The 72089-nt window shown below is 42.9% G+C and overlaps 1 protein-coding gene and 1 pseudogene across 1 annotated transcript; one reads left to right on the plus strand and one right to left on the minus strand.

Moving 5' to 3' along the window:
* Nucleotides 1–15621: 15621 nt before the first annotated feature.
* On the minus strand, nt 15622–16263 carry LOC105707713 (ras-related protein Rab-4B-like). The gene has a single exon (XM_064362891.1). The coding sequence runs from the start codon at nt 16261–16263 to the stop codon at nt 15622–15624; it is 642 nt and encodes a 213-aa protein (XP_064218961.1).
* Nucleotides 16264–16293: 30 nt separating this feature from the next.
* Nucleotides 16294–30702, plus strand: LOC105707712 (insulin gene enhancer protein ISL-2-like; annotated as a pseudogene).
* The last annotated feature ends 41387 nt before the right edge of the window (nt 30703–72089 follow it).

Consider the following 72089-nt stretch of genomic DNA (forward strand, 5'->3'; position numbering starts at 1 on the left):
ATGTGTGATTGTGACATATACCTTTCCCAGCCAGAACTTGACTGATGTGACTATACTGCCTGAACAAAGCCTACAGTTTGAATTGTGACATACACCCAAGCCAATAGCCTCGGTAAGGTGACCCTCCTGCCTAGTCTCTTCTCACAGGTGGCATTGTGAGATAGCTCTCATCTCATTTTCAGTTGATAGGATTGTCCTCTCCTGTCTGGGTCCTGTTCACAAAGGGTATTGTGACATATTGCTGAGCCCAGTGCTCATGTGTTGTAATCTTTCAGCCTAGGTTCTGCTCACAGGAGACATTGTGACACATCACTGGTCCCACCACCATAGTGATGTGAATTTTCTACTAGCACTCAACTCACAGAGGAGATATTGATATATCCCTGGCTCAGTATTCAGGTAATGTGACTCCTGCCTGTTGTGCCCACAGGTAGGATTGTGACATATACCTAGGTTCAGGTCACAGAAATAATGATGATTGTCATATGAGAGCCCAGCTAATAGAAGAGATTTTGACTCTCACAGCTGGGCTTAGAGCAATCAATAAGATTTTGTGTCTCCTAATTGCATAGAGGTTACAGATGATTATGACTCTCATGAATGTTATATAAAATACTTGGGTCTTATCAGAGCCCATCAGAGAGTTGAAATTGTACCTCTCATGGAAACACTATTGAACAGTTAGAATTATTACTCTACACATGGACACAGTTCACTGGCAAGGTTCTGAATCTTACATTTGCAAACAGTCCACAGTTGGAACTGAGACTGTCATATGTGGATCTGGCGATAGATCAAAAGGTGACTCATTTCTGGGCCCAGGTTATAAGCATGTCAGTGACTCTCACACCTGGTCCCAGCTAATGGAAGAGATGTTGACTCTTGTATCTAGACTTAGGGAAGTAAAAAAGAGCCTGGGTTTTCTGCTTTTACAGAGGTCTCAGAGAATTGCAACACTCATGTCCATTGTACAATGCCCTCAGGTGGTACAGAAAACAGGGCTTAGGTAAAAAATTGAGATTCTGACTCTTGTATGCACACGCAGCCCACAGTTAAAATTGTAGTCATTAAATGTGAACAGAATCCACTCATGAGGTCCTGGATCTCTCTCTCACAGAAACAGTTCACAGTTGGAACTGTGACTGTCAAATGTGGATCCTTCAACAAATGGGATGGTGACTCATTTGTGGACCCAGCTCATGGATACACTGATGATTCTCATACCTGGACCCAGCAAATAAGAGAGGTGTTGGCTGTCATGCCTGAACTCAGGGCAACATTTAGGATCATGAGTTTATACCAGCATGAAGGTCTTAGAAAGGGTTTTGATTCTCATGCAGACCATATGAATCCCTTGATTAGCACAGAAGGTATCATATAAAGACCCAGCACATAGGTGACATTGTGACCCTTCTATGTGCACAAAACATACAATGAGGGATGTCATTCTCCCATATGGAGAATCTCAGACCAATGTTGAGATTCTGAATATCACACCCAGATCAGTTGGAAGTTGACATTGTGACTCTCATACAAGGATCCAGTTAACAGGTAGAATGGTGACTTTCATACCAAAACTCAGGATACCTGTGAGGCTGTGACTGCCCTAATGAGATAGTGTTTGCAGGTGAGGTTGGAGTTCTCATGCACGCATTCTGTCTACAAATAAGATTGTAATTTGTGTACTTAAACCCAATTCACAGAAGACGTTGTCTCTTATACCTTGACCGAGGAAATGTGTGGGACTGTGAATCTCATCCCGGGATCTTCTTTCAGGTGTGACTCTGACATATATATGTGTGTGTGTGTGTGTGTGTGTGTGTGTGTATGTGTGTGTATATATATATTTTTTTCTCAGCACTTGGTTGACTTTACTCTATTGCCTGAGTCTAGCCAACATTTGAGATTGTGACATACACATAGTCCAGACAACTAGGTGATGTGACTGTCCTGCCTGGGCCCTGCCCATAACAGGCATTGCAATTTATCTCTGAGCCCATCACCTAGTTGATGAGACTCTACTTTCCTGCCTGTGCCCTGCCTCCAGTAAGGTTTGTTACATATCATCTGGGTCTATTACCGGGGTGATATGAGTCTCCTCTTGTGACTAGGACCTGTTAATAGGGTAAATTGTGACATATTGCTGGGCCCAGAATCTAGGTGATGTGACTCCCCTTTGCTGCATGGGCCCTTCCTACACAAATGAATGTGACATATTGTTGGGCCAAACACCAAGATGACGTGACCCTTTTGACTGGGTTCTGCCTAAAGTCCTAAGGTGGGCATTGTGACATATCACTGAGCCTAGAACAAAGTTGATATACCATTCCTGTGTGGGTCCTGCCCATCAAGCGATATTGACATTTCTCTGGCTCACCATTCAGGTGATGTGACTTTTCTCCCCAGTTCTGCCAATAGGTGGGATTGTGAACAAGACCTAGGCTCAGGCAACAGTCATGATAATGACTTTCTTACATGGACCCAGTCAATAAAAAAAGTTTGACTCTAATAGCTAGACTTAGGGCAACAACTAAGGTCATTGGTCTACTAATTATAAAAATGTCATGGAAGATTACAACACTAAAGCCCTTGGGGTGTATAGAGAGTTACATAACAGTCACCAGTACACAGGTGACATTGTGACTCTCATAGACAACTGTAGCCAACAATTAGAACTGTCACCTCCACATAGGGACAGAGCACACTGGTGAGATTCTGAATCTCATACATGGATGCATTTGGAATTGTGATTGTCATATGTGGATCTGGCCTCAGCCTTGATACTGACTAATTTCTGGATCCAGCTTACATGCAGGGTGTTGACTCTCATACTTAGACCAAGCCAATAAGACAGACATTGACTCTAGGCTTAGGGCAGTGGGTAAGGTCCTGTGTTTCCTACCTGTGCAGAGGTCACAGAGGACTATGTAACCCTAGTATATGGCATAATTCCCTCAGGTGCTACAGTGCAGGTTAAAACAGGGCCCAACACACAGTTGAAATTGTGACTCTCCTATACACATCTGGTCAAGTTAAGATTGTCACCCTCACACAAGACAGTGCCCACTGCTGAGGTTGTAAATCTCTCATGAATCACAGTTGATATCATGACTCTCATATGTGGATCCCACCACAGGTATGATGGTGACACATTTCTGCATCCCACTCATCACAGGCACAGTGATGAATTTCCTTCCTGGACACAATCTATAGAAGAGATGTTGACTCTTCTCTCTGGGCTTAAAGAAATGAGTAGGATTGCTGGGCATGATGGCTTATAACTGTAATCCCAGTACTTCTGGAGGCCATTCTGGGTGGATCACCTGAGGTCAGAAGTTTGTGACTAGCCTGGCCAACATGGTGAAACCCATCTCTACTAAAAATACAAAATTAGCCAGGTGTGGTGGCCCATGCCTGTAATCCCAGCTACTTGGGAAGCTGAGGCAGGAGAATCTCTTGAACCTGGGAGGCAGAGGTTGCAGTGAGCCAAGATTGCATCATTTCACTTCAGCCTGGGCAAGAAGAGTGAAACTCCATCTCAAAAAGAAAGAAGGAGAAGGAGAAGGAGAGGAGGAGGAGGAAGAGGAAGAAAGAAGAAGGAAGAGGAGAAGAAGGAGAAGGAGAAGAGAAGGAGAAGGAAGGATTGGGTAAGACTGTCCACACAGGCATGCAAATCTCAGAGAGTATTGTGGTTCTCATGCATACCTTTCAATGCCCTCAGGTGGTACAGAGAGCACCATAACAGGGCTGAACGCACAGGTGAGATACTTACACATGGATATGCACATCCAGACAACAGAATTGTCCCTTTACAAATGGACACAGTCCACTGTAAATGTTCTGAATCTCACATCTAGAGGCAGTCAAATGCTGGCATTGTTACTGTCATACATGCATTCTATATATAGATAGGATGGCGGCTTGGACCAAGATTTAGCACTCGTGATATTTTGACTTTTTTACTGAAACACTGTCTGCAGGTGGAGTTGGGACTCTCATGTATTAATTCAGTCCACTGTTGAGATTGTTACTTGCCTTTGGGTGCAACTCAAAGAAAGTCTTGACTGTGAACCTGGAGCTAAGACATGTGTGGGATTGTAAATTTTATCTCTGGACCTTTGAACAGGTGTGATTGTGACAATATGCCTTTGCTGAGAATCTGACTGATTTCACTCTGTTGTCTAGACCCAGCCTACAGTTTAGATTGTAAAATATACTTAAATGGAGCACCTAGATAATATGACTTTCCTGTATTATGACATATCTCTGGTCCAATTACCTAGGAGATGTGACTCTCCCAATCTGCCTGGGCCAGTCCACTAGGGTAACTGTGAAATCTCTGGGCCTATGTTATGTGATTCTTTTGCTTTGAATCTGTTTACAAAAGGATGGTGACATATTGCTGGACTCATCACCTAGATGATGTGACTGTCTTCTCCCTGGAGCATGTATATAGGGTGGATTGTGACATATTTCTTTGCCAAGCAGCCAGAAGATGTGACTTTTATTGCTAAGACCCTGCCCAAAGGAAAAATACCAACATATCACTTGCCCAGAATCTCATTGATTTGATTTCTCCCTCCTGGTCTTTGCCCGCAGGTGAGATTGTCACATATAATTAGGCCCAGCTCACAGACATAATAAAGATTCTCATGTTTACCCAGCCAGTAGAAGAAATTTCGACTCTTATAGCTAGGCTTAGAAAATCAGGTAAGAATATGGGTCTTCTACATGTGGAAAGTTTATACAACATTACAACACTCATGCATATTCTATAAAGCCCTTGGGTGATATAGAGAGTGTCATATCAGGTCCAGCACAGAAGTAAAATTGTGACCCTCATAGGCACACCCAGCTGACATTTAGCATTGTCTCCCTCACACATTGACAAAACTTACCAATGAGGTCCTGATTCTCCTATGAGGACATGATACACATTTAGAATATTGATCATCAAATGTACACCTGGCCAAAGGTTGGATGGTGAGTCATATCTGAACCCAGCTTACAGGCCCAGTGATGACTCTTCTATCTGGACCCAGCCAATAAGAGAGCTAGGCTTAGGCCAAAAAATAATGTCCTGAGTTTTCTACTTTAAGAGAAATCACAGGTGATTCCCCCATACATATCATATTGTATAAAGCCCTCAGATGGTACAGAGAGTGTCATAATAGAATCCAGCATAACACTGAGATTATGACTATTGTATATGCACTCAGCTGACTGTTTAAATTATCACCCTTACACATGAACACAGCAGAATAATGAGTTCCTGAGTCTCACTGACAGATATAGTCCACAGTTAGAATCGTGCCTGTTACGTGTGGATTGAGCCCACAGAAGGGATGTAGACCCATTTCTGTACCCAGATCACAGGAACATAAATGGCTCTCACACATGGACCCATATATAGGAGAAATGTTGACTCTTATGGCTGGACTTAAGACAATGGGCATGATTCTACATTTGAGATTGGAACATATACCTAGGCAAGCACAAAGGTCTCAAAGCAGATTGTGATTCTTACATATACTGTATAAAACCATCAGGAGATACAGACAGTGTCAACAAAGATGAGAAAGCAGGTACGATTGTGACTCTCATATGCACACGTGGCTGAGAGTAAGAATTCTCCCCCTCCCACAGGAACACAGCCTACTTATGATGTTCTGAATCTCACACTCAGAATCATCAAAAGTTTGAATTGTGACTCTCATACATGGATGCAGTCCGCAGGTAGGATGGTGACTCTCACACCAAGATTCAGCACCCCTGTGTGGCTATGACTTCCCTACTGGACACTGTCTGCAAGTGGGGTTTAGGCTCTCATGCACAGATCCAGTCCGCACTTGAGGTTGTGACTTGAGTACTTGAACACATCTCACAAGATATGTTGATTGTCAGAAGTGAAGCCAGGACATTTGTGGGATTTTTGAATCTTTAAACCTTTCTGCAGGTGTGATTGTGACATATATCTTTTCCCAGCACCTGATTGATTTTTTCTGTCTTGCCTGGGCCCATCATACAGTTGAGATTGTCACATATACCTGGGCCATGCACTGTATTTATGTGCATTTTCTGCATGAGCCCTGTCCTCAGGGGAAATAATGATATATCTCTGGGCCAATCATCAAAGTGAAGTGACTTTATTTTTTTGCCTGGGCCCTGCCCTTAGTTGAGACTGTGACAAATCACTGGGCCCTTAGCCCAAATGCTGTAACTCTTCTTCCTGGGTTCTAATTACAGAAGGCATTGTGAAATGCCTCTGGGCCCATCATCTAGGTGATATGCCTCTGCCTTCCTGCCTTAACCTTGCCCCCAAAAGGCACTGTGACATATAACCAGGCCCAGCTCCCAGGTGATGTAACTGTCCTGCCTTGGTCCTGCCCATAGGAGGTGCTGTGACATATTGCTGGACTCAGCACCTAGGTGATATGACCCTCCTGAATTGTCCCTGCTCTCAGGGGGGATTTTGACCTATCACTGGGCCAATCACCTAGGTGATGGGATTCTCCTCTGCTTCCTGGACCCTGCTCAAGGTGGCAATTGTAATATATCTCTGGCCACCACCCAGATGATTTGACTCCTGTGCCTGTTCTCGCTCCAGAATTGGAATTGTAAACTACACATGGGCACAGCTTACCGGTGGGATGATGACACATACCTGAAGATATTTTGACTCTTGTAGTTAGTCTTAGGACAAACATGAAGGTCCTAAGACTACAACTTGTAGGGTGGTCATGGAGTACTATGACTTTTAGGCACATTATATGAAGCTCTCGAGTGCTACAAAGAGTGCCATAATATAGCCCAGGACATGGGTGAAACTGTGGCTGTTGAATGCACACCCAGCCAAAAGTGAGGATTATCACCCTTCCACATGAACAGATCATACTGTTGAGGTTCTGAATTACATGCCAAGAGGTGGGAAAGTTGGAATCATGAATTTCATACATCATTCCAATCCACAAATGGGATGATAACCCTATGACCAGGATTTAGAACACCCGGGGACTGTGATTCCCCTATTAAAACACAGTCTGTAGGTAAGATTGGGGCTCTCATGCACTGATTTAGTCCACTGTTTTGATTGACTTGCATACTTGGACTTAACTCACAATAGGTGTTGACTTTTATGCCTTTAGCGGGAAAATGTTCAGGATTGTGAATTTCTTCTGACTGGGTCCAGGTATCAGTTTTATTACTAGGGCTGGGAGCGGTGGCTCACGCCTGTAATCCCAGCACTTTGGGAGGCCGAGGTGGGTGGATCACGAGGTCAAGAGATCGAGAACATCCTGGTCAACATGGTGAAACCCCATCTCTACTAAAAATACAAAAAATTAGCTGGGCATGGTGGTGCATGCCTGTAATCCCAGCTACTCGGGAGGCTGAGGCAGGAGAATTGCCTGAACCTAGGAGGTGGAGGTTGCGGTGAGCTGAGATCACACCATTGCACTCCAGCCTGGGTAACAAGAGTGAAACTCCGTCTCAAAAAAAAAAAAAAAAAAAAGTTTTATTACTGTGCCTCTGAGCTGGATTCAAAAATGAGTCACTACCTTACCTGTGGCTGCATCTACATATGACAGTCACAATTTCAAATCTCTATCATGTTTGCATATGAGATTTAGGAGCTCATCAGTGGGCACTGTCCATGTGTGAGGGTGACAATTCTATCAGCTAGATGTACATGTAAGAGTCACTATCTCACCTTTGTGCTGAGTTCTGTTATGACACTCTCTGTACCACCTGAGGGCCTTATACAATGTGCATGCCTCAGTGTCATAATCCACTATAATGTTCATTTAAGTAGGAGACCCAGGACCTTGCCTGTTGCCATAAGCCTAGCTGTGAGAGTCCAAATCTCTTCTCTTAGTTGGATTCAGGTATGAGAATCATCAACTCACCTGTAAGCTGTGACCAGGTGTATGGCACAATTTCACCTGTGGGCAGGAATCAGACACAAGAGTCATATCACCGAGGTGTTGGGTCAGTGATATGTCACAACTCTTACTTTGTGCAGTGTCCAGGCAACAGAGGAGAGACACATCACCTACGTGACAGGCCCAGTGATAGATCACAAGCCTCTCCGAGAGCAGGGCCCATTCAGGAGAGTCACATCAGCTAGCTGCTCAGCCAAGCAGTATGTCACAATGTCCCCTGTGCACAGGGCCAAAGCAGGATACTTACATCACTGGGGGCTGGGACAAGCAATATGTTTCTTGCAAAATTGTTCAGGCAGAAGAGCAGGGTCACATCACCTAGGTGGTGGGCCCAGAGATATGCCACAATGCCATTTGTGGGCTGGGCCCTGGGAGGAGAATAACATCCCCTGTGCTGGCCCAGCAATGTGTTACAATCCCAACTGTGCATAGACTCCAGGCAAGAGATGAGAGTCACATTACCTAGGTGACTGGCCCAAAGATATGGCATAATGTCACATTTGGGTAGTGGAAGGGGAGTCACAAGGAAGAAGAGTCAAAACACCTAGTGCTGGGCACAGAGATATGTCACAATACACCTTGTGGGCAGAACCCAGGAAGAAGAGAAGAGTTATGTAACCTAGGGGTTTAGCCAAGCAATATGTCAAAATTATTCCTGTTGGTAGGGCCCCACTCATCCCCCACAAAAAAAGTGTCACAGCATTTGGGTGCTGCTGCCAGTGAAAAGTCACAAGCCCTTTTGAGGGAAAACCATGAAGCAGAGGTGAGTCACATTACCTAGATGATGATCACAAAGATACTTTATAATGTTTTCTGTGGGCAGGTTCCAGGGAGCACAGTCACCTCATTTGAGAGCTGGACTCAGGAAAACATCATGATCATCTCTGATGGAAGATCCCATGAGAGAAGAGAGAGTCACATGACCTGGGTGCTGCAACCAGTGACATGTCAACATCTCTACTGTGGGCAGAGTCCAGCCAAGTGAGGAGAGTCACATCTCTTAGGTGATTTGCCAGAGATATTTAACAATGTCCCCTTCAGTCAGCACACAGGCAAAAAAAAATCACATCTCCTGGGTGTTAGGCCCAAGAATATGTCACAATGTTCCCTATGAGCAGGACTCAGGAAGAAAAGGAGAATCACATCACCTAGGTGTTGGACACAGGACAGGCAAAATTCCCTGTGGGCAGGGCCTAGACAGGTCAAAAAAGAGTCACACTTTTTTAATGCTTGGCCCAGAAATGTGTCACAATTTTCTCTGTGGGCAGGGGCCAGGCAGAATAAAAGAATCACATTTCTTTTGGGCTGGGTGCAGTAATTTGTCACAATAATTGAGCACAGATGCTCAGGAAGGAGCATCACAACACCTAGGTTCTTGGTCCAGTGATACATCACAGTCTGTCCTGAGAGCAGGGCCCAGGAAAAGAAGAGTTACATCATACAGGTAATGCTGCCAGAGATCTGCACAATGCTCCCTGTAGACAGAGAGCCGGCAGGAGGGTAACATCACCTCAATGCTGGGCCCAGTGAAATGTCAAAATACTTTTTGGGAACAAGGTCAAGGCAGGAGCAGAGAGTCACATTATCCAGGTGCTGGGCCCAGTGACATGTCACAAATCCCCCATGGGCAGGGCTCATGCACATCATCACACTGATAAACCAAAAGATATTTCCCAATGTCCCTGTGCACATGGCCCAGGCAGAAGACTCATGTTACCTTGTTGCTTAGCACAGTAATATGTCACAATGCTTCTTGAGGGCATGGCACAAATGGGATAGGACAGTCACATTATTAACTGCTTGGTTTAGTGCTATGTTATAACCTTACTTGTGGACAGGCTTTAGAGAAGAAGATTTATGTCACCTAGGAGCTCAGTAGAGGGACATATCACAATTTCTTTGTGGGAAGTGGCCAGGCAAAATAGTCACATCATCTAAGTGTTTGGCCAAAGTGTAAGTCACAACATATCTGTGTGCTGAGCCCAGAAGGACCATAAAATTACTAAGGTTCTAGGTAGAGGTATATGTCACAATTATACCTTTGGGAAGGCTCAGGAATGAGACTCTCAATTCCACATATTTTCCCACTTCAGATCTAAGAGTCAACAGCTCCTGTGAGTTGGGTCCAAGTGCATGAGTCACAGTCTCAACAGTGGGCAGCATCCTCACATGAGAGCCCCAATCCCTTCTCCAAGCCATGTCCCAGTAGGGGAGTCACAGCCTCAGTGGTATGCTAAATCCTGGTGGGAGGTCACCATTTCACATGTGGACTAGATCTGTATGTGAGAGTCATAATTCCAACTTGTGACTGCCCCTGGGTGTGAGATTCAGAACCTCAATTGTGGGCTGTGTACATGTGGGCATGTGGCAATTTCTACTTTTGGCTGTGTTTTTATACAAGACTCTCAATCTCACCTGTGTGCTGGGCCCTGCTATGACACTCTCTGTACCACCCAAGAAGTTTATTCAATAAGCATGGGTGTCATAATCCTCTGTGATCTTTGTACAGGTAGAAGACCAAGGACCTTACCCATTGCCTTAGGCAGAACTATGAGAGTCAAAATCGCTCTTTTGGCTGGGTTCATGTGTCAGAGTTATTGTAATGCTTGTGAGCTTGGTTCAAGTATATGTCATCATCTCAACGATGGGAATCTACAGGCAGATGCAGTGAGAGTTGAGATGGGAGGAGGGCTGTGATGTCCTCTATGAGGGTGTAATCATTGTTGTCTTGGGGCTATTTCCAGATATTGTCAAACAAAATAAATTTAGATGTAGTAAGAAGTGACTTTGTTCTAAAGGAGTATTGCAATGGGGGAAGCGCCAAGTATAATATCTGCAAACATCTCAAAAGCTAAGCAGAAAAGGACTGTCTTGCATATGAAGAAGCAAAGATGATTTTAAAAAGCTCAGAGAGAAAGGGCAGAATGGATGGTGGCAAAGTCAATTCAAGATAAGAGAATGTTTCACCCTGAAGTCAGCCTGTTCTTGGAAGGGGCATAAAGAAGGATTGTATGTTTGCTCAGACTCTACCGGAGGAAAACAGAAACTTAAGCAAAATTTTATTAACGAGTATTTTCTTCTGAACTCTGAAGACAAAATTATTTAATTGCTTAGGAGGAACAATGGAAATTTAGTCTGTGAATTTGTGATATCTAAAAGAGGGCATATTATCTAGGTCAAATGGTAAGGGTATTTCTTTGCAGTAAGCTGTTCTTATGGAACACAAAGAATTAGAGAGTTTTCTTAATCATCACTATTTACCAGGACTCTACTCATCATTCTTTTTTACTTTTATTTGCCCTATACATTTTTTCCCATTTGGCATTTCCTGAATCGTATTCTTCAAAATAACCTGGTAAGCATAGCCAAAGTGTCATGCCAAGTACCATGAGTCGTTTCATCCCATTGCTAAACTTGAGGGAGAGGGTTATGGAAGCCCATGATTTATAGATAGCTGCTCAGAAGTATAGATGAACCCCTGGTGGTTGGGACTGGCATGTGCAGTGGGGACAGTACTGTGAGACTGAGTTTTAACGTGTGGTGTCTATGTGAACTCTGGGTGGTGTCAGAATTGAGTTGTTGAACACCCAGTTGATGTTGAAAAATTGGCTGGTATTCAGGAAACTCCATATATCTGGTGTTAGAACAAAGACATCACAGCAGCCTTGGCTGGGGGAATACCGTGGGTCTTTGGGAGAATGAAGACTCTATTCTTTTACACACAAGCTGTTGTACTGTAAATTTTCCTGTGATTCTGTGTCTCATCCAGGGGTCAGAAGGAACTGAGGACTAAAAGGAATGGAGTTCTGAGGGCAGACTCCTCTCCCCATCCTGCTCCTATAAAGGGATTCCTGAACACTCACATACACGCACGCTAAGCAATGATATAGCTACACCCCTCCCATGACAAGGCTTCAACTTCAAGAATTGTGCTGAGAGAATCTCTGCTTCTAGAGTTTCCCACCAATAGGCTACATAAATGCTCGGAAAACTCATTGCTTCTTCAATGTCCCAGCTCTTGAATCTGTATTAGTTACATGTTTTCTCCACTAGCCTCGGCTTCTGGGCCATCTGTCTCTCTCATTTGCCTGCATACACACATTTACAAGTCAGAGCTACCCTGCCTGGGCCAGTATCTATAGCACTAACCACCTATTTCACCAACTGTGCACTGTCCCCTACCCATGGGTGTGTGTGTGTGTGTGCGTGCACGCATGCATGTGTGCGTGTGTGTGGCACTTTCCCTTATTCTGTTTTTTTCTTCTCCACAAATCCTCTCTCACAAACCCAAGGCCACGCCCCAGCTGCCTGAATATAAACGGTACTGGAGTTTAGAATAAAATTTTGGGGACCGTTTATTGTAACCATAAATGCAAAACGAAAATAGGAGACTTAATTCTTCAACTTGAAAATCAAATAAGATTGTTTATCTACTCTTCTCTTTTCTTAAAGCATTTAGTTTAGGTAATTTTTATATGTAAATTCTTTCTGTGCCTTTTTTTTTTTTTTTTTTTTTTGACAGAGGCTCACTCTGTTGCCAGGCTGGAGTTCAGTGGCACGATCTCGGCTCACTGCAACCTCTGCCTGCAAGATTCAAACAATTCTCCTGCCTCAGCCTCCCGAGTATCTGGGACTATAGGCGTGTGCCAGGATGCCCAGCTAATTTTTGTATTTTTAGTAAAGACAGGGTTTCACCATGTTGACGAGGATGATCTCGATCTCTTGATCTTGGTCTGCCTGCCTTGGCCTCCCAAAATGCTGAGATTACAGGTGTGAGTCATGGCGCCTGGCCAGCTTTTGATCTTTTTGTTGTCTTTCAAGTATCTATTAATTTCTCTCTGGTCTAATTTTTATTATTTTTTTATTATGCTAACATTTATATTATTTAGTTGTTTTATTTTAAGTTTTGTGTAGATTAAAGTTATGGTGTTGACCTGAGATCGTTCTGTATCTTAGTATATAAATATATCATTATAAATTTTTGTCTTAAGTTACTCTTTTGTGTGGGTAACACCCCCTGTGGGCACCGAGGAAGGAGAACTGTGCAGACCCCAGGCACAATTAGTGCCTGAAGAACATCTTAGTTTATAGTGTTACTACTTAGCTATTTTCTTTATATAATCCTTTATATATAATTATATATTAGTTTATAGAATTAATGCCTGAAGTATAACTTACTGCTTACATAGATCTAGCTTATATAATCCATACTTATATCTAGCATGCTTAGTTCTGTATAATCTTTCTATATAATCACATAGGTATTGTAGTTGGAGGTGTACTGATGACATATTTAGTGCTGATTTATAGAATCATTCTATATAACTATATAGTAGTTTGTAGTAGGAGCAGTGACAGAACAGAAGCAGTACATGGGAAAACAGCCAGACCAGGACAAGAACCAAAGACCCAGATGGTGGTGTCCCTGCCTGAAAGGGCGCACGCTGTATGGCAGGCTTGGAGCAAGAGCCTGTCCTCCTGATAAAGGAGTTGTAGTACCTTGCATCCAGTTCCTGTGGAAAGTAGGCCTCAGGCCTGAGATCCTGGAAATAACCGAGGGAGAAGAACCCCTCTGGTATGACCAGTCATGGGGGCTGTACACGCAGTCAGTCTTTTCTCACTTCTGTGCTAGCTCAAATCATCCTCCCATAAATATCTTAAGAGCACAGGTCTGTCAGCTCCTACAAAAAAGTGATTTAATAAGTCAATATAATTTTATCTATTTGAGTTTGAAAAGACTTTGTTGTTATTGGTCCAACATATGATGTATCCTGGATAATGTTCCATGTGTGCTTGAGAACAATGTGGATTCTCATACTGTTGGGTGAAATATCCTGTTTATGTCTGTTAGGTGCACTTGTTCTACAGTGCTGTGAAGTACATTGTATTCCTATTAGCTTTCTGTTGAAATAATCTATTGCTTTACATAGGGTAATAAAGTCCCCTATTATTATCTTTTTTCCTACAGTTCTATTAATATATGTTTCTATATTTATGTGTTCCAATGTTGGGTACACATATATTTTATTTGTTATATTCTTTTGACAAATTAGTCTCTTATCATTATATAGTGAACTTCTTTGTATCTCCTGACACATTTTTTCTAGAAGCCTATTATGTCTGATATAAATATAGCCACTCCTACACTTTTTTGCTTATTCTTTGCCTGATACATTTTCTTATTTTTTAACCATTAACCTATGTGTGCTGTTAAATCTAAAGTAAGTCTCTTGTGGGAAGCACACTGTTAAATTTTTAAATCTATTTAGACATTCTGTGAATGTTTTAGTTCATTTTCTGGGTAATTTATAAAGAATAAAAGTTGACTTAGCTGACTGTTTCATATGCTGGAATTCCAAGAGCATGCCATTGCCATCTGATGATAATCATATTTCCACATCACAAAATGACCAAAGGCATGAGGAGGTCAGAAGCTGTACACCAGAGAGCTTACCTCTATAATAGATGCACTGTCGTGACAAGCAAACCACTCTGGAAAAAATAACATTCATTCATTCATGAGAGTAGAGCACTTACGACCTGATACGTTCTTAAAAATCTAACTTTCTAATTTTATAATATTGTTAGTTAAATTCAACATCATTTTTGTGGGGTCATTCAAACCATAGCATTGTGCTTTTATTGTATCATTAAATCTTTTTATATTTACAAAAAGTATTGACAGGCAAGGACTTCTTTTTGCCATTTTGTTAATTATTGTCTGAACATTTAGTAGTTTCTTTGTTCTTTTATTTATACTGCCTTCCGTTGTGCTTTGTTGAATGCTTTTTTTTAAATTTTTTTGAGACAGAGTCTGGCTCTGTCACCAGGCGCCAGGCTGGAGTGCAGTGGTGCAGTCTCGGCTCACTGCAACCTCCGCCTCCCGCGTTCAAGCCATTCTCCTGCCTCAGCCTCCCGAGTAGCTGGGACTACAGGCGTGCACCACCACGCCCAGCTAATTTTTTTTTTATTTTTAGTAGAGACGGGGTTTCACTATATTGGCCAGGATGGTCTCGATCTCTTGACCTCGTGATCCGCCCGTCTCGACCTCCCAAAGTGCTGGGATTACAGGCGTGAGCCACCGTGTCCGGCCCCTGTTTTGTTGTTTTATATGCCTTGATTCATTTTCGTGTGTGTATCCCACCACAACTTTTTCTTGTAATTACAAAAGGCTTACCCACATCTCATAGTTACAGTCTAACTTAAAATAAGAATGATTTAACGTCTATGTATAGAAAGATTCAACAATTTTACTCCATTCAACACACTATTATTATTATTTTTTTCAGGTGTAAACAATGCTTTATGGGAGTAGGGTGGTGCTGGACAGGCCTCCAGGTAATAAATAACAGGTACTAGCAACAGCAGGGCCAGGCAGGCAGCTGGGGACAAATGACCCTGGTCTCAGGCTTTGGAAGCTCTTGGGGTGTGGTTAGGGGGTCAGGGGGACAGAGGTTAGCCAAGACAGAGGAAGCAGCAGCAGGTACGGGTTCCCCCTTCCCCCGTGGCTCAGTCTTGCCCCAAAGCCAGGCCCCACCAGGCCAGGGAAGTGGGACAGGTGGCGGCGCAGCTCCTCTGGGGCCACGGCAGGTTGGGACACGGCCTCTCAGAGCCTGGGCCTGGGCCCCAGCCGGAAGGGCAGGGCTGGTCCTGGAGAACAGATGAGCTGACTCCGCAGGGCTCAGCAGCCACGCAGATGAGGGGCCACGGCCTGGGCGCTCCGAGGCTGCCGGAGCTGGCGGAGAGATGCATCCCCGTACTGAATGCCAGAGCCCATCCTCTCGGGGTCGAGCTCGCCTGAGTCAATCTTGTTGAGGATAGTGCGGGCACACTTGAGAAACGCCTCCTCCACGTTCTCGCCCGTGAGAGCGCTGGTCTCCAGGAACATCAGCTCATTCTCCTGGGCAAAGCGAGAGGCCTCCAGGAAAGTGACCTCCCGCTCAGGGTCCAGGTCCTTCTTGTTGCCACAGAGGATGACCACGATGTTGGGGCTGGCCAGCGTGCAGGCATCCGTCAGCCAGGCAGCCAGTGAGTTGTATGGCTCCCGGCTGGTGATGTCGTATACCAGCAGGGCTCCAGCTGCCCCTCGGTAATAACTCCGCGTCACCGACCGAAACCGCTCCTGGCTAGCCGTGTCCCAAATCTGTAGCTTCACAGTCTTCCCACCCACGTTGACCACCCGGGACCCGAAGTCCGCGCCGATCGTGTGGTTGGAGTCCTGTTTGAACTTATTCTCAATGAACTGATGAAGGAGACATGATTTGCCAGTTCCTGCACTGCCGATCACCAGGAATTTGAAGAGGAAGTCGTGGGTCTTGGCCATGACTCGGTCGCGGCCGCTGAGGGCCGCAGTATGGCGCCCCGGTCGCGCCTGTTCCTCGGCTGGCAGCCGCTCCACTCCGGCTACAGCCCCGGCTCCTTCCTACTCCCCGGGCCCGGCACCGCCACTCTCAACACACTATTTATGTCACACTTTACATCTATTTATACTGTGAATCTATTAACAAATTATTTAAGCCATAGATTTTTTAATGTTTTTGTCCTGTAACCTTCATACCAGAGTTTAAAGTAATTCATGCACCACCATGTCAGGTATCATTAATATTTTATCCATGTTTCTCCACATAGACTTCAATAATGGTAAAATTTAATTTCAATATTTATTTTATACATGATTAATTATCATGGTATTATAGAAAATTTACACTTTTTTTGGAAATATTAATATTTTCTTATGTTCATATGGCTGTATTATGGCCTTTATATTTTATGTAACAATAGCACCAATATATTAATAGCATAAAGAACTTTAGTGTCTTTTAAATACTTATTAATTAAAATGTGCCATTTTCATTTGCCTTTTATTAGTTATTATAATGCATTTTCTGATTTAAAAAGGGCAGATGGTAATTTTTAAAACACAAATGATTGTTAAATGTGTAAATCATGCTAATGTTATTAATAACTATAGAAATGCTAATTAAAACTATAATATACCTTTCCAATTTGCCATTGTGTCAAAAAACATGTTCAATAATTCCAATAGTTGGTAAAGATATGAGATTATTGACATTCACAAATATTAACTAGCTACAGAATTAATTTATAAATTGATGCATATCTACACTATGAAGCAGTGAAAATGGACAATATAGCTATGCAAAGCAACATAAAAAATAAATTATGTATGAAGGAAAGCAAGTCACAGATGAAAACTTTGGGTAAATTTACATTTATATAAAGGCAAAGAATAGGCAACATTGAAAAGTATATTGTCTACAGATAAAACTGCATAGAGTAAATTACAACACAAAGCTTAGATAATGGTTACTTTGGGGTAGAAGGTTAATAAAAAACTTCAAAAGTATCCACTTCACAGGAGTGCATGAAGATTTCATGAAGCCAGACTGAAAGTTTCATGAGAATAGAGACCAAGACTTTCTCTTCATTTCATTTTCTAAGCCTAGAAAAAAGCACGGCACACTGTGTGTGCTCAACACACATTTATCAGTTAAATGAATAAAGACATGCCCTTTGTTAACTGTCAAGCTATGGGAATCAAGACTGTATTATTGCTATTAGTAGGAGTATATTACTATAATTTAGTTAATAGAATCAAAGAAAAGAATTAACTGTTGGATTTAGGAAGTACTATTGAAAATTTAATGTTAACCCAGCACTCTTGGGCAAGATAAATTAAAATTATTAGTTTCTAAAGTTGTGATCATTTTAATTACATTGAAATTGTTGCATGAGACTGGAACAAAAAATCTGACTAGAGGTGAGCATAATTTGAGAGGCAAAGGTTAAAAAAAATGGGACGAAAACTTGATTTAGTAAGATCTCAAAATTCTACTCCATAATTTTGCTTTGTTAGAAAACAGTTTCCTCCTGTCCTCCTGGCACAGAGCGAGGCTGATTAGAGGAAGCTGGGCCTCTCTGCCCTCCAGGCAGCAGCAGCAGTTGGTCCTGGCTCTCTTGATTCTTTGTCTCTGCGCTGTCCTGTGCGACCTCTGACAAAAGGGAAAATGATCGCAAGGAGATGGTGAGTAAAACTGGCCCCCAGGCCAAAGAGGACTCGATTGGCTTCAGAAAACACTCTGGCCTCAACTTTCCACATGCTGAGCCGGACCTGACCCAGGGCTGTAGCTGAGGCATCCCCAGGCTGGGCGGACCTACAGGCTCAGGTGCTTGGGCAGCTGCTGAGATTCCTGCTGTGCTCGGCTTGGCCTTGCTGGTACCGCTGCCTGACAGAAGCACAGGGCCGAGGCAGCAGCGGCAGCGGCCGCTAACAACCAGGCCATGCCGAGGGACCTCAGATGCCGGGAGCAGAAGAATCGGGAGAAACTGCCTGAGAGTTTGAACCAAATACACAGACTGCTGAAGTGACTGAGAGTGAAGCTGTCTAAACTCCTCAAAGTGGAATAGCAAAGAAGCTACCAGAAATGGACAAGAAAAATGAAGTGAAAGAAAATAAGCACAAATCAAAGGCGGATGCTAAAGCCGAACAAAACCGTTCATGCCATGATAGAAACAAAGTTGATGACGGAGCCTGGAAAATGGATCTTAGTTACAGAGAGAACGGATAGCAAAAGCCATAGTAAGGTGCTGATTCTGGTTCACTGAATTCTCTTATCCTTGGGACAGAAAATACCATCAGAGTCATAACGCAGCAACATACAACCAAATCATTTCCTGTTTGTTACCAAGTGAATAAAGGTGATTCTCTAATCCCAGCACTTTGGGAGGCCGAGGCGGTTGGATCACAAGGTCAAGAGATCGAGACCATCCTGGTCAACATGGTGAAACCCCGTCTCTACTAACACACACAAAAAAATTAGCTGGGCATGGTGGCACGTGCCTGTAATCCCAGCTACTCAGGAGGCTGAGGCAGGAGAATTGCCTGAACCCAGGAGGCAGAGGTTGTGGTGAGCCGAGATCGCGCCATTGCACTCCAGCCTGGGTAACGAGCAAAACTCCGTCTCAAAAAAAAAAAAAAAGGTGATCCTCATCAAAAGTGCAAATAAAAAGTTATTTATCATTCCTGTAACTAAACTGTCATGGTTTAGTGTACAATTTTAAAAAAAGTTTTTAAAACGTTTAAAATGCAGTTGACCTTTGTATGGCTTATGAAGTTATTCATAGTTTTACATTACTTAAAGTGTTCAAAGTTTAATATATTTTAAATTAAGAAGTGTGAACTGTATGTATTTGTTTTATATAGTTAAGGCTTAGACTCACAAATAATGCTCTTGTTTATAAGTTGAAAATTTCAGTTTAATTTTCTGTCTGTACATACACAGAACAAGAATATTCTGCTAAAACATTTGGCTTTTAAAATGGCAGCCACAATTGCTGAACATTTGGATATACTTTGGTTGTTTGTATGTAAACTATAATATTTTTTCAATTTATTATGTGTGGTAACCTAAAACTGGTGTGCAAGCAAACTTTACAAATTATTGCAGGATTCAGAAAACTATGTAGCTAATATTACATTAACACCTTTTTCTCTCTCTTTTGTTATTTTTTTTCACAGAATCTCACTCTATCACCCAGGCTGGAGTACAGTGGCACAGTCTCGGCTCACTGCAACCTCCATCTCCTGGGCTCAAGCAGTTCTTGTGCCTCAGCCTCCTGAGTAGCTGGGACTACAGGAGTGTGCCACCAGGCCTGGTTAATGTTTTGTATTTTTAATGAAGATGGGGTTTCATCATGTTGCCCAGAATGGTCTCGAACTCCTGACCTCAAGTGATCTGCCCACCTCGGCCTCCCAAAGTTTTGGAATTACAGGTGTGAGTCACCATACCCGGCCTAATATCTCTATCTTTTGATGTCCAAATTGTTTCTTGGAAAATATTGGTTTCTTTAAAAATGTCTCCATGAATTCAGTGTTATTTTATGAAGTGGCAAAATAAAGAAATGAGTAGTTTGTTATTTTATATTAATACTGGCACTCATTTAAAATATTAAATATTTTAATAAAATTATTTAGAGAGTAAATTTAAACAATTTCTTGATTTTTAACTCCTCCTGCACCCATTTCTGTTCTGAGTACTCTTTAGTAAGCTGTCCATTCCCAATGGTCAAAATTAAAAAAAAAAAAAAATCAAGAAAAAAAATTAGACCTTCTGTATTTTGAAGTAAGTGTAAAATTTTTCAATGCATAAAATAGAATTTAAAATGCTTTATTCACAAGACACCATTTTACAGCATTTGAAGTATAATGACTATGTATATGAGCATGCAACATATCTCCTGGTATGATAAATAAGTTAGAGTTGCTCAGTTCCATTTCAGTGATTCTTCTGGTATATTAAATGCACATCTTTTACTAAGGTAAATTACCAATATTTTCCACAAAATATTCTAAAGTACTTTTAAGAGTAATTTTGATTCTAAAAACAGATTTGGTATCATGGGGCTTATAGAATAGATCTATAAGTCCCTGATTTTTCATTTTTGCAGTTGTTTTTATTTTAACTAGTTTTTAGCAGATGATATAATGTGGCCATTATCTTCTTACACGTTTTATAAGCCAAATTTAAAGTAAAGAAAACCTAAATTTTGCTAGCCAACTCTTTAAAATTAGTAAGGTAGGAAAATACTGAAGATGTAAGAAAGACAATAAAATAAAAGTTTGGGTGAATTGAATTTTTAGTAGTAGGTAAAATGACTGCATTGGGCAAGAGACAGATGTCAAAAAATAATTTATATTGTGAGAATGTCAGGGAGAGGTCTTTGCAGGCAAAAAGACTTAGTAGGGAAATACATAGCGATCTTCACTCTCATTAACTTAATGGGCATATAAACATCACCTAACTTCAAATTAAAGAATCTTCAGATTGTAACTGGTCTATAATAGTCATTAGACGGAAATTCAGAAATCCACTTTTCTAATGACAGGCAATGAAACAGTAGACCAGTAAAGCAAATGAGTATCATTCCAGGGCCAAGATATTGCCAAGTATTATTCTCGGAACAAGGACGTGAGCCCCAGGCTAGGGCCCACGAGAGGCATATATTCACTATGTATTTGTAACTGACTATAAAATTATCATTCACCTTGACTAATGTATGTTTTTAGAAAAGATTCATTAATTCTTTTACTGGATTTTTAAAAATTCATTTTTCAAAGCACAGGCATTTAGAGATTAGTGGTTCAGATTTAAACTTAAAACACAAATGTGCAAACTCCTATATAATGAAAATGTTACTTAAAGCAGCAATATCTAAAGTATTATATAGTTTCAATGCACCATATAAATAAATATACAATAGAAACTTTCACACTAGCCCTAGTGCAAAATTGTGTCTGTCTAGAGTCACTGTATTATGTACAAATTTTTTACTCAAAGAGTTAATGTAGGTAGTCACTACGAAAAATTCATCTAATTTTTCCAGAGAAAATAATGCAGCCAAAATTCTAACCTTCTAGCTTCTTTAGAAAATCATCTATGTTGACTACAAATTTTAAGTGGAAAAAATGACAGGGAAGTACAATATTTATTTGTGGAATATTAAAGCAATTGCTACTGTTAGGAACACAGAAAACTTAGTGAAAATTGCTTATTTTCATTATCCAATTTCCAGTGGTCAGATCCTCCATCAGAACACAGCAAGTAATATTCTCTCAGCAGTCACAGAACTGAAATTTACCTAAGATAACAGTATTTCTACATGCACTCTATTTTTTTAGTTTACTTTATGTCACTCTCAAGGGCACACACAAACAACATACACATACACACATACAAACACAAACAGAGAATTAAAGGAGTGACAGCAACGTATGCCATCGTTTAACATCCCATCCTATCCCACCTCCCATGGAAAAAAAGCAAAGGTGTCAGCCATGATGTGAATATCTCCCCCAAAGTTCATATGTTGGAAACTGAATCCCCAGTGCAACAATGTCGGGATATGGAACCTTTTAAGTGGTGATTCTTTCAAGGAAAAAAAGTAGTTAGATATAAAGACACAGGATTTTCCAGAAAATATTCAAAGTGACAGGAAGAAAACATGGTTATCATGGATCTGAAGCAGGCAAATATGTTTAAAGAGGGCTGTCAATGTCAAGCTCTGCTGGCAACCAGGCGACTCTAATGCCGAGCTTTCCTCAGAATGTGAACTAAAGAACACTAGCAGAAAGCAGATTTATTTCTGCATTATTATCAGTACTTTTAACTTTCCAGTATGTATTGTGAACCTCTAAAATAAATATACAGTAAATACATAAAATATTAAATACTGTATATACTGTATTAATAAATGGCAAGTATATACAGTTGTCTAAGAACTAGACCTTCCTTCTAATATTTCAGTGTTGAACATGATTATTCATGATATTTAATACTTTAAAAGTAAGTTATACATTTAATAGAAAGTACAAGCATTTTCCCCATTTGTGAAATTCCCTATTGGTATCTACATGCACAACAATATCTTGGACAAGAACACACAGTCCTAGTCCCACCAACAGTACTGTCAACCACCCCCATCTCCCCTTTCAAATCACAATTTGCCCAGCTTGTAGCCACAGCCAATGACATGACAGAAAACCATGGACATATGACAAATTTGGTGCCTACAGAAAGTAATCTTTGCCATTTGACCCATAATCACATTTCCTACCTTTAAAATTAGACTGGGTCACAGGATTATTGCTTACAGGACATGTTCAAGAAAGAACTACAATGGGATCAAAATACATAGAGCATTTGATGAGTAAGTAATTACCTAAGTTTCACACTGATCTTTTAGTTCTTTAAAATCTCCAAGCACCAAGCAAGTACGTTTTAATATTTCAAAGCTTCCAGTGGGAATTCTCTTTCTGCCTGTGAAGTCATATTCCCAACCCTTTTCAGTGCCTTCAAATCCTAGCCCCATCACCACCTCTCATCTCTTGAGTCGCTAATTCAATAAATCCATTCTTCAGTCCTTCCCTAAAATAAAGCTACCTCTGATAATCCCTCAGAATCATCCCCATGATATTTTCCCTTCTAAAAGCACTTTATCAGAATGCATAATTGTATATAAGCATTCTAGCCCAAACTCTAACAGTAACCCTAACATTTGCATAAATATTTGTTAGATAGATAAATTTCCCATTAGATTGTAAACTAAGAAATCATTATGTCTATTTTGTTCACCAACACCTAGAACAAGAAGGTGCTCACTATACTTGCTAATTGTGTTGAATAAATAAAGGTAGGAATAAATAAAGTCAACAAATATTTATTTAATATGCAAAACATCTCTATGATGGAGAAGAATCCAAAGGGACGATTTTTCTGTTTATTGATGGTGTTGTGTAATATTTAATAAATCAAATATATCAGAGGCTTAGTTTAAGCCTTTCTGTATCTAATAAATCAAATATATCAGAGGCTTAGTTTTAAAATGGGTTTTCTTCTGTAGAAAAAACAAACAAACATCACTCTTTGAACAACATATTTGTCTGTTTAAGGCCCTTGATAACCATGATTTCTTCTTGTCACTCTGAATTGTTTCTAGAAAATAATGTGTCTTGATATCCAACTACTTTTTTCAACTCTCTTAATGCACTTTTACATCGCCACAATCTCACCTTCTTTTTTACTCTTAGGCTTATAATATGTGGTCTTCAAGGTCCAGTGCTCTTTCGTGTAACACTGGCAATGTCTACAGGATGAACAGTTCTGCTATTTCTTTTTGTTTTTTCCACAGTTCCAGCTACTCCTTGAAAACCTGACTGCTTTATTTGGAGTTGGTTTTCTTTACTAGTTCTTCTTAATACCTACATCTTTTAGAAAACTATTCATATCATTTGATATTATTTCAAAAGCAGATGCTTTCAATTAAGATATTTAATAATTTCCACAATTGTTAACCAGTGCTTGGGTCCTACCTGAACATTTATCATTTGAAAGTTAATATTCAAACAAAGTTCAAGAAGCAAATTTACATACATGAAACAATTTTATCTCCAAAAGTCCTTCACTAACTTAATTCTTAAAATAGACGAACATCACTCAGGCGTGGGTTGCAAACCTATCAATGCACCCTCCACTGGACTGCTCAGGCCTGGGTTCTGTGCCCACTCTGGAAAAGAGAGTGGGTGAGAACTAGCTCCCAAAAGATAGAGTCCTGTTACCAGAAGAATGGAGAATGGATGCTGGACAGGCAAAGCCAATAAAAAAAGTTATACTTGAGCAGGGGTGAGGGCTCACGCCTGTAATCCCAGCACTTTGGGAGGCTAAGGTGGGTGGATCACGAGGTCTGGAGATCGAGACCATCCTGGTTAATATGGTGAAACCCTGTCTCTACTAAAAATACAAAAAATTAGCCGAGCATGGTGGTAGGTGCCTGTAATCCCAGCTACTCGGAGGCTGAGGCAGAAGAATCGCTTGAACCCGGGAGGTGGACACTGCAGTCAGCCGAGATCGTGCCACTGCACTCCAGACTGAGCGACAGAGCAAGACTCCATCTCAAAAAAAAAAAAAAAAAAGATATACTTATTTCTCTTCTCCTCTCCCTTGTTCTTGCTTTGTTTTTTCCATAGAATGTCAGAGTAGGCCCTAGATATAAAATTGTAAGTTTAACATCACAATCAATTGAAGAAAAAAGTACTAACATTTGGGAATTAGAAATAATTATAAAGTCACAATGCTATGTTAAATAGCTGTTAAATCAAAAGATAGAAATATATGGTTGGTTAATGCAAAAAAGAATATTTCTCAGGTAGATGTTCTCTGTACTTAAAACAAGTCAGCTAGAAGACTTCAAAAGCTCTTCAAATTTATCAGACTTGAATACAGGTCTTGACAAAAGTAATTTTTGTCAACCTTAAGAAAACTTAAAGACAAGCCCTTCCTATGAGAAAACAAAATAAATCTTTATTTATTAAAGATTCTAATTTAAAGATAAAAATTCAAAGCTTTTTATACATGTATCCCACAAATATCTATAAATTAAGCTTTAAACTGCAATGTTATAATGCTGCTTCAGTGTCTAAATAGAAATCTAAGTTTCTGATTTGCAACTGCAGGAAACTTCTGGATTTTCAACAAAACCTTAGCATTAATAACCATGTGAATGTAAGAACTCTCTTGACATTGCAAAATTTATCTTCAGTGGCTTTAATTATATTTTTCCTCCCACAAAATGGGAGTCTCATGATGTAGTCATCAATATACCTAATCCTTTTGGAAGCAGCATTTCTCAAGAGAAAAAACATATATACTTAATATTAATAAAGCTCCGCAACAGAAAAGTATCATGTCGATATGTTTATGTCCTTCTGTATGTAGAAAATATATTATTTATTTTATTAGGTTAAAATAACATTTTTTAGAAAATAGTTTCTGAGAGTTAAATGTTTCATTTTTAGAAAGTACAAGGTAAAGCAAAGCATCACATTATTGTGAAATTTGTACCCCTTCTTTATATGACTCATTTTATTTTAAATACACTGTCATAGTGTACAGTTTCAACAAACAGTACGTTCTTCAAATTTTTCTCTCAGTCATTAAATACCAATTTGTAATGACTAAAATACAGGACTAAAGGTACAATTGCACCCTCTACTGTCCAAATGTTGTACTCCATATTGAGCATCTTGCTGTGTGTGTTTAACACGTTCATTATAAAAGTAACAGGTAAATAACTGGTTTCCTTTTGACATTAATCAGTGAATCCTCAAAAAATTAAGTTCTAGTTATAAAAGTTCCATAGTGGGGCCGGGCGCGGTGGCTCACGCCTGTAATCCCAGCACTTTGGGAGGCCGAGGCGGGTGGATCACGAGGTCAAGAGATTGAGACCATCCTGGCCAACATGGTGAAACCCCATCTCTACTAAAAATACAAAAAATTAGCTGGGCATGGTGGCGCGTGCCTGTAATCCCAGCTACTCAGGAGGCTGAGACAGGAGAATTGCCTGAACCCAGGAGGCGGTGGTTGCGGTGAGCCAAGATCGCGCCATTGCACTCCAGCCTGGGTAACAAGAGCGAAACTCTGTCTCAAAAAAAAAAAAAAAAAAGTTCCATAGTGATACAAATGGAAGTTTGCCACTTTTATAGTTACTCATGCTAAACTAATTTAGAAAATAATTCTTAGTAAGGTACAGTCATGCATCATGTAATGACTTTTCTGTCAATGACAGACTGCATATACAACAGTGGTCTTGTAAGATTATAATGAAGCTACTATAAATAGTACTTTTTTATGTTTTATACCATATTTTTACAGTATCTTTTTTTTTTTTTTATTTTTGTTACCCAGGCTGGAGTGCAATGGCGCGATCTCGGCTCACTGCAACCTCCGCCTCCTGGGTTCAAGCAATTCTCCTGCCTCAGCCTCCCAAGTAGCTGGGACTACAGACCTGCACCACCACACCCAGCTAATTTTTTTGTATTTTTAGTAGAGATGGGGTTTCACCGTGTTGACCAGTATGGTCTCGATCTCTTGACCTCGTGATCCACCCGCCTCGGCCTCCCAAAGTGCTGGGATTATAGGCATGAGCCACCGCGCCCGGCCTACTGTACCTTTTCTATGTTTAGATATGTTTAGATACACAAATATTTACCATCATGTTACACTTGCCTACAGTATTCAGTACAGTCACATGTGGTACAAGTTTGTAGCTCAGGAGTAATGGGCTCTACCATATAGCCTAGGTGTGTAATAGGCTATACACCATCTAGGTTTGTGTAAGTAACCTTTTCAGTGTTTGCACAATGACAAAATTGCCTAAAGACACATTTCTTACTATGTATCCCTGTTGTTAAATGATCCAACTGTACTTGAATGAAATATTCATTAACTTACTGATAATAAATGGCAATATAAATCATCTTTTCAACATTACTCATAACAAGGAATAATATGAAATCATTCAAGCAAACAATTGGTATATTTTTCTAACAGTGTATAAAGTTCACCAAATTTTGTTTCAATTTAAAAATCAGAAAAATATTAATGTTTCTTTAAAACTATGTTTCAAAGTTTTAAAAACTAGTTTTGAGTTGATTGGCAAAATTTGAAATACCATTATGAGCCAAAATTAATAGCTTATTTGTATTTTTAAACCTATCTTTATCATTTTAATAGAGGGTGTTTTGAATTCAGAATAAATTATTCAAAAGGTTATCTTATCAATTTCTTCTTCTGATGATGGAGGATTAGTTTACTGATAATCGACTCTCTTACCAAGATTAACTAGAAAAGCTGAATCAAAAAATATAAAAATAAGGCAGTGGAAAACTCCCAGGCAGCAAGCAATTGAGGGGCCAATATCCCAAATAAAACAGAAGTCTAGAGAGTTCAGCCCAACATTCAGTGTTTTTCTGAGGTATTCAGCAATTACAAAATACTCCAGATAATATAAGTAAGTAAGCATAAATTAGTAGCTGAGAGGCTAGAAAATTGAGCAAAGCTTCTAACATCTAAAGTTGCTGGAGGGACAGATACTAGAATCAGGCCCAACCAGTTGACATCCAGGGAGGCTAAATTTTAACTGCTAATAACCGAGCACTCGATGAGTGAACCTTGCTTTATATTTGTTCAATCTATTATTGGATTAACGTGATCTGACCCTAGTCTTCCTGCCCATCAAGAGCAAAAGTAAATCCTCCAGGAAGGAAGATCATGTAATCCAGAGCCTCACACTCTCTCTACAATTTTTCATGGCTAATGTTGGCATTGTAGAAGCCATGCAACAGAAGGAGAGGTTGTGATGTTGGAATTATCAGAAATGGACTTTAAAATAATTGTGTCAAATATGTTTCAGAAATGTGGTAAAAAGTTTGTAATTTTAGCACAAAACTGGACATTACAAACAACTTTTTGAAACTGAAATTTTAGAATTTAAAAAAGCAGTAACTGAAATGTAATAACTTTATAGTCAAGTTTAATAACAGAAGACAGAAGTAGTAAACTGGAAGGTAAGTCCAAATAAAATAGCTACATTAAATAAAGAAAATGAATTTAAAAAGATAGCAAAAAGGACATGAGATGTGGGGTCATGGGAGAAATCCTAACCTCTACATAACTGTAGTCTCAAAAAAAAAAAAAAAAAAAGAAAAGAAACAGAAAGGAGAGAATATGGCAAAAGCAGTATTTGAAGAAATAATCACTAGAAACTTTTCAAAACTGATGAAAAATACCATGTCACAGATTTCAAGAGGCACTCTAAATGACTAGCACAATAAATATAAAAGACACTGATATAGTTTGGCTGTGTCCCAACCCGAATCTCATCTTGAATTGTAGCTCCCATAATTCCCACATGTCATGGGAGGGTCCCAGTGGGAGGTAATTGACTTATGGGGATGAGTTTTTCCCATGCAAGTCTCATGATATAAAATAAGTCTCACAAGATCTGATGGTTTTATAAAGGGGAGATCTCCTGCACATGATCTCTTGCCTGCCATGCGGTAAGGTGTCCCTTGCTCTTCCTTCATCTTCCATCCTGATTGTGAGGCCTCACCAGCCATGTGGAACTGTGAGTCCATTAAACCTCTTTTGTTTATAAATTACCCAGTCTCAGGTATGTCTTTATTAGCAGCATGAGAACAGACTAATACACACACACCCCACACACACACACACACACACACACACCCATAACACAGTAAAACTGTTACGATGAAAAACAGAAAACTCCTAAGGGCAGACAGACAAAAATTTCTGCAACCTTCAAATGAACAATAAGATAACAGCTCTTTAACTGAAGCAGTGAAAGCCATAAGACAATAGAATGGTATCCTCAAAGGCTGAAAAATAATCTGACAACCAAGAATTCTATACTTGACAAAAAATATTCTTTGAAAATAAAAGTAAATAAGTATATTTTTAGAGAAACTAAAACTACAGAATTTGTTACCAGCAGATCACACTAAAGGAGATAACAAAATATTCTTCAGACAGAAAGAAAATGAATCCACATAAAAGAACAAAGATTTAAAGAAAATATAAGTATCATAGAAAGGATAAATATGAGGGTAATTGTATATAAATTATTCTGTATAAAACAATAACATCTAACAACAACAATATAAAAGATAGTAGGGGGCTAATGGAGTTGAATGTTGTTAGGTCATTTCACTGAGTATTAATAAATACAATGATTTATCTCTAATTTTACTAATTCCAGGATGTATTACATGTCGTACTCTCTAGAGTAACCACTTAAAGAAGTACAACTTGTATAAATAACAAATTGATGGTGGGATAATTTAACATTTAAAAAAACAGATTCATGGCCGGGCGCGGTGGCTCAAGCCTGTAATCCCAGCACTTTGGGAGGCCGAGGCGGGTGGATCACGAGGTCAAGAGATCGAGACCATCCTGGTCAACATGGTGAAACCCCGTCTCTACTAATACAAAAAATTAGCTGGGCACGGTGGCGCGTGCCTGTAATCCCAGCTACTCAGGAGGCTGAGGCAGGAGAATTGCCTGAACCCAGGAGGTGGAGGTTGCGGTGAGCCGAGATCGCGCCATTGCACTCCAGCCTGGGTATCAAGAGCGAAACTCCGTCTCAAAAAAAAAAAAAAAAAAAACAGATTCATTAAAGTAGAGGGAAAAAAGGAAAGAAAAATTAGCATAGAACAAAAATAACAGAAAACAAACAGTACAATGACAGAACAAAGCCAAAATGTACTAGTAAATAAACTAAACAGATTAAATACTCCAGTTGCTAAACAAAAACTATCCAACTGAATAAAATAAAAACTATATATATCTTACAAAAGACAATTGTTAAATAAGGAAACACAAAGGCTTATAGGAAAAATGGTAAATATAAGCCAAACACAAACCAAAAGAAAGTCGATAGACACGTGCACAAGCAGATGGAGAAGACGACCCGTGTGCGGACTGTGCTCAAGGAGAAGCAGCGGCACACACTGCGGACCTGCTACGCTGCCAACCCGCGGCCCGATGCTCTCATGAAGGAGCAGCTGGTGGAGATGACCGGCCTGAGCCCGCGGGTCATCCGCGTCTGGTTCCAGAATAAGCGCTGCAAAGACAAGCAGAAATCCATTCTCATGAAGCAGCTGTAGCAGCAGCAGCAGCACAGCGACAAGACGAGCCTTCAGGGACTAACCGGGACGCCTCTGGTACCGGGCAGCCCCATCCGCCACGAGAATGCCGTGCAGGGCAGCGCAGTGGAGGTGCAGACGTACCAGCCGCCGCGGAAGGCGCTCAGCGAGTTCGCCCTCCAGAGAGACCTGGACCAACCCGCCTTTCAGCAGCTGGTCTCCTTTTCCGAGTCCGGCTCCTTAGGCAACTCCTCCGGCAGCGACGTGACCTCCCTGTCCTCGCAGCTCCCGGACACTCCGAACAGTATGGTGCCGAGTCCCATGGAGACGTGAGGGGGGCCTCTCCCTGCCAGCCCGCGGACCTCGCATGCTCCCTGCGTGAGACTCACCCACGCTCAGGCCATTCCAGCTCCGAAAGCTCTCTCGCCTTCGTAATTATTCTGTTGTTATTTAAGAGAGAGGACCGAGAGACACGGTCTGGACAGTCCAAGGCGCCAGGATGCAACGTGCTTTCACCAGACTGCAGACCCCTGCTCCGAGGACTCTCATTTTTTCAAAACCAGAATTTGGGACTTACTAGGGCTAGCTCTGTCCTCTCCTCTCCGCGCTCCGCGTGGCCGCCGCTCTGTGTCTCCACGCCCCACCTGTGTCCCCACCTCCGCTGCCCGGAGCTCGCCCCCGCCACCCCCCGACCCGCCCCCGCTGTCCGCTCCCCGCTCCCCGGCGGCTTCTCCCGGCCTCTAGCGGGAAAAGGAAGGTGATAACGCAGGGAACAGGCACTCAAATCCCCAAAGCGCATGATTACTGGGAAACAGAAGAAAGCAGCGTTGCCTTGAAAGCGTTTAAGTTATTCGACGGAGGACCGAGTGTGTGAGCCTTTGCCGAACAAACGTAAGTTACTGTTATTTATTGTGAGAACAGCCAGTTCACGGCGGGACTCGCATTTTGATCTTAATAAAAAATCATACCCCGGTGGAAAAAAAAGAAAAAAGAAAGTTGATATAGCTCTACTATAATACCAAAGAATTAAGAATGTTAAGTGTTGGGCCGGGCGCGGTGGCTCACGCCTGTAATCCCAGCACTTTGGGAGGCCGAGGCGGGTGGATCATGAGGTCAAGAGATCGAGACCATCCTGGTCAACGTGGTGAAACCCCGTCTCTACTAAAAATACAAAAAATTAGCTGCGCACGGTGGCGCGTGCCTGTAATCCCAGCTACTCAGGAGGCTGAGGCAGGAGAATTGCCTGAACCCAGGAGGCGGAGGTTGCGGTGAGCCGAGATCGCGCCATTGCACTCCAGCCTGGGTAACAAGAGTGACACTCCGTCTCAAACAAACAAACAAACAACAACAACAAAAAAAAATTGTGGAAGGCCAAAAGGAGAAAAAAAAAACCACTTCAGATTATCATTCACTACTTTCGGATTTTCCTTTTGTATTTTAAGATTAATCAAGCTATCCTTCTGTTGTTTTTTCTTCGGGAGGAATGGACGAACTGCAAGGTAGCCAAAAAGTGCGAGTACACCAAGGAAAGGCAATAACTGAAGCCATTCTGAAACTCTGAGTCTCGCGAACCCGGTAATACTTTCGGGGACTGGGAGCCGCTTCAGGTATGCGGGGAGCTGCACCTTCACGATGCGGGCCGCGCTCTCCAGCACCATCCTGGCCAGCAGTGTCCACTCGTCTCCCGAGCCCCCTCCGCTCTGGTCAAACCGCAGCGCCTGCGCCGAGAGCGGAAGCGGCCGGCGGTCACTCGCGGCCTTGGCCTGGGCCAGTTGGAATTTTTTAAACATGTCAAAGCTTGGAATTGGATTCCTCGAATAAATTCAGGCGACCCCAAATAGGAGCACACACTCCTCCATTTACTTAATCCCCTAATAGGTAAATAAAGGTTGTTTTCCTTCTCTTTCTTTCCAATAATTTTATTTTAAAGGTCAGTGGGAAGAAACAAAGCTCTTGATGAAAAGCAGGAAAAGAAAGGATGGGTCATTTGAAAAATTTTCATTCCCCTTCCAGATTCTTCTCCCCTGCCCCTCAGCTCCTAGCCTCACATCACCTTTCAATTTCTCCACCTCACTCCCCACCTCCCTGCCACTCGAAGCTTCATATCCCTTCTCCAGGCTCATATCCCAGGCACATCTACCTGCAAAGAATAAACATTCATACGATATTTCAGTACAAGCTTTTAGCACTATTCTATGAAAGTAATACCTTTCATTCCTCTGTTTAACAAATACAGATGAAGTCCACAGTTGAAATCGAGATCATCATATGCGGATCCAGTCACAGATGGGATGGTGACTCATTTCTGGACTTAGTTCACAGGCACAGTGATGATGTGAAATATATATTTGTCCAACATGTGAGTGATTCGACTCTCCAGACTGGGTCCTGTTTACAAATAAAATTGTGACACATACCTAGGCCAAGAATTGAGTACCTATGACTCCTGTGAATGGGCCCTGCTCTCAGAAAGATAGTAACATCTCACGGAAGCTAGCACCTAGGTGATGTAATTCTTTTCTTCTACAAGGGCCTTGCCAAGAGTAGGAATTGTGACATATTGCTGTGCCCAGCACACAGGAGGATGCCAAGAGAAAACAACCAGTGCCCTGAAGCTCCTGCTACATCGGGAACAGACTCAGGAGATGGCTCAAAATGGTACTGAGGACAAGAGGCCTAGGTGTCTGGCTATGGATCTCACACAGGCCCCTCTCTCATGACTACCCTACCCACCCTCCCGGCTTCATCTGGCGTAACCCTGCCACAGAACAGCCATGCTTTTTTTTTTTTTTTTTTTTTTTTTTGAGACAGAGTTTTGCTCTTGTTGCCCAGACTGGAATGCAGTGGTATGATCTCAGATCACTGCCTCCTGGGTTCAAGCAATTCTCCTGTCTTAGCCTCCCGAGTAGTTGGGATTACAGGTGCATGACACCACACCGGGCTAATTTTTGTGTTTTTAGTAGAGATGTGGTTTCATCAAATTGGTCAGACTGGTCTCAGACTCCTGACCTAAGATAATCTGCCCACCTCAGCCTCCTAAGGTGCTGGGATTACCGTTAGTTTTTAAAGAGGCCGCAGCTTGACATCCAGGAGTGTAGAGAGGTCAGCCTAGCCAATGAGCATGCATGAAGCACAATAAGGTTCTCTCATCACAGTGACCACAATGTCGCCAGGGGGATGGATCCCTGAGGCTGGGTGAAGCCTTCCGTGACAATGCGTTTATATGGTAGCTCCAGTCTGATCTCTCAAGGAGGTCGACAGGATGGCCTCCAAATGCCAGGATTTGCGGAGAACCAAGATAAAGAAAGCTCAGGGAGAGTCCTGGAGAACAAGCAGGGGATCACAGCCTTAGGCCTGCCAGGACAGTGTGCAGGTGAGTCTCCCCCAAAGTCATGAGCCCTGTGATTTTGAGGATAGGCCTGCTTGTGGGCCCATAGGCTGCTGTCTGAGCCGAGGGTCATTGCCACAGAGATCAGAACCCCGCAGCCTCAGGGGCTGCCTGGAGGTGGGTGCTTCTGTGCCACTGCTGCATGTCTGCGTGTGTATGTCACTCTGTCTCCTCTCTCCCTGTCAGTCTGTCTCTGTCTGTGTGTGCATGTGCCTGTGTGTGTATGTGTGCCCATGTCTATGTGTGTGTTGGAAGAAATGTGACCTGTTAGCTAGAGGGTGGATGCTTGCACGCTGACATCTCTTTGGTAAGCCTCTTTCGGCATCTCTGCCTGGGTCATTTGGCTGGTTGTCAGTAATTTTCCCCATGGTTGAATTTGGGGTTTGTGATGGCCTGGGCACCGTGGGGAGCTGCTTGTTTCATCTAGGATGAGCTGCAGAACTTGGTGGCCTTTGCTTTCTAGGAAAGGCGGTGTTGCATTTCATCTGCACTTTCTGTCTCTTTCTTGAGGGACATCCATTTCCTCTGCTCCTTGGTGGGATTGCCTGTCAGCCCTGAATCTTCTGGCTGCCACAGATGTCAGGGAGCCAAAGGGATTGGGTTTTGGCTGGGTGCAGGGGTGGTTGCCTCTGGGCTACCTAGTCGGTGGAGCAGTGGGGGTGGAGTGTACTTTGCAGAAACTTCTGTCCTCCTCCGGCAGGCATCCCTGAATGTGGCTTGGACTGTGGCACAGGCTCTCTCCTGGTTCCCAGGTGTGCTTTGCTTTTTCTTGGGGAGTCTCCAGTGCCCTCTGGGTGCATGCCTACACATCATTGACAATCCCGCCATCACAGGCTGACTCCATCTTCTCTTGAGGGACACCAGTTCCACGTGTGGTCACATTTTCTCTACCTCGGACTTACCCCGTTCCTGTTTGCACAGGTCCTAGAAAGCAGTGTGGGGATACAGGAGCCCCTGGGCTTTGCAGATTGGGCCGGCTACTGCTCCACCCAGGGAGGAGGATGGAGGAAGTGAGTTTATGGGTCAGTGAATTTTCAGCTGACATCTCGCCTTGAGGCCCGTGGAATCTCTCTGTGCCCCAGCGAGGCCCTCCTCACCTCATCAGATTGTCACCCCATCGCTGCTGACCCAGTGGGCTCCTACATCAGATCGGTAGAGGAGTCTGGAGATCCCAGCCAGCGCGCTGAAGCTCCTCCTCCACCGGAACCAAACCAGAAGGCGGCTCAAGGAGGTCCTGAAGACAGGCGGCCCAGGGGTCTGGGAATGGGTATAGCACAGCCCCTTCTCCCACGCCTCACCCTGCCCTTCCCCGTCCTCATACACCGCTGCCCTGCCCGCTGTATACTCCGCTGCCTGAGCACCGCGGCCATTTCTTAAAGGGGCCACAGCCTGACTTCCGGAAGTAAAGTGCCAGTTGGCCTAGCCAATGCGCATGCGCGAGGGACACGCGGATTTGCGCGTCACAGTGACCCCCACCGTCGCCTGGGAGATGGGACCCTGAGGCTTGGTAAAGCAGATGAAGCAGGAGGCAATAGTGGGTCGTTGTGGAGGCTCCCACCTGACCTCTTTAGGGGGTCGACAGGAGGTTCCCCGGATGCCAGGAAAATGCCAGGGGTGGCGGAGAGCGACAGGGATGAAGAAACCTCAGGTGGAGTTTTGAGAGTGGGATCCCAGCCTCAGGCCTGCCAGGACGGTGTGCAGGTGAGTCTCCCTCAAAGTCATGACCCCTGTGATCTTCAGGATAGGCCTGCCTGTGGGCCCGTAGGCTGCTGTCTGAGCTGAGGGTCATTGCCACAGGGAGCAGAACCCCGTAGCCTCAGGGGCTGCCTGGAGGTGGGTGCTTCTGTGCCACTGCTGCATGTTTGGGTGTGTATGTCACTCTGTCTCCTCTCTCCCTGTCAGTCTGTCTCTGTCTGTGTGTGCATGTGCCTGTGTGTGTATGTGTGCCCATGTCTATGTGTATGTTGGAAGAAATGTGACCTGTTAGCTAGAGGGTGGATGCTTGCATGCTGACATCTCTTTGGTAAACCTCTTTCGGCATCTCTGCCTGGGTCATTTGGCTGGTTGTCAGTAATTTTCCCCACGGTTGAATTTGGGGTTTGTGAAGGCCTGGGCACCGTGGGGAGCTGCTTGTTTCATCTAGGATGAGCTGCAGAACGTGGTGGCCTTTGCTTTCTAGGAAAAGCGGTGTTGCATTTCATCTGCACTTTCTGTCTCTTTCTTGAGGGACATCCATTTCCTCTGCTCCTTGGTGGGATTGCCTGTCAGCCCTGAATCTTCTGGCTGCCACAGATGTCAGGGAGCCAAAGGGATTGGGTTTTGGCTGGGTGCAGGGGCGGTTGCCTCAGGGCTACCTAGTCGGTGGAGCAGTGGGGGTGGGGTGTACTTTGCAGAAACTTCTGTCCTCCTCCGGCAGGCATCCCTGAATGTGGCTTAGACTGCGGCACAGGCCCTCTCCTGGTTCCCAGGTGTGCTTTGCTTTTTCTTGGGGAGTCTCCAGTGCCCTCTGGGTGCATGCCTACACATCATTGACAATCCCGCCATCACAGGCTGACTCCATCTTCTCTTGAGGGACACCAGTTCCACGTGTGGTCACATTTTCTCTACCTCGGACTTACCCCGTTCCTGTTTGCACAGGTCCTAGAAAGCAGTGTGGGGATACAGGAGCCCCTGGGCTTTGCAGATTGGGCCGGCCACTGCTCCACCCAGGGAGGAGGAGGATGGAGGAAGTGAGTTCATGGGTCAGTGAATTTTCAGCTGACATCTCGCCTTGAGGCCCGTGGAATCTCTCTGTGCCCCAGCGAGGCCCTCCTCACCTCATCAGATTGTCACCCCATCGCTGCTGACCCAGTGGGCTCCTATATCAGATCGGTAGAGGAGTCTGGAGATCCCAGCCAGCGCGCTGAAGCTCCTCCTCCACCGGAACCAAACCAGAAGGCGGCTCAAGGAGGTCCTGAAGACAGGCGGCCCAGGGGTCTGGGAATGGGTATAGCACAGCCCCTTCTCCCACGCCTCACCCTGCCCTTCCCCGTCCTCATACACCGCTGCCCTGCCCGCTGTATACTCTGCTGCCTCAGCACCGCGGCCATTTCTTAAAGGGGCCACAGCCTGACTTCCGGAAGTAAAGTGCCAGTTGGCCTAGCCAATGCGCATGCGCGAGGGACACGCGGATTTGCGCGTCACAGTGACCCCCACCGTCGCCTGGGAGATGGGACCCTGAGGCTTGGTAAAGCAGATGAAGCAGGAGGCAATAGTGGGTCGTTGTGGAGGCTCCCACCTGACCTCTTCAGGGGGTCGACAGGAGGTTCCCCGGATGCCAGGAAAATGCCAGGGGTGGCGGAGAGTGACAGGGATGAAGAAACCTCAGGTGGAGTTTCAGACAGCGGGATCCCAGCCTCAGGCCTGCCCGGACGGTGTGTGGGTGAGTCTCCCCAAAACTCATGACCCGTGTGATCTTGAGGAGAGGCCTGCCTGTGCCCATAGGCACTCACTGACCTGAGGGTCATTTTCCCGGAGAGCGCAGCCTGGAACCCGGCAGCCTCCGGGGATGTCTGGGGGTGGTGCTTCTGTGCCACTGCTGTATGTCTGTGTGTGTATGTCTCTCTTTCTCTCCTCTCTTTCTATTCCTCTGTTTCTCTCTCTCAGTCTCTCTCTCTCTCTCCCCCTCCGTCCCCCCCATCTCTGCGTGGGTCGTTTGGCTGGTTGTCAGTCATTTTCCTGGCTGTTCAAATTTGGGTTTGTGAAACCTTGGGCCACCTGGGAAGCTGCCTCAGACCTGCAGGGGTTGAAATCTCCTCCCCCTTGTGAGCGACCTCTTTTTTAGGATCAAAACTGGCACACCAAACCTAGGGACAAAAACCTCTCAGGAGCTCATTGTCCTCCTGCAGGAGGTGTGCAGACTGAAGTCAAAGTGGTTTTAGATAGTTCTTACTCCTCCAACCCTTTCCTCTCATTGAGAAATGTTGCCCCACGGCGACACAGGCTTGGAGAGGAAGCCAGGAACAGGACGTGGCAAGGATCTCTGTTACTCAAAAGCTGGCCTTTCAGGCCAGTCACCCATTGGGCACTCCTTCTTCCTGGATGCCATGGTGGTGGCATTGTACTGTATCCTGCCTGGGCTCTGGCCTCTGCTCAGTCCTCCCTCTTGCTGTCTGCCATGTATCTGAGGGGCTTAGATCTTCCTTGGTCTAACTCAATGTCTTCAACAAATAATACTTTTGAATTCATCAGGTTGAAACTTTTTAAAAATCTGTTTAATGACTGTTTTCTTCTCTAAACCTATTTCTATAGATTGGGTAGCCGCAATGATCCTGGAGCTCTGGTCTTCATATCTGTCTCAGATATGGAAACTCCTTTGGTCTCCATGTCCCACCTGATGGTTGCATGTTTTATTTAGGATGAGCAGTAGATGACCATGGTGGGCCTTTGCCTTCTTGGAAAGTGGGTGTTGCCAGTGGGGATTGCACATATTCCTGGACCCTGCTCCCACATGATGTGACTCTCCTGCCTGGGCCCTGCCCACAGGAAGCATTGTGCCATATTTCTGGTCCCATATCTTAGTTTGTGTAACTCTCCTCTTGTGCCCAAGTGCTGCCCTTAGGCAGGATTGTGACATATGCCTGGACTACGCACTTGAGTGATGTGACACTTTTGCCTGAGCCCTGCCCTAAGGGGGTAGTTTTACATACTGCTGAACTCAGCACCTAGGTGATGTGACTCCTCTCCTGCCTGATCCTTACCACATGGGAAGTTGTGACATATCCACGGGCCCAGCAGCAAAGTGAGGCGATTCTCCTCTTCTGCCTGGGTCCTACTCACAGAGGGTTTTGTAACATTTTCACCTGGCTCAGCACCAAAGGGATATGACTCTTCCTGACCCTTTCCCACAGGGGATAAAATTATGTATTTCTAGACAAGCACCCGGGTGATGTGACTCTTCTGCCGTGTCACTGCTCACAGGCAGGATTGTGACCTATGTTTGGATCCAGCTCACAGGCATGATGACAAATTTTTTATCTGGACCTCGCCAATGAGAAAGATGTTGACACTTATCCCGCAAAACAGGGAATCAAATAAGATTGTGGATCTGTACCAGAATAAGGTGTCTGAGTGAACTGCAGCTCTCATTCATATCATATAAAATCCTCCAGGGGCCCAGAGTGTCACGACAGGCTCCAGCACACAGGTCATGAATCTCACAACTTACGACAGAAGTTAGAATTGTGAATCTAATGTGTAAATGCAGTCCACAGATTGGCTGCGCTTTCAGACCAGAATTAAGCACACCTGTTAGGCTGTGAGTTTTCTACGTAGACACAATTTGCAGGTGTGATTGGGAATCTCACATATGTATGAAGTCAACCATCAAGATTGTGATGCATGTCTTGTGACCGAACTCACTGGAGATATTCACTCTTATACCTGAAGATGAGACAAGTCCCAGATTATGAATCTTATTTTTGGATTTTCTCAAAGGTGTAATTGTGACATATACCTTTCCTTACATCTGAGTGATTTGACTCGCATTTGTGGGCCCAGCATGCATGCAGACTGAATTGTTACACATACATGGGCCAAGCACTTAGGTGATGAAAGTCTTCTGCCAGAACAGGGCCCTGCTCTGAGGGAGGATTTCAACATATTGCTGGACTCAGCACCTAGATGATATGGCTCTTCTTCCTGGTCTCTGCTCAGAATTAAAATTGTGATGTGTATCTGAGCCTAAAACACAGGTATGGTAATGACTCTCATTCCTGGACCAAGACAATGAGAGAGATTTTTACTCATCCAGGGTCTTCTACTTATACAAAGTTCACAGAAATTTATGACACTCACAGATGTTATATAAAGCACTTGGATTGTACAGAGAGTGTCATAACAGAACCCAACACAGGATAAGAATGTTACACTCCTGCATACACCCAGCTGACAGGATTGTCACCCTCACACATGGACAGAGCCCACTCTTCAGATCCTGAATCTCATCTGTAGATGCAGTCTACAGCTGGAATTATGCCTGCCATATGTGCACCCAGCCACAAATAAGATGGTGACAAATAAGATTTTTGAAGTCAGCTCACAATCATGATAATGACTCTCATACCTGGACCAGTCAAAAAGGAAATACTGACTCTCATGCCTGCACTTAAGGCAATGGGTAGTATCATGGGATTGTACCACAAAAGTCTCAGAGCAGATTGAAACTCTGAAACATGCCTTATCAAACTCTCTGTGGTTCAGAGAATGTATTAACATGACCTATGACACAGGTGAGATTGTTACCCTTGTATGTACACTCAGGAAACAGAAAGAATTGTCACCCTCTCACAAGGCCCACTGCTGAGATTCTCAATGTCACATCTGAAGGAAGCTGAAAGGTGGAATTGAGACTCTCATATGCTGATCTGATCCACAGGTAGAATAGTGACTTTCAAACCAAGATTCAGCACAACTGTGAGAATATGGCTACCCCACTGGGACACTGTTTCCAGCTGGAGTTGAGGCTGGATCAATCCACCACTGAGATTCTGTCTCAGATATGAGAAGCCTGGAAATTTGAGGGATTGTGAATCTCATTCCTAGACCTTCCTGCAGATGTAATAGTACAATGTACCTTTGCCAAGCATCTGATTGACTTTACTCTCTTGTGGAAGCCTAGCCATCAACTAGAAGTTAAGCCTCTGACATATACCTGGGTCAAGACCCTGGTATTATGTGTATTCTATAATGCATAAGCTTTTGAATGGTCTTTGATTGTAGAGAGTGTCATTACAGGGCCCAGTGCACAGGTAATATTGTGTCTGTCATAGACATACCCAGCCAGCAGTTAAAATCATCAACCTAACACATGGAGAGAGCCTACTGTTAAGGTCCAGAATCTCACTCATGAATGCATGAATTTCTACTGTCACATGTGAATCCGGCCACAGGTGAAGTGACAACTCATTGCTGGTTCTAGCTCACAGGCATGGTAGTGACTTTTATGCCTTAACCAGACAAAAGGAAAGACATTGAATATCATCTCTGGGCTTAGAGCAATGAGTAAAATCATAGGTTCATACAAGCACAAAAGTCTCAGCATGGATTGCAAGTCTCACACATAAAGCCCATAGATTGTACAGAGAATAACAAAGCCCAGTACACTGTTGTGATTTTGACTCTCATATTTGTACACTGACAAAAGTAAAGATTGTCATACTCCCACATGGACACAGCCCATGGCGAGGTTCCAAATCTCTCACCCTAAGACAATCAAATGTTGGTATTTTTAATCTTATATGTGGATCCAGCCTTCAGGTGAAATTATTAGTCTCTGACCAAGATTCAGCACCTATGTTAGGCTATGACTTCCCTACTGGGGCACTCTCTGCAGGTGAGTTTGAGGCTTTCATGCATGGATTCAATTTACTGTTGAAATCTCAACTTGCATACTTGGACACAACTCACAAGCAGTGTGTACTTTCATATCTGGACCCAGAACCTGTACAGGATTGTCAGTTCCATTCCTGGACCTCCTTACAGATGTGATTGTGAAATATACCTTGGCCCAGACACAGCACAATGAATTTGACTATCCTGGCTGAATAAAGCCCACAGTTTGGATTGTGACATATACCTAAGCAAATAAGCTAAATAATGTAGTCCCTTTCTACAGGTGGCACTGTGATGTATCTCTGGGCTAATTTCCAGGTTATGTAACTGCCCTCTCCCCTTGGCTCTGTTCACAAAGGGGATTGTAAAATATTGCTGAGCCAAGCACTCATGTGATGTAATTATTCATCAAGAGTTCTGCCCATAGGGGTCATTGTGACATATAATTGGGCTCGTCATCAATGTGATGTGAATTTTCTACCAGCACTCAACCCACAAGGAGGACATTGACATATTCCTGGCTCAGTATTCAAGTGATGTGACTTTCCTGCCTGCTTCTGCCAACAGGTGGGATTGTGACATATACCTAGGTTCCTGGCCCATAAGAGAGATTTTTACTTTACTGAATTTTTACATAGCTGAATGTAGGATAATAGGTAAGGATCTGAGTATCCTAATTGTACAAAAGATTACAGAGGATTATTACATTGATAAATATTCTATAAAGTAGTTGGGTCATATCAAGGCCCATCACAGAAGTAAAATTGTGCCACTTATAGGCACACGATCCAACAAGTAGGATTGTCACTCTCACATGTAAACAAAGCCTACTGGTGGGGTGAGAAGTCTCATATGTGGATGCAGACCACAGTTGGAATTGTGACTGCTATGTGTGGATTTAGCCACAGATAAAAAGGTAAGTCATTTTTTTTTTTTTTTGACTCAACTGTTAGGCACAGTGTTGTCTCTTACACCTGTCCCCAGTTAATAGAAGAGATGTTGACTCTCATATCTAGTCTTAGGACAACAGATAAAGCCATGAGTTTCTTACTTTTACACAGGTCACAGAGAATTACAACTCTCATGCGTATTGTGTAATGCCCTCGGGTGGTACAGAGAGTATCAAAACAAAGCCCAGCTCAAAATTCAGATTGTGAATCTCTTTTGCACACACAGCCCCTAGTTAGCTATTAAATGTGAACAAATCCACTGATGAGGTCCTGAATCCCACTCCACAGAAGCAGTACACAGCTGGAATTGTTACTGTCATATGTGACAAGCAGGATGGTGACTCATTTGTGGACCCAGCTCACAGGCACACTGATGACTGTCGGACCTGGGTCCAGCCGATAAAAAAGGTGTGGACTCTTATTCCTGAACTCAGGGAAACATGTAGGACCATGAGTTTATACCAGCATGAAGGCCCCAGCACAGGTTTTTACTCTCAGGCATACCATATGGAGCCCTTGAGTTGTACAGAGGGTGTCACATAAAGACCCCACAAACAGGTGAGATTGTGACACTTCTATGTACACACAGCATTCAGTGAGGCATGTCATCCTTCCCTATAAAGATAGTCCATTATTGAGGTTCTGAGGATTACACCCAGATTAATTGAAAGTTAATGTTGTGACTCTGGATTATGGATTCAGTCCACAGGTAGAATGGCTACTTTCAAACTAAGATTCAGCACTCCTGTGAGGCTGTGACTACCCTAATTATACACCTTTTGCAGGTGAGTTTGGGACTGTTATGCACAAATTCTGTTCACCATTGCAATTGCGAATTGATACTCAAACACAATTTACAGAGAATGCTGTCTCTTATACAGTGGGACTGACAATCTCATCTCTGGATCTTCCTGCAGGTTTGACTGTGGCATGTATTATTTCTCAGCACCTGATTGATTTTACTTTCTTGCCAGACTGAGCCCAGCCAACATTTGGAATTATGACATACACCTGGCCCAAACGCCTAGGTGACATGGCCATCTTGCCTGAGCCCAGCCCACAAGAGGCATTTTAATGTATCTCTGAGCTCTTCAACTATGTGATGAGACTACTTTTCTTCTTGTGCCCTACCTCCAGTAAGGTTTATGAAACACATATGGGCATATTACTGAGATTAAACAACTCTCCTCTCATGATTGGGTCCTGTTAACAGGGGGAATTTTGATATTGCTGGGCCCAGCACCTTGGTGATGTGACTCCCATTGCTTCATGGGCCCTGCCTACACAAAGAATTGTGACACATTGCTGGACCAAGCACCAAGGTGATGTGATTCTTTTGCCTGGACTCTGCCTACAGTGGAAAATGTGACATATTACTGAACCTAGAACAAAGGTGATGTGACTTTCCTATGTGAGCCCTGTTCACTGAGAGATATGGACATTTTCCTGGCCCAGCATTGAGGTGTTGTGACTTTTCTCCCTGGTCCTGCTCACAGGTGGGATTGTGACCTATACCTAGGCCCAAGCAACAGTCATAATAATGACTTTTTTACATGGAGCCAGCCAATAGGAGAAATATTGACTTTCATAGGGAGACTTAGTGCAGTAAGTAAGGTCCTTGGTCTCCTAATTTTAAAAGGTCACAGAAGATTACAACACTCACATGTATTTTATAAAGGCCTTGGGTTGTAGAAAGACTGACAGCAGGCCAGGCACAGTGGCTTACACCTTTAATCCCACCACTTCAGGAGGCTGAAACAGGCACATCACAGGTGAGGAGTTAAAGACCAGCCTGACCAACATGGTGAAACACTGTCTCTACTAATAATGCAAAAAATATTAGTCCTGCATGTTGGTGCGTGCCTGTAATCCCAGCTACTCAGAAGACTGAGGCAAGAGAATCACTTGAACCTGGAAGGCAGAGGAGGTTGCATTGAGCTGAGATCATGCCACTGCTTTCTAGCCTGGGTGACAGAATGAGACTCTGTCTCAAATAAAAGGAGTGACAGCAGGGACCAGCACACAGGTAAGACTGTGACTCTCATAGGTACATACAGCCAACAATTAGGATTGTCACCTTCACATATGAGTGCAGTCCACAGTTGGAACTGTGACTGGCAACAGGCTGAATGGTGACTAACTTCTGGATCCAGGTCACAAGCACTGTGTTGACCATTTTACCTAGACCAAGCCAAAAGAAAATGTTGACACCGGGCGTGGTGGCTCACGCCTGTAATCCCAGCACTTTGGGAGGCCGAGGTGGGTGGATCACGAGGTCAAGAGATCAAGACCATCCTGGTCAACATGGTGAAACCCCGTCTCTACTAAAAATACAAAAAATTAGCGGGGCATGGTGGCGCATGCCTGTAATCCCAGCTACTCAGGAGGCTGAGGCAGGAGAATTGCTTGAACCCAGGAGGTGGAGGTTGTGGTGAGTCGAGATCGCGCCATTGCACTCCAGACTGGGTAACAAGAGCGAAACTCCATCTCAACAAAAAAAGAAAGAAAGAAAATGTTGACTATAGCTAAGCTTGGGGCAATGGGTAAGGTACCGGATTTCCTGCCTAGAAGTCTCAGAGGACTATGAAACACTAGCATACGGTATAATTCTCTTAGGTGATACAGAGTATATCAAAACAAGGCTCAGCACACAATTTAAATTGTGACTCACATGCACGTCTTGTCAAAAGTTAAGTTTGTCACCCTCACATATGGACAATGCCCACTGCTGAGGTCCTGAATCTCTCATGAACGTGGGCTACAGTTGAAATTTTGACTGGTGTATATGGATTTATTCACAAGTGAGGTGATAACTAATTCCTGGACCCCGTTCACAGGCACAGTGATGAATTTTATACCTGGACACAGCCAATAAAGGAGATGTTGACTCTTTCTGGGCTTAATGAAATGAGTAAAATTGTGGGTCCACATAAGCATGTGGATCGCAGAGAGTATTGTGACTTTTACGCATACCTTACAGTGCCCTCAGTTTGCACAAAGAGTGTCATACCAGGGCTCAAAGCACAGATGAGATAGTTACTTTCATATACAACCAACTAACCATATTTTCACCTCTAGAAATGAACGCTGTCTACTCTTGAGGTTCTGGGAATCTCACATCCAAAGACAGTGAAAAGTTGGCATTGTTACTATCATATGTGAACTCTGTACAAAGGTAGGATGGTGACTCTTGGGCTAAGATTTGGCACTCCTGTGATGTTTTGACTTTTTTACAGTGTCTGCAGGTGGGGCTCTCATGCACGGATCCAGTTCACTGTTGAGGTTGTTACTTGCCTTTTGGACAAAACTCCCAGTAAGTATTGACTCTCAACCTGGAGCTGGGAAATGTGCAGGATTGTAAATTTTATTTCTTGACCTTTACACAGGTGTGGTTGTAACATATTCCTTTACTTAGCCCCTGATGGTTTTACTTTTTTGCCTAGGTCCAGCCTATACATTACATTGTGAACATTGTGAACTACACCTGGGTTGAGGACCTAGATTATGTGACTTTTCTGCATGGGCTCTGTCTGCCCTCAGTGGGTATTGTGACATATATCTGAGCCAGTCACCTAAGTGATATGACTCTCCCTTCCTGCTTAAGCCAGTCCAGAGAGATTACTGTAAGATATCTTTGGGCCCATTGCCTATGTGATGTGACCTCTGTGTGTGTGTGTGTGTCCTAGAGTAGTTTACAGGGAAAATAGTGACATATTACTGGGCTCATCACCTAGGTGATGTGACTGTCTTCTGCCTGGAACATGTTTACAGGATGGATTGCTGACATATTGCTTTACCTAGCACCCAGGAGATGTAACTTTTATTGCCAGGGTCCTGCCCACAGAAAAAATACTGACATATCACTGGCCCAGCACCTAGTTTATGTGACTCTCCCTACTGGTCCTTGCCCACAGGAGAGATTGTCACATGTAATTAGGTCCAGCTCACAGGTATGAGAAAACTCCATCTCTACTAAAAATACAAAAAAATTAGCCAGGCATGGTGGCGATTGCCTGTTATCCCAACTACTCAGGAGGCTGAGACAGAAATTGCTTGAACCCGGGAGGCGGAGGTTGCAGTTAGCTGAGATTGCACCATTGCACTCCAGCCCAGGTGACAGTGCTAGACTCCATCTCAAAAAAAAAAAAGGAACATTTAAATTGCACTGGATTTCTGACCGCAGAAACCTATCTGGTTATATTTTTTTAAAATATGAAATAATAATAGCCATCATCAACTTAAAGTATAACTAGGGTTAAGAATACCCACCATTTTACCACCACCATGAACAACTAAACCCTGTTATAGCTAAGAACCTAATTCAGTAAAGTTGCAAGATAAAATCAGTGGGATTTTAATACAATAACAACATAAAGTCTGAAAAGGGATTAAGAAAACAATTTCATTTATAATATTATCAAATAGAATAAAATACTTAATTTATTAAATAGAATAAGTTTAATCTCAAGAATATTAAAGATCTACATGCTGAAAACTACCAAATGTTGATGAAAGAAAATGAAGATTAGAAAATTAGAAATCTATCCTGTGTTCATTGATTCTAAAAATTAATATTGTTAAAATATCTATACTACACAAAGTCATCTACAGATTAAATACTTTTAATTAAAATTTTAATACTGTTAAGATAATGTAGAACAATTGTAAAATTAGTATGGAGTCACAAAAAGACCCCAAATAGCCAAACACTGAAAAGAACAAAAAGGCTGACAGCCTCAAACTTTCTGATTTCAAACTATATTACAAAGCGATAGTCATCAAAATAATATAGTACCTATATAAAAACCAATGGAACAGAACGGAGAACCCAGAAATAAACTCACACATATACAGTCACCTGATCCCACAAAACTAGGAAAAGATAGACACACCAAGAAATAGTGTAGAAAAAACTAGATATGCACATACAAAAAGCAAATCTTTCTCATATCATCACAAAAATGACTTTAAAATGAAGACCTAAACATAAGAATTGAAATCATGAATCCCCTAAAAAATAAATAGGGAAAAAGCTGCTTGACACTGGTCGTGCCAATGATTTTTTGGATTCTACACATAGAACACAAGCAACAAAAGCAAAAATAAAAAAGTGAAACTATGTCAAAGTAAAAATCTTTTGCACATTAAAGGAAACAATCCACAAAATATAAAGGCAATATATTGGATTGAATAAAATATTTGTAAACCATATGTAAGATGATATGTTACAATCCAAAATATATGTAATACTAATCAATACCAAAAAAAATGCACAGTAGAACAAAACAAAAACCAATTCCCGTATTAATTGGGTGGAACATCTAAATAGTCATTTTTCCAAACACATACAAATGGCCAGTAGATATATAAAAAGATGCCCAACATCACGAATCATGAGAGTAATTGAAATCAAAGTTAGAATGAGATATCAGCTTATTGTGGTGTTAAGGAGAGCTATTATCAAAAAGTAAAAAGATAAAAAGTGTTAGGGTGCAGAGGAAAGAGAATATTTGTACACTGTTGCTGAGCATGTGCACTGATGTAGCCATAATTTAAAAAAAAAAAACAAAACTATAGAGTTTCCTTAAAATTTTTAAACTGGGGCTGGGCGCGGTGGCTCACGCCTGTAATCCCAGCACATTGGGAGGCCGAGGCGGGTGGATCACGAGGTCAAGAGATCGAGACTTTCCTGGTCAACATGGTGAAACCCCGTCTCTACTAAAAGTACAAAAAATTAGCTGGGCATGGTGGCATGTGCCTGTAATCCCAGCTACTCAGGAGGCTGAGGCAGGGGAATTGCCTGAACCCAGGAGGCGGAGGTTGCAGTGAACCGAGATCGCGCCATTGCACTCCAGCCTGGGTAACGAGTGAAACTCCATCTCAAAAAAAACAAAAAAAATTTTAAACTGGAAGTACCACTAATCTTGATTTGGAGTATATAGCCAAAGGACATGAAATCAGTATCGTCAAGCGTATCTGCACTCCTCTAATACAAATAAATGAATAAACTGTGTGAAAAAGATAATTTCACCTTTAATAGAGAATGAAATTCTTTTATTTACAACATTTATTGTTGTTGGCCGTGAGATCGGCACTTCTGCCAAGGATCTCTTGACCAGCAAGAGGGTCCTAATACCTGAAAGAGAGAGTGCGCGGAAGAGAAGAGAGATAGAGAAATGGGTCTGGAGGTCTGATAAGAGATATGCTCAGATCAGCGATTTATTCTTTGTGCACATGTTCTTATATATGATTTTACATACAGTGGCTGACGTCAGTTTTCTTACAGAATCATTATCAGGGGAAAAAACAGGAAGTTACAAGGTAACCAAAGGAGGTTCAAAGTAACCAAGGGAGGGGGCAACATACAAGTTTACCTAAAGGTCACAAAAGATTCTTATCCTTTTATCCATTGTTACAGAAAATGACGTTAAGACAGGTGGGCAAGCAATAAATCAGGAGGGGAACAATTTTGTAGTGATTCAGTGAATGATCTCAATGTTTCTGTGGCTACGGGTAAATAGAGTCATAGAACTAGCCCAGAACATTGACTTCAGGAGAAAAACAATAATCTGGCATTACTTCAGTCAGTGAACTGAGAGTAACTCTCTGCAAGCTTAACATTTCCCACGTCTTCCTGTAGCCACCTCACTCGACTGCACCCAGTGGAGAGAGACGTGTCTGGGCTCAAACCCCGTCATGGCGGAGACACGGAGGGGCCTCTACGCTGGTGGGGGATCCCCACATCTCCTCCATTTTTATTTTTTTAAATTGAGTTCAAATAGTTTGAACTGCAATTTCTGGATGGAGGAGAACACAAGGCGGAACAGGAAGGGCAGAAAAATGAGAAGCAGAAGGACACAGCCGCCAACAGCTATGATGCTTGAGAAGGACGGCAGGTGAAAACCACGTGTCCAGGAAAACAAAGTGTTAACAATGTCACGGGCAACAGTATCATCCCGTGGAAGCACTTGGCGTGAAAAATCAATAGCATGAATCTGTTGTTGAAGCTTGAGAATATCAAGGGACAAGTTATTATGACTCCAAATACCTTGTAAGTGAGCCTTAACTAAAGGCCATTGCCATTGAGTATCATTGTAAGGGGTATTGGTAACACAGATATACTTAAAATCAACATGACAACGTAACAGTAGACGAGATTGAATGTTGTACACTTTGTCACCCAATAAAGTAACAGTTTGTTCTAAAGCATTAAGTTTAACTTCCAGTTTTTTATCAATATCCATTTGAGTACCCATGGAAACAGAGATATTTTGGGCAAGGTGATTAACATAAGTAGCAGTTTGAACGCTATGAGCAAGACCAGCAGCTGCTGTGGCAGCAGTGGCAACAATAGAAACAATAGCCAGAATACCAGTAACAAGTAAACCAATGAAGCGTTTAGGGCGAAGAAGGAGGTCCCGCATCTGGTGGAGGATTTGAAGACTGCGTTCTTCATACCAGGGACCAGAAATATTAACAGGGAGCATAACATAAGGCGGTTGATGAACAACAAGAATAGTGGGTGTAGGAAAAACTGAGGAATCCAAACAATTGGTAAGAGTACAGGAGGAACAAGAAATAAAGTATTGTCCAGAGGTAAAAGTAATATTGATAGAACCATAAAGAAGAGCATAAGGAGCAGCAACACAAGCTTTAACATAATGACGGTGATAAGGAGAAGATGAAGGGACATATGTAGGGCTACGAGAGCCAACTTTGTAATAAGCTGGCACCAAAGCAGGAAGGAGTCGCCAAAGGGAAGGGAATAGTCGACCAGAGGGAGTGGAGACAAGGGGAGTGCTCCAACCACCGGGGACATGGTAATGAGGAGCAAAGTTATTAAGAGGAAAGGGAACAGACCAATCATATAAAGTAAAACCAGAAGACAAGGTATACCGTACAGCTTGATGGACTGTGTAACAGGTTCTCCATGGAGGAAAGGAATCAAAAGAGTGATTAGTAGGGTAGCAACGAGGTCTAGCCTTACCAGGGAAATGAGGAGAAGTAAGATTCCAGGATTCCTTAATGGCATAATAAAACAAATACCAATTCCGAGAGAAATCGTTTTCACCAGGGAGTAAATCAGAAGGACCTTTGTAGGTAGTAAGTTGTTTAAAATCCAAATGAAAGCAGTAAGGAGAGGTTTTGAAAGGGGTAACAGGTAAGGCAGAGAATCTAGGAAGGTCTGGAAAAGTAGTGTCTGAATAAGCAGGGGCATGAAAACACATGGGAGGACTGGCAGCTTGAGCTACATAAGAGTAGGGAGCAGATTGAGGAATAATATGAGTAGAAGAGGGAAGTCCAAAAACAGAGGTATCATTGAGGTAAACAGAGAAAGAAGGATCATTCCAAGTGACTGGGCAAAGAACTGGGGGATCGGGAACATAGGTCCAAAGAACCTGAGAATCAGGCAACGGTTGAGCCTGAGCTTGAACTGGAGTAATGGTTTGACATGACAGAATAGGCAACATAGCCAAAAAAAAATTAGAAGGAGTACGAGACTGTCCTTGTTCACGAATGAGGCGGGAGGCTTCAGCGCTGAGACGGCGTATTTGATTCCAGGTGGGAAGGGACACTGCACGACGAGGCGTTGGAGAGTCGGGGCGACGTCTACAGCGTTGTCTGCGAAGGTGACTGGAGTTATTCTGAGGCGTCGTCACATGAAGACGGCGAAAGCGGGGGATGAGGCTTCGTGGAGAGTTGCGAGGGGGCATGCTTGACAAGACGTTCAGGAACCCAGACAGGAGATTCAGCGGACCTGGGGAAAACACAAACATGTCCTCGTCCCCATATGAGGACGGGATCAGGCCCATGCCATTGGTTAGAGAGAGAGTCTTTCCACAAAACCTCAGGAGTAGGTTTGTTTTGGGGATGCCAAAAGCGATCAGCTGATGAACGGCCTTCAGCATCTAAAGTTAAAAAGTTGAGAACATACAGGGCATGGTTCAATCTGTTGTGAGGAGACTTAAGCAAAAGGGCAGAAGAAGGGTCATGTTGTAATTTCTGTAAAAGAGTTTTTAAAACAGAGTGGAAACGTTCCATGATTCCTTGACCCTGAGGATTGTAAGGAATGCCCGTTCGGTGAGAGATCTGAAATTGAGAACAAAAGGAAGCAAAAGCTTTGCTAACATAAGCTGGTCCATTATCTGTCTTTAAGATTTTTGGAACACCTAGAATAGAAAAAACTCGTAGGCAATGAGCAACAACATCTCTAACAGCTTCACCTGTATGTGCAGAAGCAACAGCAAAATGAGAATAAGTGTCAATGGTAACATGAACATATTGCAATTTACCAAAGGGAGAAAAATGAGTAACATCCATTTGAAAAATATGAGCAGGCAGGAGACCTCGAGGGTTAATTCCTAAATGATGAGTAACAGGCAAGTGTGGAGCACAAGCCGCACAAGATTTAACTATGTGTCGAGCTTGTTCTCTGGTAATCTTAAACTGTAACCTGAGACTGCGAGCATTTTGATGATGAAGTGCATGAGAGGCCTGTGCTTGCTGAACCGATGTTAAAACAGGAAAAACTTGTTGAGTGAGTTGGTCAGCAAAGGCGTTTCCTTCAGCCAGAGGTCCTGGAAGGAAAGAATGAGCTCTGATATGTCCAATAAAGAATGGGGAAAGACGGCGACGGATAACTTGCTGTAAAGGAAGAAGAAGATGAATTATGGAAGAGGAGTCTGAAAGAGAAAGGGGAGCAGTTTCAAGATGTTGAACCAAATTAACTACATATTGACTGTCAGAATATAAATTTAAAGGCACATCACAATTAGTAAGGACATGCTGAACAGCAAGCAATTCCACACGCTGGGCAGAGGTTTCTTTGGTCTGAAAAGAAAAAGGCTGTTGGTTAATGGTGCCAGCAGCGAGACCTGTGGATGAGCCATCGGTGAAAGCCAATGCTGCAGAAGGCAGAGGAGTTTTTACACAATTTTGAGGGAAAATAAGAGAGCATTGTGAATAAAAATGTAAAATCTTGTCAGCTGGATAATGACAGGAGATCTGACCGGAATAACCTGCAAATGCTAATTGCCAAGAGTCACAAAATTGCCAAAGCCACTGCTGCTGTGCAGCAGAATAGGGAACAATAATAATAGATGGTTCAAATCCAAACAGAGTAAGAGCACGCTGTCTGCCTTTGGTGATTAAAATAGCCACAAGATCATAATAAGGGGAAATAACTTTAGATCGGGTGGCAGGAAGATGCATCCATTCCAAAACTCCTTGTTGCCAGAAAACACCAGTAGGAGTATAGGCAGTGCGTAGCACACAATAAGACCATGCAGCATCATTTTTAATTCTAGACAGCTTTTGTTGTGATAGAGCGTGATGAACCAACTGTAAAGCTTCTGAGGCTTCAGGAGACAAAGACCTGGGAGAGGTTGGATTAGAAGAGCCTTTCAGGATATCAAATAAAGGCTTCAACTGACCAGTAGTTAATTTTAAACTAGGACGAATCCAATTGATATCACCCAAAAATTTTTGGAAATCATTCAAGGTTTTAAGATTAGCCGTGGACAAAATGGGAGTTTTAAAGGACACATGGTTGTGTTCAATTAAGCGGCCAAGATAATGGTAGGGAGTAACAGTCTGAATTTTATCAGGGGCAATGACAAGATGAGCTTTGTCAAGGCATTGCTGTAAGGAGAAAAATGCTTTAGACAACAGAATCTCTGTGGGAGCTGCCAATAATAAATCATCCATGTAATGTAAAAGGAGCACGTCAGGGAAATCCTGGCGAACAGGAAAAATAGCTTTAGCAACATAAGACTGGCATAATGTAGGACTGTTTGCCATGCCTTGTGGAAGAACGACCCACTCATATCGATCATAAGGGTGTTCAAAATTAGTTGATGGAATACTAAAAGCAAAGCGTTTGCAATCAGCAGGTGACAATGGAATAGTAAAAAAGCAGTCCTTTAAATCAATGACTATCAAATGCCAGTGTTGCGGAACAACAACAGGAGAAGGCAAACCAGGTTGTAAAGGTCCCATAATTTCCATAGTTTCATTAACTTTTCTAAGGTCTTGTAACAAATGCCATTTACCAGATTTTTTCTTTATGACAAAAACAGGAGAGTTCCAAGGACTGTTAGTAGGACGAATGTGTCTGGCAGCAAGTTGTTCCCGAACCAACTCACGGGCTGCAGAAATCTTTTCAGAGGACAGGGGCCACTGCTCTACTCACACTGGGACATCAGATTTCCATGTGATGGCATCAGCATGAGCATCGGGAATTACAGTGGTCCCTTGGAAAAATAACTTAGTCCAGAACGATTGGTTTTTTATGACAAGGGAAGCGGCTCAGGCATTCCTTGCAAATATTTTCCTAGTCCTTTAGAAGGCTGATAACCTTGCTGTAACATCATATTTAAAGCTTTACCACCAGTAACCAAATGAGTCCCCATAGCCTCCAGGACATCACGGCCCCAGAGGTTAAGAGGAATGCCAGTGACAATGTACGGGCAAAAGGAGCCAGAATGGCCCTCATGATCTGTCCAGGAAAGCAGATCAGCAGATTGCAAGGGATGATTACTCATTCCTATACCTTGTAGGGCTGTCATGGTAAGGGTGGCTGGCCAAGAAGAAGGCCAGAACTTAGAAGAGATAACAGAGACATCAGCTCCAGTATCCAAAAGACCTTTGAAAGATTTTCCATTAATTGTAAGACACAATTCAGGCCTAGTGGCAGAAATTGATTGTATCCAATAAGCATAAGAGGAAGATCCAAAACCACGATCTCCTCTGGAGTCATTTACAAGCGGTGAGCCAATTTGCAAATTAACAGGTATGAGCAACAACTGAGCAAAGGGCTGATCAGGGGCAAGTGTATAAACACCTGTGGGAGACCAAATCATGACTTTGATTTCACCTGTATAGTCAGAATCAATAACACCAGGGAGAACTTGAAGACCTTTTAAGGAGCAACTGCTGCGTCCCAGGACAAGACCAACATGATTAGGAGGTAAAGGGCCAAAAACACCAGTGGGGATGGCCTGTGGTCCCATATCAGGAGTTAATATTTGAGTGGCGGAGGGACAGAGGTCAAGTCCGGCACTGTTTGGGGTTGCTCGGAAGAGCTGAGAAATGGATTTTGGGGAATGTGGGATTGCCCGAGTTGTTGAGGGGGCCGGGGCAGCCCCCTCTGGGAGTTTCCCGAACGTGGTTGCAGTGGGTTACCCTGAGCATCACGTTTAGAGTGACACTCATTAGCCCAATGATTACCACGGTGGCAACGTGGGCATTCCCCTGGTTGCCGGGGAGATGGCTTTGCAGGCGTTGGAGGAGCCGGCAATGACAAAAGCGGCGGAGAGGGCTGGACAGGTGCTTTACAGGACTTAGCAAAATATCCAAGACCACCGCAGCGGAAACACTTCAGATTAGGTTTGGCCTGATTAGTTTTTTGTTTAAGAAAAGCAGCAACAGTCATACCGGCCTGAGCTGCAGCCATGGCCAGACCCTGTTGGTAAGCGGGTCCAATATCAGCACACAGGCGAATGTAACCTTGGAGATCCACCTTGTGGCGCCAAGGTCTAATAGCAGCCTGACAGGCGGCGTTTGCATTTTCAAAAGCCAACTGCTTAAACATAGAGGCAGTGTCTGCTGTTGTGTGATGTCAATTAAAACTTCCGAAAGAGTTTCAACATCAGGAAGCGGTGGGATATCAGGATCGGGGAGAGTATGAGGCTCAGGTGGAGGGGGAACAGAAAAAGATGTAGAAACATCAGGCATGGAAGTATACAAAGGAGCAGTAGCAGCAGGAGGTTTGCAAGGACAAACACAATCACGCAATTTTGGCCAAACAGAAAGTAGAACAGCTGACTGAGGCAAAGACTCATTGTGGGCACAAAATTGATCAATCTTTTCACCTATAGCAAGCCAAGCAGATTCATCAAGAAAACCACCTTCAGGAGCCCAAGGGCAAATTTCACGAACAATATGCACAAATTCCTCCACAGTTTTCTGCTTAACATTATGACCATGAGACTTAATCATAGAATGCAACAACTGAATAAACATATTATGTTCCTTAGACTCAATGTTTCCCATAGTTTTACTCCAGATTGATAATAAAATCAACAGCTTATATTTACAAGATTAAAAGTAACCAAAAACTCACTTACTGAACTGCCGGCCCTTCACTGTTAATTGAATTGAGCGTCACTGTAGTCTCTCGTGTCCAGGCCCCACGGCGTTGGGCACCAGATGTTGTTGGCCGTGAGATCGGCACTTCTGTCAAGGATCTCTTGACCAGCAAGAGGGTCCTAATACCTGGAAGAGAGAGTGCACGGAAGAGAAGAGAGATAGAGAAATGGGTCTGGAGGTCTGATAAGAGATATGCTCAGATCAGCGATTTATTCTTTGTGCACATGTTCTTATATATGATTTTACATACAGTGACTGACGTCAGTCTTCTTACAGAATCATTATCGGGGGAAAGAACAGAAAGTTACAAAGTAACCAAGGAAAATACAAAATAACCAAGGAAGGGGGACAACATACAAGTTTACCTAAAGGTCACAAAAGATTCTTATCCTTTTATCCATTGTTACAGAAAATGACGTTAAGACAGGTGGGCAAGCAATAAATCAGGAGGGGAACAATTTTGTGGTGATTCAGTGAATGATCTCAATGTTTCTGTGGCTACGGGTAAATAGAGTCATAGAACTAGCCCAGAACATTGACTTCAGGAGAAAAACAATAATCTGGCATTACTTCAGTCATGCCTTAGAAGCAGTGAACTGAGAGTGACTCTCTGCAAGCTTAACATTTCCCACGTCTTCCTGTAGCCACCTCACTCGACTGCACCCAGTGGAGAGAGACGTGTCTGGGCTCAAACCCCGTCACGGCGGAGACACGGAGGGGCCTCTACGCTGGTGGGGGATCCCCACAAAAGCTAAGATTTATTAATACGTGTGTGTCACCTGTATGCTTGCCACAGTCCATGCGCTATTTATTGTATACTTACACCGGTCTTGAAAATGAGTACTCCTATCCATTTTACACTGGGAAAACAGAGGCTTAGAGGACACAAGCACTTGCTCAAGATCATGTTAATCAGTGGTAGAATGGGTCTTGGACTGGGCTGTGTCCATTGACAGAGCCCAAACTCCTAAGTGCCAAGCTGTACTGCTTCACCAGCAGCCTAAGGAGCAGGTCTGCCCCGGGGCCCTCCATTCCTTAGCTGGATGTGGGTCTCACTGCAGTCAGGAGCCTCACCCTCCACAGGCTGTCAGAGCCTCCAGCTTCGCTCCAGCTGAAACTGCAGAAAAATACTCAGACAGTCTGGCTTTATGGTTTCCTTCTGAAATAGAAATACTAATACTGACAAATATTTTTGTGATGTTTATAGCTTATTGGAGACTTACCCAGGGGTTCTCTGGCCTCAATCTTTCATGTGCCCAAAAGACGACCATTAACTTCTTTTCATTTCTTGGCTTTGTAAACCAAAAATAAAATTCTAAGCCCCCCAACTAACTGATGGATCCCTCCCCTTGGCCAACGGCAGTCTAAAGTTAACCAGAAAAACCACTTCAGGCCATGATGGGAAGTGGGAGTCAGACATGCCTCATTATAGTCTCCTCCCTGTTGGAATTCAGGCACAGCTGACCAACATTAGCATCAACACAGAAACCTTAAGACCTTAAGACTGACAGGACAGATTCTTTTTCTTTTTTTTTTAATTAGGACAGATTCTTTAAGTCTGGTGAGAAATATTTTACAATCTTTTCTCTCTGAAGCTTGCTACTTGGAGGCTTTACTTGTGTGACACAACTTTACTCTCCACAACCTTTTTGATTCCAGGTCTTTAAATAATAACTCTTGCAACCAATTGCCAATCAGGAAATCTTTGAATCTGGCTGGGCACTGGTAGCTCACACCTGTAATCCCAGCACTTGGGGAGGCTGAGACAGGTGGATCACCTGAGGTCAGGAGTTCAAGACTATTCTGGCCAACATGGTGAAAGCCCCCTCTCTACTAAAAATGCAAAAATTAGCCTGGCATAGTGGCGGGTGCCTTTAGTCCCAGCTACTTGGGAGGCTGAGGTTGGAGAATTGCTGGAACCTGGGAGGCGGAGGCTGCAGTGAGCCGATGTCCCACCACTGCACTCCAGCCTGGGCAACAGAGCGAGACCCTGTTTCAAAAAAAAGAAAAAGAAAATCTTCGAATCTGCCCATGACTTGGATGCCCTCTCCCTTACAATTTTCCCACCTACCAGACGAAACCAATGTACATCTTCCATGTATTGATTATGTCTTCCATGTGTTTATTATGTCTCCCATGTATTGATATCTATGTCCTCCTAGAATATGTAAAACCAAACTGTAGCCTGACCACCTTCGGCACATGTTCTCAGGATCTCCTTGGGCTCTATCTCAAGCCATTGGTCACTCATATTTGTCTCAGAATAAGTCTCTTCAAATATTTTACAGAGTTTGATGCTTTTACTATGAAAAGAGTGAGGGAGAAAGGTGGAGGTGTTCAGGGGTGGGTCCATCCAGGAGGGAATTGTTTTATCCTGGCTTCTTCCTCCATCATTAATGGTAGAGTGCTGGTCTTTTTAAATGTAGGAGGTTTAGAAGAACTGTGTGCTCCGGGCCAAAGAACACAGGGAAGGACACAGGTGGAAACCTAGAAATCTCAGGGGGAGAGGCTCCAAGTCCCTGAATCTCTTTCCCTCTTCACCCCACCAGACCCCTTCTGCTTCATGCTCATCTGCCCCACTGGGGCCTTCGGAGCAGGGTCTCACCTATTGAGAAGCCTGGAGTGGGGTAGCCACAATATCTCTTACAAAGAAACATGCTGTTTCAGAACTTCAGCTCTGCATTCTTTCACATTTCCCCTCCATGCCAGAGATTAAAATTCCACACTCCAGTTATTATAAAACTGCACCAATGGAATTTAATAGGCTTTTATAGTTGTTGATTAGACTTGACCTCCACATTGCCTCATGGTTCCAGGAAATGGCCATTTCAAACTAATTCTTCAAGTAAACGGGGGCTGTCTTTCTGCAGAGCAGAGGCATTCACCATGATTTTTCTTATGTTAGTTTGTGTAGGGCTGTGGAGACCCCACAGGGTCGTGGGGTGTCCCTTATGCTGTGTTGAGGTGCAGGATCCAAGAAGTAAAGAGACAGGACACTGAAGAACTGGTTAAGAGCATCTGGACTTGGGGGCCACACCACCTGTGAGCAGAGATCCATGGGCCCCCAAATGTCCAAGAGTATCTGTATTTATTAGGTACAAGCAGGGGGCAGGGTTGTGAGTGAGATCATCATCTATAGGCTTAGTAATAGGGCATACATAATCACCTGAGTCACAAGTGAGGGAGCTACCCCATTATGTCACCTGGGCAGAGAGGTGGGCTGTGTGCAGCAGTGGGCTGTGCCATGCACAGTAGTAGAGGGTCATGTGCAGAAAAGGGGTCCACCCTCATTTGTTGTGGTCCGTGAGATCGGCACGTCTGCCGGGGGTCTCTTGACCAGCAAGAGGGTCCCAATACCTGGAAGAGAGAGTGCGCAGAAGAAAAGAACGACAGGAAAGTTTTGGGGTCTGGAGGGCTGACGAGGATTGCCCAAGTCAGCGATTTATTTTGTGCACAGGGTCTCATTATATACCCTTTAGCCTGCAGTGGCTGACGTCAGGTTACTTAGTGAGGTAACTACAACAAAGGAGAAGAGAAAATCACAACATTACAAGCCTAGGGTTCAAGTTAAAACTAGTAAAAGGAGAAGCATACAATCAACTGTCATAAAGATTGATCAAGAAGTCATAAAACAAGCAGGTGACCTTTTCTACTTATCTGATAATCGAAACACAGAAACAAGATCAATTTTACAACGGTCAAACCAAGGCATAAATCTTAGAGGTAACAATTTCAAATGTCATATGAATAGTCACAAGCTTCAGTGAGTACCTGGTAACGGAGTCATAAAACAAGCCCAGAGCAGAAACTTCAAGAAATAGAATGTGCAGTGAAACCACACAGCCTTCACCCAGCCAAGCTGTTAGATCAGTGAACCAGAAAACTTCTGCAAAATCAAACTTCTTGCACTTCCTTCTTTCCCTTAGCTCGACTGCGTCCAGGAGGGGAGAAATGTGTCTGGGCTCAAACTCCATTATGGCGGAGACACTTAGGGGTCTCTACTATGGAGCGATCCCCACACTCATTAGGTCACTGAGGCAAGGAGGTGGGCTGTGTGCAAAGGTGTTGTGTGCAACACTTCTTATCAGGGGGCTGGAGACTTCAAAGGATTTCTAATAGAAGGATGCTGTAAGCTTAATGCAGTGGGAGCTGACAGACTTGTGCTCATCTCTTAAGATATTTATGGGAGGATTTTTTGAGCTAGCACAGAAGTGAGAAAAGACTGACGGTGTACAGCTGCCATGACTGCTCACACCAGAGGGCTTCTTCTCCCTCGGTTATTTCCAGGATCTCAGGCCTGAGGCCTACTTTCCACAGGAACTGGATGCAAGATACTACAACTCCTTTATCAGAAGGAGAGGCTCTTGCTCCAAGCCTGCCATACAGTGTATGCCCTTTCAGGCAGGGATGCCACCACCTGGATCCTTGGTTCTTGTCCTGGTCTGGCTGTTTTCCCATGTACTGCTTCTGTTCTGTGACTGCTCTAGGCATTCCTCCTACTACAATCTACTATATGGTTATATAGAAGGATTCTATAAATCAGCACTAAATGTGTCACTACAGCTCCGACTACAATACCCATGTGATTATATAGAAAAATTATATAGAACTAAGTAGATATAAGTATTAAGTATGATTATATAAACTAGATATATGTAAGCAGTAAGTTATACTTCAAGCACTAATTTTATAAACTAATACATGATTATATATGCAGGATTATATAAAGGAAACAGCTGAGCAATAACACTATAAACTAAGATATTCTTCATGCACTGGTTGTGCCTGGGATCTGGACAGTTCTCCTTCCTCAGTGCCCATGGAGGGTGTTACCCACAGTTTGTATTCATTTCTGGCTGAGAAGAGATCTTCCTTATAATAAACGGGATTTTCTATTCACATGGAATTCTTAATTTCTCTGGTTTAGTTTTTGTTCCAGAAGAATTGTAAAATGCGTGAATAAACATTCAAAATGCTGGCAGGGGGCAAAGGCTTGTTTTGTGACCTGCCTGTTTTTTAAATTTCTCCATTTTTAAAAATCAAATGCCACTTTTTTAGGAGCAACTAAAATGAAATTGAGTTTTGGGATGCTTTGGATTTGTGATTACAATCAGCACATGCTACAATCTGCAGTCTTACTGCTGTGTTCCAAATTGAAGGAAATTCCAAAAAAGGCAAACAGTGCTACAGAAGCTGTATTTTCAATGGAGGAAAAAAGCATGTCTTTGTTTGGTGTTCACCTGGATATATTTTCATTTGTTTGGGAAGGAAAAATCAAGTCCTTGGATACAGAAGAGGTAACTTTAGAAATGCAGAGGGCATTGCCCCTGGTGTTTGTAAATTGCCTACAAGCATAGGGCTCCCTGCCAGGTGCTGCAGAAGAAATAGAGTGTTAAGAGTTCAGACAAGATGGCGAATTCCAGTTGCATCAGTCTTTACAAAGACTTCAGAATTTGAGATAACAAAAGACCCTAAAAATCACAGAATCATATCATCCAATTTTATAGAAGGAAACTCTAAATACTAGAAATGCCAAATTATGTGCCCAAGTCCTTGTACTTAGAGCATGTATTATTCTGGGACTGTTAGCTGTGTGTGAGGCACTGTGGTGGGAACTTTATTTAGGGTCTTCACATAATTGTGTGGGGTAAGTGCCTTGATCCCCACTTTACAGATGGACAAGCAAAGGCTCTGGGAAGTTAAATGAACTGGTCCCAAGTCACAAACCTAATAAGTTTGTGACTTATTAGGTTTGCGAGAGCCAGGATTTGAAACCAGAAGTGCTGACTGCAAAGACCAGCATAGACTTTCCATGACGCATCCCAAACATGGGCTGATTCTTAGCTTGGAGCAGACACTGGGCAGGGAAAACTCTGAGCTTCTTTGGGGCCGGGAACTGAGCCACACTAAGCAATGGGGCAGTGGGCTGGGGGCATTAGGAGAAAGGACATCTATTCTGAAGTTAGGGAAATTCTGGGACCTCAGAGGGTCTTGTGGGGTACAAAGAAGGAACCGAGGCCCAGAGACACCACCCGAGTTGCCTTGCTAGTGTCTGGGACTGTATTCCTGGTCTCTCAACTGCTACAACACCTGGGGCTCCCCTTCTCCATTCCATCTCAGCCAAAAACCAGCATCGGAGCATCTGGGTCCTGATAAAGAGTAGAGTTTTGACTGAGAACACCACTAAGTCAAATGGCAGAAATGTCCATAAGGAAATAAGTAACTTAAAAGAGAAAATAAGACCATGTGAGTGATCCAGTGAGAGCAATAATGGTAGTGACAGGAGGATTCATCCTCTTGGATCATCACAAAGCTGTAAAAGGGAGACTGAGCCATATTCTTTGCAATTCCAGGTCCAGCTCAGAAAGGTACCCCAGTGAGAGGATTGGAGGGTGTTTGATTTCTGGCTCAATTCTCACCTAACTCCAGCCAGTTTTACATAGCAAATGCTGTATCCTGTGTGTCAAATTGATAGCAGGCATTCAAAGCACAGATAAAAAATAATCCTAATTATTAATAATATCATTCATATTTATTGACTTTTACCATGCATCAAGTGCTGAGCTAAGTGCTCTTCTCTGGGCCAGGCCCTGGGCTGGGTGTGCCAGAGAGATCATCCCAGCTCATTCTTACAGTAGGGTCCTCAGGGCTTGGGTCACTAGAACTTCACCTCAGCGGGATATAACTAACTTGCTCAGGATCCCAGGATGAGACGATGTGGAAGCTGGGATTTGAATAAGAAATGTGTCCAAATTCCAGGATCCATGTTGGCTCCCAGAATGAAAAACTGATCCTTCCTGGCCGTGCTTGTCAAATTGTAGCAAGCAGACAGCCTGAGATAAGTGTCCCCAGACCCAATCACTGGAAAAACATGTATTAATCTTTTTCTTACTTGAACACTTTGAGATTTTCTAAAATAAGACTTTCAGCGGTTAGACCATCTAGTCATGCCATGGCTTTCAAAAGTATGCCCTTTATTGTTTACAGAGAGTTAGATGTGGTTTTTATTGGTACCAGCGTGTTTTGTGCCTCCAGGGAAAGAATACATGAAATCTCTGGTTTGCTTAAACATAGCGAAACCAGCCTATTTCTGGAGGTCGGAGTGTTTGCCCTAAAGAAGCGATATTATGGCTTCTGTAATAGTTGAATCATTTCCTTTCTGCTAGCACTTCATTAACAGATAATAGCTTTTATTTCTGATTATAAAGACAGTATCTACTCATTGTACATAATTTGAACTGTTCAGAAAAATACAGAAATAAAAATACAAAACACCAAGGCCTCATTGACTCAGCTCTTGGGCCATAGTGTAATGTGATTCAGAGCATGAATTGTTAATGTAGAAGATATTCCTTGAGAAATTTCACTTACCATGAAGGCAGCTATGTAATTTTAAGGTTGCATATACCTAGATTTCAGTTAAAAGGAAAGCATTAAAATAGCAAGGAAATAATTATGACCCAGGGTTGTTTGTGAAAACAGCTTCCGATAGTGGTCATGAATTGATACGTTTTGAAGAAGCAGTGCCTCTTTAAAAATACAATCACAAGGGACCAGGGTGTCCCATTCTCTGTTCAGATGTCACATGTCCTGCTACCCACTGAGATCTGGGTGTCATGAGCTTCTGTTAATGTAGAGTGAGCCAAGCGGTAATCAAGGGTCTCACCATGAGTTCACCCAGCAGCCAACACTGTGTTAGTGGAAATGGCCAGTGTTCAAGAATAAGACTGGTGCTGAAACAAAAGGCCAGATGGAGAGGTGGGACAGTGTGGTGAATAAAAACACGTGTTCTGCAGCTAGATGGCCTCTGTCGAAACCCTTGTGACTCCACTTACAAGCTGTGGATCTCTGGGCAAACTAATTAAACTCTCTGAGCCTCAGTTTCTTTATATGTGAAAAGAAAATAAGAACAGCACCCAGTTCAAAGGAGATTAAAGGAGCTATGCCATATGATACTTACATGTAATTGGCATGGAGTGTGCACTCAACATTTGTGCTTGTGTCTTTCCATGTGACAAGGTCAATAATAGAGGTCTTGAAGAATAGGAAGGAAGTTCATTTTATTTTAGTTCTCCTAGTAATGGAGAGATGAAAAGGTGGTTGCAGCCTGGACAGATGGTTGTACTTGTTAGGACAGGCTAACAAATCCCAGACTTTCAGAGGCTTGTAAAGAAGAGCCACTCAACCCATGTCCACTACATGATCTGGGTTGGGTGGCTCTTCTCCAGGTGATAATGCAGGAATCCATGCTGTTTTCATCTTGTATCGTGTCATCTGGAACATATAGTTTACAAGGCTATCTCAGGAAAGGACAGAAGACAAGAGACACGTGACATCACCTTAAATACCATGTCAGAGGCTAGCATATGTCACTTCCACTCGTATTTTACTGGCCCAAACCCAGTCACTTAGACCCTCTCCCATGCAAGAACGGCTGGGATGTAGAAGGCATGTGGACAGATGCTCAGTGGGCAGTGGCTACATGCTGTAAGGGGTGTGTAGAAATCACTTATTATTGCCAAGAAAGAGAACATCCCTAATGACTTTGCAACCAGTGACTCCCTGGAAGTTAGGAAAACTCCTTGTTTCCTGGCTTTGGAGATCTGTTTAGAAAAGCAGCAATGTTATGCCTGTAATCCCAGCACTTTGGGAGGCCAAGGCGGGTGGATCACGAGGTCAAGAAATTGAGACCAACCTGGTCAACATGGTGAAACCCTATCTCTACTAAAAAAATACAAAAAATTAGCTGGGCACAGTGGCACATGCCTGTAATCCTAGCTACTCAGGAGGCTGAGGCAGGAGAATTGCCTGAACCCAGGAGGCGGAGGTTGCGGTGAGCCGAGATCACGCCATTGCACTCCAGCCTGGGTAACAAGAGCAAAACTCTGTCTCCAAAAAAAAAAAATACAAAAATTAGCTGGGTGTGGTGGCATGCGCCTGTAGTCCCAGCTACTTGGGAGGCTGAGGCAGGAGAATTGCTTGAACCCAGAAAGCTGAGGTTGCAGTGAGCCGAGATCATGCCATTGCACTCAAGCCTGGCGACAGAGCGAGACTCCGTCTCAAAAAAAAAAAAAAAAGAAAGAAAAGCAACAATGTTGCATCATCCAGGAAATTGGACATCTGCATACCCTTTACCAAGTGGCACGATCTCTCCACTCACTGCAACCTCCACCTCCTGGGTTCAAGTGATTCTCCTGCCTCAGCCTCTGGAGTAGCTGGAATTATAGGCACCCACCACCACAGCTGGCTAATTTCTGTATTTTTCAGTAGAGATGGGGTTTCATCATGTTGACCAGGCTGGTCTCGAACTCCTGATCTCAAGTAATCTGCCTGTGTTGGCCTCTCAAAGTGCTGAGATTACAGGCATGAGCCACAGTGCAAGGCCTAGTTACCAAGCTTTTTATGAGCGAGGCAAAGAGCTTCAAAGGAAGATGATACACGGTTTTTTGTTTTTTTCCAAGAAAAGTATTTCCAGGTATACATCTGTGGCCAATCATTAACTCTGTGCTTGCAATTATTGTGCCTCCTACAGCTAGGGATACAAAACCTAAAACATACGTACTGAAGGTTATTGGCGACCATGCATCATCAAAGAACGGTTCCATTTCCCATGATAGGTTACTAAGGCGGTGTAATTTGGCTTTACATTTTAAGTTCACCCCTAATTTAAAAATCTGTTTAATTGTTTGAATTGTTACTGTCCAGATGATTAACCCTTCCTTATCTGCTTGCACATGAGCAGGATTTGCAGGCTCATATCAGACAAAGTTGAATGGAGACTTAAAGGAGAATTATTCAGGAAATACTCAGTGGATTGATCACACTAAATTGGTTTGTCTTTCCCACTAAAACTCTTGAAGCAAAGGTCCAGATCAAGCCTATATGCTCCTTGCCATATGCCTAGCATGTAATCTGATGTCAGGCATGAGATAGGTATTTTAAAATGTTAGCCAGCCGTGGTGGCTCATGTCTGTAATCTCAGCACTTTGGGAGGCTGAGGTAGGTGGATCACATGAAGCCAGGAGTTTGAGATCAGCATGGCCAACATGGTGAAACCCCACTTCTACTAAAAATACAAAAATTATCCAGGCATGGTGATGACATCTGTAGTCCCAGCTACTCAGGTGACTGAGGCACAGAATCACTTGAATCTAGGAGGCAGAGCTTGCAGTGAGTTGAGATGGACTCCAGCCTGGGCAACACAGTGAGACTCTGCCTCAAAACAAAAAATTAACTATTAAAATGTTATTATTGAATAACAAAGTTTAAAAATAACTGCTGATTTAATTAACTGATGTCTCCAAGAATTGGAGAAAGCTTGCTTCTGCCTGTGAATGTTCACCTTCTCCTGTGTTCTAAATGCCTCCCTTGTTCCTACTTGGCATGAACCAAACTCATCAGCTTCATGTGCCAGTCTGGCCTCTTCTATAGCATTAGCTGGGTTGATCTGTCCCTTGTCTTAACCATTAAGGTATTTCCTACCTGGTACACAGATATACTGACTTCACAGCCATTCAACAGGTGTTTGACCATTTGACTGGGCGCCCTGCCTACCTGTATGCTGGCTGCCCAGCTCAGGTCTCCGACAGGAGGGGCCCAGAATGCTTAGCAGCTTTTGACAGTGAGTGTGTGAAGACAAGCTTAGCCCATTTCCATCTCTCCACATATGTCAGCCCTTTTAATATGTGACCGCACCCAGGAATTCAAAGAAGCAGCTTCCCATGGTCAGTGGTGGGTTCTCTTGAGTGCCCCACAGTGGTGATAGGAGGGAGTCTATAAATCCCAATTATCACTCATCCTGGTGGTGGTATGTTGCTGTATCAGATCAAAACACAACAAATATTTGTTATATTAGAGTTGTAACCGGAGAAACTTTCTGTGTTTAACAGGGTTTACATTCATTCGGTTTTCTCAAACTATCATGAATCCCACAAACATTGGCAGAGAAGTTACCGTGTGCACAGGCCTTTGCCATGGACTGTAGATGTCCTCCTCATCACTGTCACTTTGAGTCTTGGCCGTGGCCACACCAGGGTTCTCTGCACATTCCCATCAAGGCCTTCTCATGTGCTTCTCTGGACGCCCAGGTTTGTGGGTGTGACATCCGAAGCCCCCTCTCATTCCTGCCCTGTTTGGATGGGGACTCAGTTGAGGCTGTCTTCCAGTCTCTGACCTGGGTGATTCCTGTCCAGGCAAAGGTTCTGGGTGGCTGGAGGTGAAGCCCTGAGCTGGGAAGCTGTCTTAATCTGAATTCCTTCTGAAGCCGGCTCTGAACAAGGATTTGATTAGAATACAAGTAGTTGATTGGGACGGTAGTCCCAGGAAACCTCTAGCAGAGTGGGGAGGTGAGGCTGGTGGGGGAGGCAACAATATGAAGTGTGTTGTCAATCATTTCCTTGTGGACAGCTAGAGCTTACCCCTGCCGGGGAGCTGACTGTCCCGCCGGGGATGGAAGTGTGGGAGGTGCAGAGCAGGTGTTCACACTCGGCTCTCATCAGTCATAGGTTGAGGGCTATGGGGGTCTGGGGACTGATTCCCAGCACTTCAGGCCTCTCCCTGGGAAAAGCTCATTCCAAGAGCCAGAGGAATCCTCAGGCAAGGAGATGAGGATGCTGGCAGTGTGGAGTCCAGCAGGCTGCAGTGGAAGAGGGGAGACAAGCGGCACCTGCAGTGTCTACTGCAGGGCAGAGGCCAGGTTAGCCCAGTGAGAGCTGGCGGACACAGCGTGTCTGAGGAGGGCTGGCATATGGCACTGGAGGGCGCTGCTTGAAATTGGCAAATTACCTCCTATCCCAAGGCAAATTGAAAATCAGACGTGGCTTTGCCAGTAACTCCTGTAATCTGTGGTTTAATTCAGGACAGCAGATGCTATCAAGGGCGCTGTGCCCTTTAGGATGTAGTTGAGGCAAGAAGTTTGCTTGTTTTGGTGATGGCTGATGATATTTAAGAATTTTAGCTTTGAGTATGCTATAGTGGTCAGAAAGGAATTTAAACAAGTGTGTGTGTGTGTGTGTGTGTGTGTGTGTGTATGTGAATGCATGTTAGTTATTACAAAGGGTTCCTTGTTTAAAAAGCTATATATACTGTTGTGCTAAGAAATGCTTGTATTGTGAAGACCAAATAGATTTGGGTAAATGGATATTTTAGCACAGTAGATTGCATTATTATTTAAATGCATAGAGAACTCTGAGTTTCAGTAGAATAATGGTGGTTGCCTACATCCAAATCTCTTCCAATTAACTTAAAAAAAATTTACCCAAGTCAACAAATAGAGCAAATAAAACCATTGTTTACACAAGCCCTCAGGATTAATAAGAGACAAAATTCTACAGACTTTGAATTTCCTATAAGCAGTATGAGAAGCACCCGGGCCCAGCCAGGCAGGCTCTGGAGCCCGCCCTTGTCTAGAGCGTTGGGCAGAAACCACAAAAAGCAAGTGGAGAAGGACAAGAGTGTGCAGAGCCCAGGGCGATGCAGCCCAGATCACATCAGCCCCGAAAAGATGGCCCCATCCCGAGTGGGAAGACCAGAAAGCATGAGACTGGAGGCTACAGCCATAGGAAAGGCAAGGTCACTGGGAGAGACGAGGGAAACTAGGAAGGGCACTGCCCCTTGAAGATTTGGTGATATCCAGAAAGAATGCAAAAAGCAAAAAATTAAGGGTCCTTCAGAGATCAAAGAAAACCACAAAATCAGAAGACATGCTCCCCCTCTTCCAGAGGAAGCACAATACTGAAATTGCACTTCACTCTGTCAACAGTAGAGGGCGCGTCCGAATCAAGAAGCCTAGTTAGTCACCCACACACTGTCCCTGTCTATATCAACTCTCACCCACGATCTGGAAAATAGATGCGAAAGGAGCAGAAAGTGGCAGACAACGTGCAAGCAAAGCTGCAATCAGAAGAAATGAGTTTGCGAATCTAAGCATTTCAGCTAGTGAATGTTCTCACCCCTATACACACACACACACACACACACACACACACACACACACACACACACACCCAGGGCAAAAGTGTGTTTTGTAATGGCGTTCCAACACTAATTAAATGTCCTAACATAAGAATTTTCATATGTTAAAAAACCTAACCTTTAATCAAAAAAATCAGAAACAAAATGGGCAAAAGCCAGGAAGATGTGAAATGAGAATTGACTGAACTCCGGAAAAGAAATGGAGAAATTCAGTTTGCAGATACTTGTGCTGCTAGGAGGGACATCCTTTCAGTGAGTGGATGGATCAGTAACTTAGCACTTTTTCTCTGTTGCCTTTTCCCATCCACAGGCCTGTTTTCTAAACCTCAACCTAAGGCAAGTATTTCTTATCCATAAGACTCCTGGCTATTTCAACAGGAAACGTTGTGAAAGGCCAATATTGGTCATCATTTTTACTTGCCAAGTTCTCTGTTGTATGAGACTGTAAGAAATACCCAAATACTTTCCCAGGGAAAGTCAGATTGAGTGGATTAAACTTTCCAAGGAGAACTTCATTCTCCTTGGCAATATGTCTAGCTTTCAGAGATAGACTTTTCAGAGATGTTTCCAAATTGTAATGGGTGGCTACAATAAATGATGATGTATTTTATAGTTGGAAAGTGATTTTCATACATTATATTCATCATTAAAGTTGTATATAAGTCAAAGTAACACGTGATAGTTTCTTCCCTGCCTCTGTGTGACCACAAGCAGCTTAGAAATGCTTTGTCTTGGTTTATACAAGTGAAAAATAAAAATGGCAATGGCTTTCCCCCATGTGACATTTGTAGTGCATTGCTAACCTCAGGCTGAGGGACAGATTGTGTTTTTCTAAGCATAGCCACCATAGCATTACCCATCCCACACATTCTCCTAGTCACCCCCTTATCAAGAGGTAAAGTTGAATGCCTTCCCCTTAGGTCTGGGTGGGTTTGTGTCTCACTTGTAGTCAACAGAATGCAGCAGAAATAATACTGCATTACTTCTGAGGATAATTTGGGAAGAAAAAGATAATGCAATTTCCACCTTGCTGTCTGGTACATTCTTGCTGGAGTGCTGAGCTGCCATATAAGCAGTTAGACTATTCTGAGGCCACCATGTTATGAGGAAACCCAAACTAGCCCATGAAAACAGATCATGTGGCAAAGCCCTGAAACTGCATGAAGAAAGAGAGAGATACCCTACCAGTCTCCAGCTGTTCCAGCCAAGCCTTCCCGCTCCCCACCCCCACACCCTATCTTTTGTTCCAGCTCCAGTTACCATCTGGCTGCAACTATATTTGAGACTCTAAGCCAGAACTACCCAGCCAAGCCCTTCCTGAATACCAGACCCTCAGAAACTATGGCAATAATAAAATGATGATTATTTTAAGCCTCTGAGTCTTGCTGTGACTTGTTATGTGGCAATAGATAATGAGGATGCTTGAAGCCTGAAGGAATACATCATTTCTAGGATAAGCGTAGTGACTATGCCCAATACCTTTGGTGGTAGTTTTGTTTTGGATAATTTTTATAGAGGAAGTTGATAGGACAGAACATGTCTCTTTTGGGAGGAATTGTATTTCTCTCTAGATTTAGCTCATAAGCTAACCTTTCCAGTGGAAAAGAATTGAGTTATCTTCCAGCGATTTTCTGATTTTTGTACTTGGAAAGCTTTATATATCTATTGCTTTTGGTTAAAGTAAATGGTAGCATAGGTTACTAGAGCTATTTATTTTGTTTCTGGATGGGATAAAGCTAAAAGGACATAGGGACTAAGAACATGGCTGCTGGTCTCAAGGATTTCTAATGAAGCCCAACGTTGGGTAGCTCTCCAGTTAATTCTATGGTGAGCAAACATATTTAACATTCTAGGCCATAAGAAAGAGAAATGACCTCAAATGGGGGCTAGGGCAAGATTTTATTCCTGACGTCGAATGTGTAGTGATTAATGTCATAGAGTCAGATGGTTTGAATCATGGCTCCCTCACTTACTGGCTGTGTGACCACGTGCAAGTAAATTTGTCTCTCAACAAATCTATTTGTTGCCTCTTCTGTTGTTATGAGGGTTATAGCAAGGATTGAATGAAATAATAGACATGAATGGCTTAATACAATGTCAAGGATATACTGAGTGCTGAATAAGTGGTAGCTAGTGCTGTTGTTAACTTATGCTCTCTGGATTTTACAGATGCAGAGACATAGATCGAATAAGGGGAAGATAGACAGTTCAGAGATTAAATTGCTTGACTCAAGCATGTGCAAACTGGTGACCATGTTACTACCCTATGCATTATACAAGACAATCTCAGATCTATTCCATCTGCCCAAGGTGATGGTCTTTTCCAAATAGAGGAAGACTTCCTCTATCAGTAGTGTAAAGGACTATACCCCTCCCCAACTAGAATTTCCAAATAAGTTATTGTGTTTTTATTGTAGAATTTAACATTTAGATTAAAAATACCTAGTGTGATCTCAACAAATTACCATTGAAAGATAACCACGTTAATCTGATAAGGGGTATGTGCAAGCCATATTGAATAGTGAAATACTTATTGCTTTCACTTCGATGTACAGAATAACACAAGTGTGCCCTATCACTCTTATTCACTCTCACTTTATAGCACCTGTCACTCTATCACCTGTATTCAACAATGCACTGGTAGTCTTACTAGGATACTAAGGCAAGAACAAGAAATAAATGTTATTAAAAGTAGCAAATAAGAATTGGCCAGGCACAGTGCCTCATGCCCATAATCCCAGCACTTTAGGGGGCTAAGACAGGTGAATCACTTAAAGTCAGGAGTTCAAGATCACCAGCCTGGCCAACATGGTGAAACTCTGTTTCTAGCTCTAACATCACCAATTATCAAGACATGCTATAAAACTGAGCATGGTGGTGAGTACCTGTGATCCCAGCTACTCAGGAGGCCAAGGCAAGAGAATCACTTGAACCCAGTAGGTGGAGATTGCAGTGGGCTGGGATGGTGCTACTGCACTCCAGCCTGGGCAACAAAGCAAGACTTTGTCTCAAAAAATATATTTAAATTGCCATTATTCTGGAGTTAATATACTAGTAACAAATAGAAAATTAAATAGAAAATGTGATTTACAGAACCATACAAAAAATCAAATACTTAGGAATAAACTTAACAATAGATGTGCAAGAACAACACACCAGAACTACTAAAACTACAAAACATTGAGAGAAATTAAAGAAGACCTAAATAGATAGAAGGACGCACCATGTTCATGGATTGAAATATTTTAAAGATGTCAGTTCTCCCCAAAATGATCTATGGATTCATTAAAATTTCAAGTAAGTCCTAGAAGAGTTATTTTCTGTATAAATTGGCAAGTTAATCCCAAAATATAGTTGAAAATGAAAAATAGTTATAAAATTCAAAACCATATTTAAGAACAACAGCACATCTGTAGCTCTTATATCACCAATTATCAAGACATGCTATAAAGCTACATAATGAAGACTGTGGCATCAGAACAAGGATAGACAAATAGGTAAATGGAACAGAAGTGAGAGTCCAGGGACAGATCTACAAGATATGCAGTATCTTGGCTTACAACAAAGGCTACACTGCAATTCAGTGGGGGTGGGGGGTGGGAGGAAAGTCTTTTCCACAGGTGCTAGTCAGCTGATATTCATGAGGAAAAAAATAAAACTTGATTCCTATGCCATACACAAAAATGATTTTATGATGGATCATAGGCTTAAATGTTAAAACTAAAACAAACTTCTAGAAAAAAAATAAGAGAAATATCTTCATGAACTTGGAATACACAAAGATTTTTTAAAATAGTACTTCTCACTTAAGACATGTGCACTTTACTTTATGTTAGTTATACTTCAATACAATTTCCTCTCCCTTTTCTTTTGTTATGTGACACTCTTAATTTTCTTCCTAGTCCTTTATGATTTCTCTATCTCAGCTAGCTTCTTTACTTTTATTTTGTACAAGATTCTTTATGCAGTTTACTTATTTTCTCTTGCTACAGTTGGTATCTTGGGCATCTTACCTATCTGTAGCTTTAGCTGCCTGCTCCCTGTAGGTGGCTCCTAATCTTACATCTGTTGTTCCAATCTGCCTCCTCCCATGAGGTCCTAGGACTCTCAGGGACATCCAATTGTTGTCTGGTTCCCTGTCGTGTGCTTCACTCCCCTCTATGAAATCCCCAGGGGTTGTTGTTCAGTCTGTGCTTTAATATCTTTGATGAGGAGAAAATCACCCAATCCCAAAGTGCTAGCCATAGATTTCTCACCTCGAGTTACAATTTGTCTTCCTCTAATTTCTATCCTTTGATTTT

This window comes from Aotus nancymaae, unplaced genomic scaffold, assembly GCF_030222135.1.
Source record: "Aotus nancymaae isolate 86718 unplaced genomic scaffold, 86718_ANA_hifiasm-v0.15.2.pri h1tg000049l, whole genome shotgun sequence".
NCBI lineage: Eukaryota > Metazoa > Chordata > Mammalia > Primates > Aotidae > Aotus > Aotus nancymaae.

Bases quoted from the DNA above. Each gene is read 5' to 3' on its own strand.
- LOC105707713 (XM_064362891.1), bottom strand. From the start codon at position 16,263: ATGGCCAAGACCCACGACTTCCTCTTCAAATTCCTGGTGATCGGCAGT.